Here is a 68,253-nt window from a genome sequence, read left to right as displayed (position 1 = left end):
ATTCATTTATTCTTTCATTCACTCAACAAATATTTGCAAAGCTCTTCCTTTGCCTGGGGATAGTGCAGAAATGAACTGAATACACACGGTGCCACAACGCTATGTGGTTCCACAAGGCAGATAAGGAAACCCGTGGCTGTGGGGGTGGGGCTGGCTGCCAGGGCATTCTGCTAACAGCACCCCGGTTTTTCTGGGGAAAGCATTGGCCCATGTGGCTGGGCGGGGAGGAGGAAGGGGCACCTGGCCAGCCCCAGTCTCTCCAGAGCAGGCGCACTGGACTGAGCCCAGCAGAGACCCAGTGTACTGCCATCAGTGGATCAGGGCTAGGAGAATGGGGCTCGATTCAATCACCAAGACTCCATCTGGGACCTTCGTGGAAATGACTCTTTGTCCAGTAACAGTAGACGTTGCCAAAGCAACTGGACAGAGCAGAGAATCCACCGACTCTTCGTCAAGCCAGGAAGACTTCCTGCAGGTGGACTCGGTCTTACAAGGGTGTGAAAGCAGAGTGCAGCTGTAGACCCGCATGGGCGCGCCCACCCACCCGCCCGCCGCCTGTCCGGCTCACGGTGGGGAAGCCGGGGGCAGGAGCCCCTCCTCCAGCACGTATCTGCTTCCCTCCCACTGCACATCCCCCCCGATCCTGCTCGGGAGCTGGACTCCCACCTAAGCGACTCTACCGTCTCCAGCGTAAGAGACGACACGCATCGTCCGCAGAACCAAACCCAGGAGTTGTGGTCTTCGCAGGGGACTTTGGGGAGACACTGATTCTTCTCCAGAGGTGTTCCGTGCTTACGGCTGCTCTGGGACTCACAGGAGCTGCCTTCCCAGCCGAGCTTGGCCCCTGGGCACCTGTGTGACCTTGGACAAGCAGCCTCCCTTCCCTGGGCCACCTGATCTCCCAACACCTGTACAGGAACGTCGTTATTTCTAAGTCAGTTAGACCTGGACCTGCAGTCCGGGGTCGTGGGGCTGACGGTGCACGCTGGGGAAGCGGTTTTCAGAGGTCCCAGTGCTGGACTCCGACCTCCACCCCGAAACACCAGGCACCGCGCCCATCCCGGCTCCCACGGCCCCTCCCCTTTCGTCCTTCAGTTCTAAGCAGGGCAGGGACTTGTGTCAGACAGACTGAAGTGCTTGATGTTGCTAATGGCGTCCCAAGGAAATGAAGTATAAAACCGCACGACTTGGTCGGCTCCACAGAACGCCTCTATCGGAGGCTAGGAAGAACCCCCCCATGGAGGAAGCCTGATTTCCTTGGGAAGATGGAGAGGTGAGAACAGCCGGGAACTGGGACACTCCTGCTCCTCGGGGGGCCGACAGGTTTGTGAGGCAAGCCAGGGCAAAAGCCAAGGCGTGAAGTCTCTGTCTCTCTCTCACACACACACACACACACGCACACACACACACTGAGACCATCGTTTTATCCCCACTTTCCAAAGGAAAACCTGTGTGTGGGCTTTCCCACTTGGCTACCTCTGAGCACTTCAGGATGCTCTTAGAATAAAACCCAGAGCCGGCACCGCGGCTCACTAGGCTAATCCTCCACCTGCGGTGCTGGCACCCCGGATTCTAGTCCCAGTCGGGGTGCCAGATTCTGTCCCGGTTGCTCCTCTTCCAGTCCAGCTCTCTGCTGTGGCCCGGGAGTGCAGTGGAGGATGGCCCAAGTGCTTGGGCCCTGCACCCCATGGGAGACCAGGAGAAGCACCTGGCTCCTGCCTTCAGATCGGCGCAGCACACCGGCCACAACGCGCTGGCCGTAACGGCCACTTGGGGGGGGTGAACCAATGGAAAAAGGAAGACCTTTTTTTATGTCTGTCTGTCTCTCTCTCTCTCTCACTGTCTAACTCTGCCTGTCAAAAAAATAATAAATAAAAAAAATTAAAAAAGAATAAAACCCAGGCTCCCTACTGCGGCTTCCAGGCCCCACAAGGTCAGGCCTTGGCTTCCAACCTCGCCCTGCACACTCTCCCTGCCTGGCTCCTTCCTGCTCCGCGGTGGAACCTTGGCCTCCAAGGGCGGCTGCCCCGTGCTCTCTGCCAGGCTGTCCCTTCGGGGCTCAGCTCGGGCCTTGCTCTCAGAAATACCCCAGGTTGAGCGGGCCGCTCTGGGAACCTTCTCCTGACGCCTGCCTCTCTCCGGGAGCGTGTTGTGTCTGTCTGTGTGGTTGTTTCTGATTCCTCCTCCAAGAAGGGGGAGGTGGGAAAGCAAGCATTGCGCTGATGTGGTTCACCATCATCTGTGTCCTGGGGCTCGGGAACCGTGACTGGCACAGACTGGGCGGCTCAGCAAAGCAGAGAGCGGGGCTCCCCCGGTAAGCACACTCGGGGAGGCGTTGGGAGAGAATGGACTTGCACACTTGTGGAGCGGGTTGGGCAGTCCTCTAAGGCTGTGTCTCAACTCTGGTGCTGGGCCTGAGGTCCACCGGCCAGGCTGTGGGGGTAAGGAGGGGCAGCAGGGAGAGCAGGAGCAAACAGACTGGCACCCGGGCTCCTGCTGCCTCTGACCGCCGAGCCCGGCCTCGCCTTGCCGATGCAGCAGGTGAGCGGGAGCAGGAACACTGGAAGAGGCCGGGGGAGGCTGCGGTGTGGCTGCAGCCAGCGAGGGGCCTCAGCAGATCCTTGGCAAGGGGCCTCAGCGCCAGACGTGCGGCTGCCTTCCTTGCCTTCCAGGCCTGCAAGTCTCCCTCGTGGCCCAGCTGTGAACAGGAATTCCAGGAACTGCAGCTGAGCTGGCCGGGGAGCGTGTTCCCTGTCAGTCAGAAGTACAGGGGTCTCTGTGGGGGTCGACCTCGGCTGCCTCTCAGCTGCTGCCCCAAGTGCACCCCGCACTCACAGGCTGTCCCCTGTGCCTGGAACACTGCCCCTCTGCATCCACCCCGCTCCAGCGTCCGGAGACAGCCCCCTTAGGGTCATTTCATTGCCAAGGTCGACACCCAGGCTCCTCTGAGCTCTGCTCTCAGATCCGCTCTTGGAAACATCCGCGATCCCACGTTTCTTATTGTCTTGCAGAGATAATCCGGTCATTTACCAGCAAAATATATGTTTCTTATTTCCTCACATGAAAAAAAGGCCTCACTATATTTTATCTATTTTTTCTGGATCTTGCATTTTTTCTCTTAATACTCTATCTCAGAGGGCTTTCCAAATAAAAACATACAGAACTGACTTTTTAAAAATTTATTTATTTGAAAGGCAGAGCTACAGAGAAAGAAGGAGAAAGAGATCTTCCGTTTATCAGTTCACTCCCCAAATGGCTGCAACAGCCAAGACCAGGCCAAGGCGAAGCCAGGAGCCTAGAACTCCATCCGGGTCTCCTACATGGGTGTTAGGGCCCCAGACACCCAGGCCATCTCCCACCGCCCCCCCCCCCCAGGCACATCAACAGGAAGCCGGATGGGAAGTGGAGCAGCCAGGACTTGAAGGCGCCCATGTGGGATGCCGGCACTGCAGGCGGTGGTTTAACCCTCTGTGCCACAGCACCAGCCCCTGAACTGCCTTCCTTTCAATGGCCGCGTCAGGCCACGGTTTCCTTGGTTGCTTTTGTGGGGCGTTTAGATTGTTGCGGGTTTTTCACTAGGATACATAGCGTGGCAGAGAACAACCTCGCGCGTGCTCCATTGCGCGTCTGCCTGCTACGCCTGGCCGACTTGCAGTGCTGTGCAGGATTCAGCATGAACGCCGCCTCCATCCAGAAGCCCACCAGATCCAACCAAGCTAGGGGCTGCCCCTGCCTGGCCTCCGGGCATGCGGTACAGCCGTCCGCTATGACACCCCCCAACAACAGATGGGCTCGGCTTGGATTCGCCGTCTCCGTTTCTGAATCTCCTGCACCACTCACGACGCCTGACACACAGAACGAACTCAACAGATGCTTGTGGATTGAAGAAGGAGCAGCTTTGAACTTGGACTTGGAGGGGCCTAAATCTTGCCCTGCTCGAGGGTCCGCAGCCCTCCTCCCCTCCCACGCCTGCCGGTGTCCAGGCAGCCGTCCCTCACCTGCCCTACCCCAAGTCCTTTACAGCAAGTTCTAACGCTCAGCTCCCGCGTGGGGCCCCTCCAGGCACGAGTCTGCCCCCACTGCCCGGCGAAGGCCGCTTTCTCTGAGCTAGCCTCTCTCCCTCCTCTGCACTGCTGTCATCTTTAGAGTCACTTCTGCAGATTCTGTCAAGCCCCATTGCTCACTAATTGTTCCCCGTCTGTTGGTTTTGTGTCCTCAGCCACGCTGAGTTCTTTGAGAGCAGGGTCTTATATAACTCCGGCGTCTCCCACAACTCTGGCCCACAGGAGCCGCTCAGTGCCTCTGCACCGGTCGGTGGATTGGTTCCTTCATTGCTGGACACGGGTCCCAATCCTGACTGCTGGGCGCTGTCCCTGACGGCGGCCCTGGTGGGACACATCCCGCGCCGAGGGAGTGGGTTCCTCTCTTGCCCTGCTACCACTCCCTCCCCCATTGTGCCCTGTCTCACTACTCTCCAGTCCTCACGGGCCGGAAAGCCGCCTCTCCTTTGACGGCACAGCTCCTGAAACCGCCGGCTCCTCGGTGGGAACGGAGCACCAGAGAAAATCAAATGGGCTTCACCCAGACCCCACGTCCAGCCACTGCTGCAGAGATAATCCCACGCCAGTGCACTCCACCAGCCGTCACGGCCACCCCAAAGGCCAGAAGCAGCTTGTCCACCCCCTCGGGGACACAGAGTGAAGTCACATGTAATAGGGCCAAAGGGAACCTTTATCTGGGCTGAGAGCCGTACTCCAGGCGGACACGCGTGTGTATCGCAGGGAGCAGGAGGCACCTGCGTGTCACAGCCAATCCAACCCTGAGGCGCAGTGACCGCGAGAGTGCCAGCCGGGGACAGCCGGTCCCTGCAAAGAGGCCCGGAGCTGCCGACTGGAGCTGTCCTCAGCTCTCAAGACCGTCTCTCTAAGCCGGATACCCCTCGGGCCATCTGCGCTTGTGGATGGCACCCGACTGAAGGGAGCGCCCTAAAGACACCCACTCCCCCACCCGTCAGGGATGTGCAGACGTCATTCATCCAGAGTGGCGGGCACTGTGCTCTGAGCGTTCCCCATCCGGCGGAGCAGGCAGACGTGCACACACACCAGCCCCAGGCAGGTGGCGCCTCCTGCAAGCCCGGGGTGAACACAGCGTTTATGCACCAAGAACCAAAAGTGGCTTCTAGCCCACCCACCCCAGCCCCAGGCAGGGGGCTCACCAGCCACAGGGGGGACCACGAAGGTGAGCGACTCCTTTTCCAGAAGGGAGTGGAGACAGAGGGAGGTGTTCGAGGTAGAGGATATCGAAGATAAAAAGGGCCAGAAGCGGCAGGCGTGGAGTGTGCAGAGAACGTTCCGTGGGGTGCAGACTCGAAGTGGACGTGGCAAGACAGACCGTGGGAGGGCAGCTGGAGCGACCTCCTCTCGTGTGCAGAAGGCAGACAGAGCAGGGGTCTAACGGGGCAGGGCGGGGGTGCAGCTCGTGGACAGACTGGCCTTTCTAGAAAGGTGAAGGTCTAGGGGTTGTCCTGCACCAGGGCCTGCACTGGACTCCTGAGGACCAGCCAGCAGGGGGCTGTGATTTTCCAGGCGATAGACGATATTGGAGACAAAGGGGCCATTGCGCTGGATGGCGCACTGGCAGGTGGCAGGCAGGGCAAAGGCTCTGCTTGGCGGGGGCCAGCGACAGCAACGGGGATGGAAGCCAGCAGCTCACGTGGGACGCACAGGACGTCCAGGTAGCTCTGCGCGGTGGGACGTTGGAGATCCACGTGCAGGGGAGAGGTGAGAGGTGAGGGTGGAGTTTGCGGAGAAGGTCCCAGGGAAGGGGTACCTGAGACCGTGGGTGGATGGAAGGCAACAGGGTAGCAAGCACAGAATATTGGGAAGAGCAAGGCCTGGGGTCTGGGCCACAGAGCTGGAGGAGGGGCAGCATCGTGACGGGGGTCCTGGCCGCCAGAGGATCGGAGTGGCCTCAGCACCGCCCCGAGGTAGGGCTGCTGCACCTGAGCAGCCGGGAGACATGGCTTTCCTGGGTCCCAGCACACCGACGGCAGAGGAGGCGAGCTTGCAGACTGCTCGCTTTGGGCGGGCTGGACTCGGCCACAGGTATACCTCTTTGGGGTACAAGGCAAGTCACATGACCTGGGCCTGCCCGAGCTCTCGCTCATGGTCACGGCTGGCTTTACACGCCAGCGGTAGCGTGGGGTTCAGGGATGAGAATGCGACCCGAGAGAAGCTGCCGAGAGTCAACTTCTGCTGCAACCGTCGGAAAGAGAAGTGTCCTTGCTGTTGGAGCTGCTGTCCTGTGAGAGCCCAGGGAAGAGCTTGCGGACCTCAGTGTGTCGCCTCCTGGGGAGAGGTGGTCCGAGAGCGAAACCAGCACAGAGCCAGGAAGGGCGTGTTGCTATAGCTTACCCGCCTGCACCAACGCATTTGCTTTTAAGCCGAAGCCAGCTTCATTTGGGTTCTGGTACTTACAGTCAAGAGTCCTGACCCGTACCCGGCCATGTGGCTAATGAGAGACTGCGGCTACGAACGTGGTGCACTTGGACATCACACAAATTACCCTAAGCAGGTCACAGTTTACGGCCCTGGGGGAAAAGCAAAACAAAACTAGAAACGGATGAGCTGGCTGCGTCTCAATCCTTGCTGGCATGAAAACACAATAATTTCCTTTATATTTTCAAGGATTGAGTCATGCAGGTCAGCCCTGGCTTGGCACGAGGACTTACTGTTCCTGCCAAGGGAGACAGTTAAGATGGGAGAGCTGATTCATTAGAGTACACACGTGTCAACATTATCCTGGAAGAGAAATGTGGAACACAGCTACGCTGGCCAGCATGTGCCGGCACCGCGGCGGCCCCCCTTCCGGGCCCCGAACACCAAGAGCCCCCATGTCAGACACGGTGGGAGCCCCGACGCTCGCCGAGCGCGGGCTGTGGTCTGACAGAACCAGGTCCCTGGAGGGGAGACCCCTCCCCACACCCTGGACACAGCAGAGGCTACTTCTCGCTGGGTGGGTTGAGACCCAGGTGTGCAAGAGCCGGAACCGGGAAGATCCCAGGAAGGAGGGAACAGCAGGTGCCGAGGCAGCGTGAGGAACAGCAAGAAGGCGGCCGTGGCTGCGGGCGGGGGTGGCGGGGAGGGGGACACAGCCACGTCTGTCCAGGCCGCCCTGCTGAGTCCTGACCGCCTGTACACGACACGGTCAACCCATCTTCCCGTGTGTCCGCTCAGCTGCGCCGCCGTTCCACAAACACTACAGAGCTCAGAGCCCAGCAGGCAGCGGAAGGCACCTGCGCCAGGCAGAGAAGCCTGCGAGCCAAGCCCTGACAAGGAGCCTGGGGCGCTCCCGGGAGGGCTTTAGAGGTCGGCCTCTGCCCCAGCCAGCACTCCACTGTGGTGGCCGCATGGGACACCCCCTTGCTGGACACCCACACATGGACACCCATACACTGCACAGCTGCACACTGGACACCCACACACTGCACACCCACATGCTGGACACCCACACACGGACACCCACACACAGGACACCCACACACGGACACCCACACACAGGATACCCACACACTGCACACACACACAGGACACCCACACACTGCACACTCACACAGGACACCCACACACTGCACACACACACAGGACACCCACACACTGCACAGCTGCACACTAGACACCCACACACTGGACACACACACAGGACACCCGCACACTGCACACTCACACACAGGACACCCACACACTGCACACACACACAGGACACCCACACACTGCACACCCACACACAGGACACCCACACACGGGACACCCACACACTGCACACCCACACACAGGACACCCACACACTGCACACACACACAGGACACCCACACACTGCACACTCACACACAGGACACCCACACACGGACACCCACATGCTGGACACCCACACACCACACACCCGCACACTAGACACCCACACACCACACACCCGCACACGGGACACCTGCACACTGCACACCCGCACACTAGACACCCGCACACTGGACACCCACACACAGGACACCCGCACACAGCACACCAGCATGGCTGGAAACACAACAACTGGTGCTTCTGGGTTTATCAGATGTAGCCTTACACTAAACTCTAATATAGCCAAGTGGTAGCCGAGAAACACTGAACCTGGAGACTATTCCATCAATTAACTTAATTTTTCTGCCAACCAAGAGAAGATGGTCATTCGTTAGCATTAGCGGCGCCCCCGGTTCTGCATGGAGAGCACCTGCTTCCTGCCGAGGGCCGGAGGGAGCTGTTTCAGGGCCTCAGTCAGCGGGCAGTGACATGATCAGATTCTCACGGTGGAAAGGTCACCACGGCCGCAGGGCAGACGTGCGCGGAGGGGACCAGACGGGGGCTGTTAGGAGGCTGCTGGAGAGCACCCCTCCCCCCGCCGTGGAAAGGGGGACGTGGGCAGCAGTCCTGCAGCTGCAGGTTTACTGGGGGCGTGCGTTCTGTCCTGTTCCAATCCTCTTAGCGGTGTCTGGCAAGAGCGAGGCACAGCCCCGGCTGGTTGTTAGCAGTGCTCCCTGAAATTGAATTATCTGGTCTGCACAGCTAATGCAGTCGGACAAAACAAAAAGACTGTGTTCTCTGCCCGGAGTCTCGAGGTTTCTGGGGTCGGAAATACTGAAGGTTTTGAGGAACGGTTTGGGGAGACGGGGTCCAGAGCTCCTGTCTTCCCGGGTCTACCTGTCCTGGCCGACAGTGCAAACGAGGCATTTATCGGGCTTGGGGGCTTCTGCCACTCATCTCGGTGGGAGGGCGGCAAACACTAGAAAGGCCAACGTGGAAAGTAGTCCATCTACTGCTGCCTGAGCCCCACTTCCTGGGACTGCGGGGACTCCCAGGCCAGGGAACGGAAGCCTCCATTTGGACAGGGCTCAGTGCCACAGCCACGCCTTCCCAGGGGCGGCAGGTCCCGTGCGGGCTGTCCCACGGCGAGACAAGCTGTGCTCCGTCCTGTTACCCACGACTCAGGCCGTGCCCCCTGCCGCATTTACACATCCTCATCACGGGTCCTCGTCACGGGCCACAAGCCTCCTGCTGCCCACCCTTCTCTGCCCCTCCCACAGCGATCAAGACGACACTGCAACACCTGTCCCCCAGAAGTGACTTCTCGGATCCACTGGCTAAAAGCTAGAAAGTGGGTACAAAGCCTGGGAAACAGGACACGGAGGCTCTTTAGGCTTGGGAGCATTGCAGAATCGAATCCCAGGCCAGGAGTGAGTCACCGAGAAAGCTTTTAAAATGTAAAACCATCAACCTAGATTTCAGTTACAAGGAAACACGTACTTGGCCATGAGGGAATGCTTTTTTTAAAAAAGAAAAGAAAGACAGAAAAAAATTCAGGCTTAAGCCATTTGACAGGAAAATAAAACAGCCAAGGAACGTTCAGATTCAATGATTTACGCACTCCCAGTGTGGGCCAGGGCGCACGTGGACGTGACCGGCGCCAGCGTCCACGCGTTCTCTGGCGCCCCTCTTTTCGCTTAACGCTGTGCCCGCACAGCGCTGCCTTGGGGCTGCGCTGCCAATCAGCCCCGCTCCAGGCTGTGGCGCTAGGGCTGCTGGGGATTACGAGAATTTTCCTGACACGATGTACGTGTGCATGCGCTGTTCTGTCTGCTTGCAGAACCTTGATTGATTTTCTAAGAGTAAGAGTGAGGAAGAAGGTGGCCCTGCAGAGAAGATTCAAGGCTAAGCAGGGAAGGTGACCGCCATCCGCGGGACCCCAAGGCCAGGCGGTCCTTGGTGACGGTTCCCAAAGGGAGTGGGGGAGTGAGCGACCACCCCGGGGGTCTGCTCAGCCCCGGACAGGTCTCACTTGTCTTGTTTGATCCTGGAGAGGCAGGCGGGCCACAGATTGCGAGGATTATGAAAACCTAGCTTTCTTTTTCTCCTGTCCTGACAGACAAAGACTAAGGGCTCGCGGTCGTGGGAGGGAGGTCAGAGAGGGGGGCAGCAGACCTCAGGCCCCCCATTCTCTCATGCACATATCCGGACACTCTCCCGAGCCAGAAGAGATGGCTACACACACAGAGAGACGAATAAAGCAGGCCGGTGCGGGAAGGCGACGCGGCCCTGGCCTGGGAGTGAACATGGCCCCCCGGGTGTGGTGAGCCGGCCTCTCGCCAGGGCTCTCCACCAGCCTCAGCTCCTTAAAACCTTTTAAACTATCCTGTCTCATTTTATTTGAAAGGCAGAGAGATGGAGACAGACAGCTCTTGCATCTGTTGGTGCACTCCCCTCCCAAAGCCCAGGCTGGGCCAGGCTGAGGCCAGGAGGCCGGGGCCCCCTGGACGGGGGAGGTGGGCCCCAGCCCCAGCTCACCGGCTGACCGCTGCGCCTCGGCCTGGGGAACCACACATACTTCGCGCAGCGCTTGCGCCACGCCCGGGGCTCCCCGAATTGCCTGCTCTGCCTCCGGGGACGCTGTCCCGTGCCCGGCAACCCCCAGCCCCGCAGCCGCGGCTGCTCGGGTGGCGGCGTCCTGCCAGGGCGCACGTGGCCGGCTCCCGCGCTCGGAGCTCGCCCTGCCCGGCTCGCCGGCGCGCTCAGCTCCCTCGTTCCCGCATTGTGCAGTCAGAAACCCTTTTCGCTCTGCTTCGAGAGCCTGCGGGGCGCTTTCCCCTGCCGAGGAAACGCACGTGGGTGGGGTCCGGGGCGCCCCCTGCGTGAGCCCAGGGAACGGACACGTGTGCGCCAGGCGCGGTCCACGCGGGGCACGAGGGCACCCGGCGCGGCGAGGCTCGGGTGTGGACCCCCCTGGCGACGCCAGCCCGCAGCCCCGGGAGCCCCGCGGGCCCCAGAACGCGGGACCCCGGGCCGAGGGCGCGGGGCGCGGGGCGCGGGGCGCGGGGCCGGGGCCCGCTCAGCGCACACGGCGGTGTTCGGGGCGGTGGGTGACAGAGTTTTCGGGTGACTCTCCCCCTGGGGAGTCCACAGCCCCGCAGTGGCCCCTGCGGAGAGCGGCGGCTGGGGAGCGCGGGCGACCCCCGCGACCCCCGCCTGCCGCTGGCGGCGCCGCCCGGGCGACCTGGACGCCCGGAGCTCCCGCTTCACAATTTTTTCCTTTTTTTTTTCCCCCCTCTCCTGGTTGTTTTTTCAGATACATCTTTTTTTTTTTTTTTTTTTCTTTTTCAGAGTTGAAAAAAAAAAGCCCTCCACAACAGAACAGCGCGAGCGCGAGCCGCCGCCCGCAGCGAGCGTGCTCGGCCTGCAGAGGCCGGCGCCTCCCGCCGCCCCCGCCCCCGCCGCGCCGCGCGGCTGTGCTCTGCTGGTGCCCAAGTTCGCCTGCCCAGGAACTTGGCACTCGCCATTGCGGGGCCACGGCCCTGGGCAGCGGCCTGCAGCTCGGGGGCCACGCGCCCCGGGCTGAGCGCTGCCCCCCGGGCCCGCTCCCAGTGCCTGAGCCCCGCGGGGGCCGGGAAAACGGGGTGCCCCGGCCATGCCCCGGGAGAGGGCGGAGCGCGCCCGCGCCCGCGCCCGGGTGTGGGCAGGGAGCTCCCGCGCCCGGAACGTTGCGAGCAAGGCTTGCGAGCGTCGCAGGGGGGCACTCGCGAGGGACGGACAGGAAGAGGGCCAGGGGGGACGCCAGAGCCCGGGACCACGGCACGGAAGCGGCCCGGGGCTGAGCTCGCAGTCAGATCCGGGGATGGAGGGAGCTGGAGGAGAGGAGTGAGGAGGCCGGGGAGGGTGGCCCTGCTGTCCTCCTGGAGGCCAGCGGCCTGCTGGCGGCGGGGGAGCAGGCCGCGCAGGAAGGAGAGGGGTCAGGAGGTCGCCGAGCCGCAGCAGGCTCAGCGCAGGCCGAGAAGGGAGCTGCAGGCGCTGTGTAGCCGAGGGCTGGGGTTGGCCAAGGAGGGCCGAGGCCGGGCCTCTGGCGGGGACAGCGAGGCAGGGCCCGGCCCCGGGGCGCGGCCTAGACGCCGGAGCGCGCGGCCAGGGGCAGCCCGGGGGTCAAAGGCCGTTGGGGGTCTCGGGGTCTCAGGGAGTCGAGGGAGGCAGGGGGCTTCAGGTGCTGCCAGTCCCGAGCCGGATTGGCGAGTTATGCGCTTGTAGATCCAGGGTTGGATTGGGGTGGGGGTCTCAGGGACGGCGGCTGGCCAGGCGAGGATTGGGGGGATTCAAGTGCTTGGAGATCGAAGCCAGGTCTTGGGTAGGGGGAGTCAGACAATTGGCAAGCCTAGGCGGTTATCTGGGGAGGGGTCTTCGCGCCTCGTCGGCTGGAGGCCTGCGGCCTGGCCCAGGGAGGCCGCTGGCGCGAGGGCGGGCCGGCTGGGCCGGGCCTGGAGGCGGGCGGGGGGCCCTGAGCGGGGTCACACAGGGTGAGCCATGGCCACCAGGCGTTTAACCGACGCTTTCTTGTTGTTGCGGAATAATTCCATCCAAAACCGGCAGCTGTTAGCCGAGCAAGTGAGTAGTCACACCACCTCCAGCCCTCTGCATTCACGTAGCATTGCTGCGGTGAGTCTCCCGGGCACGCGCGCCGCGCGCCCCCGCGCCCCGCCCGCCCGCCTGTCTGTCTCTGTCTGTCTCTCTGTCTGTCAGCCGCGCCGACCAGTCGCGAGCGGCCCCGGCCCGGCCAGGGGGCGTCGCCTTCGCCGGGCCCCGCCCCCGCCGACGGCCGGGCCTGCGGGAGGCCCGCGGGGCGTGGGGAGGGGCGCGGACGGGGCTCCCCCTCGGGAAGGCCGTGGGCGTGGGCGTGCGGCTGCGAGGAGACGGCCCTGCCCTCAAGGCCCGCGGTTCCTCGGCGCTGCCGGGCTTTGTGCGGGTCGCCCCCTCCCCAGGGCTCGCGGTGCGCGGCCGGAGGCCTCGCGTGTCTCCCCGCACGTCGGAAGGAGGCCCGCCGCGGCGCTGCGTCCGCACCTCCCGCGCGAGCCCGGGCCGAGGCGTGGAGGCCGCGTGAGGAACACGCGCCGTGGGCTTCGGCGAGGCCCCGGAGCCCGCGGATTCAGAGCCGAGGCGCGGTGTAGACGGTGCGCCCGGGCCGCGCCGCGAGTCAGATGCTTGTTGGAAGGGATTGCGTGGGCGCATATTTAAACTGCGTGTCTGCACAACCCAGTAGAGCGGGTCGGACTCCGCGCAGCCGCGTGCACGGCCGGGAACGCTGCATCGGGAGCACGGCCCGAGCTCGCGTGGGTTCCTGAAGACTTGGAGGGTGGGCCGCTCCGCCGCTGGGGGCGCGCCCCGTGGCCCTCAGTGTGTTGCGAGCCTTCCTAGATGATCAGAGCCGTCGGATCGCCGAGAATAACCCGGTTTCAAAAGGCGGTCTGCCGCCCGCAGCGTCAGTGTGCCTGGTTTTTAGAAGTTAAGTTAGCGGGCGCATTTACGTGTTTTAATATTTTAATTGTGCGTGCCGAGGCACCGCATCCCCAGACCCCGGAGCGCCCGGGGAGCCTGCGGGCGGCTTCCTGCAGAAGCCCTTCTGCCTGTGCACCCGCAGCAGGAAGATGAAAAATCACCAAATCACCGCGAGAGGCCGGAGCACTGGGGCAGAGGGCAGGGCCTGGCCGCTCCGCTCTCCCGGAGCCGGCAGGTGCACGCGTCGCGGCTGTGGAACGTTGGCTGAGTGGCTCCCAGAAGGCCCCGCCGCACTCCCGAGGTTCATCCTGCGGCAGGTCACACAGAAGTCACACCTCGAGTGTGAATTAGAGCGGCCTTTAGGTGGTAATGCAGCAGTCAGACCAACCGCAGTTGATTACACGTGTGGGTCTTCCTAGCGATGGCACTGAAGGGCTTGGTGGTGTAGTATCAAGAAATCTGTTTCCTATTTAAGTACTTAACCCCCCTCCAGTGAAAGAAGCAAATGAAGCAAGATACTAGTAATTCTTAAGCCTAGTGACAACTATCGCTAGGACATTATATCATTTTACGTACTTTTTCTGTGTGTTTGGAAAATTATAAAAATTTATATTTTGTCAAAGTAAAGTAAAACAGCACAATTTGTAAACATCCATGCTAACTTAGGTAATTAACAAGGCAGTAACTAAACTTGAGAATTTAAATTAATTTTAAAACTCATAACTTGAAATTTTAAATTTCCAATTAGAAGAAAAAGCTGTAGAAAGTTGATTTTCGTGTATTTGCTAGACACAGCTAAAAAGAAATCACACCTAAAATAATTGGAAAATTTCTGAAATTTCACATCCTTATTTGAGGAAAACACTGCAAGAATTGGCTGAAAAGTGGCGTGTGTGTCCATCAAACATCTCGGCACAAAACAGCCCTACAGCCATTGCCATTCAAAAAATGAAGGCCCGTATCTTTTTCTTGTTTGAGGAAAAAACTTGAAATTGGCTTTAGTGATGAGGGTTAGTGTGTCGCTCCGGCCAGTGTGTCAGAAGTAAACACATTCAAGGACAGCCAGCGGAAGTGCAGGCAGCCCCGGCCCGAGGGACCCAGCGGTCACTTGGCCCCACTTTGAGGAGCCCGCACACCTGCCCTCTCCCAGGGTCGGGGCCAAGAAGAGGAAGCGCCAGCAGCAGCAGCCACCGCACTGTCCCTGTGTCTGTCCCAGCGGTGTCCCCCTGGCGCGGCTGTGCTCCTGGTTCTGCCCCAGGACCTCCCACACAGGAAGCCGCTGCTGCCCTGCCCGGCTGCCCTGCCCCCAGCTCCGTGTGACCTCTTTCCTATGAATGAGGTTTAATTCTTTTTAAAGTTTAACAGCTAGAACTGGCCACAATGCTGCTTACTTGTTTGTGTTAATGTTAGCTTTGGTGGTGTTGTTGTTGTTGTTGCTTTCAAAGACATGAGTTTGATGTTGGACTCGGCAAAGTGCAGGTCGTTGGGGGTTGGCCTCAGTTTTGGATGCCCCTTCCCTCTGTTGCTGCAGGAAAGACTTTGGGGTGCAAGCCTGGGACTGGGGGCCACTCCCACGCGGGCTGCCTGTAGGGAGCTGCGGATCTCTTCGGTAATGTCTAGGGGCCCTGTCAGTTCAGCAGTGCTTTCTAAGTTCCTGACCGAAGCACAGGGCCTGGGCTTTGATTTGCAAATAGGAACCCGGAGGGGGGTCCCTCCCGAGGCTGAAGTGACTCCAGCAGCCAGGCCATCCCAGGGGCAGCGGAGGTGGGGTGATGGCGTCTTGAGGAATGAAGTTGAGTTGCTGCTCTGATCCAGATGCCCTGTGACGACTTTGCTTCCCTTGCTCCCGAGTGGAGCTGCGTGGCCGGTGTCTACCGCCCGGTCTACACTCTGCTTTAAAATACAGCGTCATCGCCACCTGGGAGCCACAGCTAACGGCTCTTGGATTAGTTTGAAGCCAGCACATCATTTTTAAATAAAAATGTGAACTTTGGGGGAAAAATAAACCGGGAGTTAGCTCTACTTTCTTTAGTCTGCACTGCAGTACTAGCTGAGATTCATTGAGAGCTTGCCCGTGTCTGGCATGGGGTGTGCCCCCGTGGGGTCCTGACAGGGCCAGGCCAGGAGCTGGTGGCTGTTTTCCTCGTGACACAGATAAGGAAGCCAGCTGGAGAGGAGTCAGGGGCTGCTCCAGGATCCCCCACCTAACGGCCAGGGCCTGCGCCTGGAGCTCCCCTCCGGGCCCGCACCAGTGCTGGGAGATGGACGGCCCTGTCGTTGACAGACATTCTGCCCCTGCAGCGGGCTTCCGTCCTTCCTTATCTCTCCTCGTGACATACATAGTCTGCCTTACCTTGTGCCTTGAAGGGTCTGCGTTTTAGCCTAGGCTGAGTTGGTTGGAAAATTAGTCCTCTCTTTAGAATCCAAGTATGAAATCATTGTATATTTCTCTTTAGATCTATTTGCTTTTCTGCTTTTACAGATTCCGTTTGCGCAGTGAGGCTTGCTTGAGAAGAAGGGTACTTTGTTGGACAAAAATGAAGCAGACTTTTATTTTGGCAGTGAGGGGAATAAAGTAAATACCACTATAGCGAGGGCCTGAGTTTCCAGCTCATCCTGCACGGCCTCTCCAGACTTCCTGAGTAAACACAGATGGGTTTCCACTTACTTCTTCAGTCTTATGCAGAAAGTTCTGTGGACTGTGAGTCCCACGTGCTCCTTGGGGTTTTCAGTGTTTGCTTGGGTGCGTGCCGTGGGCAGGTCAGAAGCCTAGATTTAGACATGATAAAGATTTAGAGGGTGATGATGTGTAGCAACGTGTTTTCATTTGGCTGTGCTTTGGTCTTTCCTGATGATAATTCCAAATATTTTAATTCAAGTCTTGACTAAATTTCCTGGTCATTTGGTAGCAAGGGAATTTTGAAAATTTTATATTTTTAAGTAGCAAAGTTGGGAGGGGGGTTTCTTTGAAAAGATGACCTTTGAATTAATTCCTGATGTGGTGTGGTAGCGGCTGCCTGTCACGAGGAGTCCCTGAGCTGTGCGTGAAGTTAGGGAAGCGGGGTGAGGCAGGGGGCCTGCGCCTGGGTCTTCCCGTCCTCCCCAGGCGCGTCGCTGGGACTGCAGGCAGCATGCATTGACACGTTTTGAAGCCTTAGTTTTCTTTTATTTATTTTCTTTTATTTATTATTTTCTTATTTGTAAGAGCAGTTGTTTCAGGTCCTAGGATCTCTGATTCCGGTTTTTACCTCTTCTCAGCTGATAACCAGCCGTGCAAATCTAAAGAGCAGGGTGTGTGTGCCTGGAAGGCCTGGAAGACAGGACCCGCGCAGGCCGGGCTGCCGACCGCGGCTTGTCGTCACTTTGTTTAGACTCAGTGCCAAGGAGCGTGAGAAGAGGCAGACGAAGTTAGGGGTTTGCCTCGTGTCTTGTTTTACTAATTACAGATTTTAGTGCCCCATTGCTGGAAATGTTAACCTTTTGAAAAAGAAAAGCATGTTTTCTTTTAAAGTAGAAGGTGTTTAGATTTCCACTGGACACCATGGTCTCCATTCATCTCGCAGTGCTACGGTCACGGGCGTGTGTGAATGCAGCCGCTCGCTCCACGCGCGTGCTGGGAGTGAGGAGGGCCTCCCGCTCTCCCTCTCTGCCACGTTACCTGCTGGACTGTCCGGGGAGAGCGCTGTCTGATCGCGTCTGCTGCTGCTCTCCTTGTCTAACAACGCTTTGGCACTGATAGACTAGCTGCATTTTGCTCTATTAATTTTTAAATAAGTTATTTTTCTGTTTTCTAAATTTACTGCTAAACGTTAAAAAATCAACACGGTTGATTACTGAAATTCGCCACTAATTATTTCACTGATCAATACTGTAAAAAAAGGACTTAGTTGTTTAGATTATCTGTCATTAGTAAATGTTCAGAAGATTTGTGTGGATCTGAAAAAGAATCTTTGGTTTTTAAATCGGAACTTAACTCTCTGGTGCCCTTTCCCACTCTCCCATTAAAAAAAACAATCTCCCCTTACCTTTGTTCCGTGTGTGTGCTTGCTTTCACAGTAGCTTTATGAATAGCTGTGTGCTCTCCAGAGTGAGAATACATGCCAAGCACATGGTCGGGATTTTTCCTCTATTTTACCACCTGTGTCTCTCTCCCGGAAAGAGTGGTTTCCCGGCTCTGCTGTTCTCCTGTTACCACAGATAGGATGAAGCCGTGTGTGCCGCGTTTAATGTGTAGCAGCCTTACATACTGTGGTCACTCAAATATTATCTGAATACAGCCATAGGCAGGATTTGTAGCTGGTTCGTTTTTAAATTTTGAGGCACTCGCAGGGCTTGTTTACGTGCTAAAATATGCATTTATTTGACATGGTAAAATTACATTTTAGCTTTGCTCTCTTATTTCATTTTCCTAAGGGACATTTAGAATGTGTTATTGTGTATGCTATTTGATATTTGTGAAACAAGTAATTAAGTATATTTTAGTGAAATATATAAACTGAAATATATAGTGAAATAGATTTAGTATATTTAAGTGTGTTTTGTTTCCAGTGTGTCTTAATTTTACTACTGTTTATGGGTTGTTTCCTATCTCATTTACCAAAACAATAACCACAGTAAATAAAAATAAGAACATATTGATGTAGTTTTTTTAAAAAAAGGAAGAATCAGAAAGGGACATTTTTAAATGCCTTGGTTAGTGCAACTTAATATCTAGTGAACTTAGAGTTATCTAAAATCTGTGTTTTCTCAACTGACCCTGTCTTGTCTGTCTGTCTGTCCCCATGCGTCTCTTTTGCTATCCCTGACTGGATGGGACTGGTGGACGACACACCCCTGCAGGAGCTGGATGAGGTATTGTGTTTTGAAGATTTTTATATGTTAGGTGATTTTAGTTTATAAAATGCTGTTTTTCCTGAAGCTGCTGGTCACATACCCATGAAATGCGAACAGAACTTAGTTTTAGTACTTGTTTTGGTTACGACATAATCGTGTTTAACAGTGGGATGCTGGCCTTGTTTAGTGGGTTTTCACACCGTGTGGACTGATGGTTTGGAAAGCGACGTGGGAGTGTTCTCTGCCTCACTGAGGAGCAGCGCAGGGCGACTGCTTTCTTGACGTAAACCAGGTGGAATAAGGCTGTGTCTGTACAGGGGCTGAAGCCCGGCGCTGTGGACGCAGCCGCTGGCGGCAGTGAGGCCCTCGTGCGCGCCCTGGCAGCCTGCTTCTGGGCTTCTCTGTCTGTGGACGTGGAGCTGCGTCACGGGTGGAGGGGACAGGAGCCTGTGCTGCTGTCAGCGTTTGTGTGCCTGGCTGCTTCAGCGATGCAGACGGAAGACTGGTTTTCCCGAGGGCAGGCCTTCAAAAGAGTGCTTAGGATGAGGTGTCTGTCTTTGCTTTTTTGGTGTAAAATTTCCCCAAATAGGGAGTATGTCCAGAAGATGAAATTAGGACCACCACGTTCAAAATGAGTGGTGTCCTGGCTAGTAGCCTGAGATCGCTCTATAAATCTTGCAAACCTGAACTAGTTGATAATAGATATTGGGAATTGATTAAATCTCAAATATAACAGCTCAGTCCCTGGCTGTAAAGACTGCACAGCGCAAGCTTCCGGACACGTGGGCCGTGGGGAGGCAGTGGGATTTCAAAAGGGCCATGCAAATAAAATTAAAAGTTATTTTAATTTTGGTACAAATTTTTTTTTGGAATCCATGCATATGAAAAGAAACTATGCATGGATTTCAGGTTTTTTTCTGCACCACAGTAAAATCTTTTGATTACATTTTCCCACAAACTTTTTGAAGTTCCCTCATGGATAATATAATTCCATTCTTTTTTTTAAGGCAAATAACTCACATTTGTGCTTTTTTGTGTGTTGAAAAATTCTGAAAAGATACACAAGAAACTTAACAGTGATCCCTGTGGAGAAGAGCGTGGAGTGGAGGGGACTTCTTCCCATCACAGGCCTTTTCTTGTACACACACACACAGGCACATGCACACACAGGCACACACACGCAGGTACACACACAGGCACACACACACACATGCACGCACACAGGCACACACACGCACACAGGCACACGCACACACAGGCGCACACACACAGGCGCACATACACAGGCACATGCACACACAGGCACATACACACAGACACACAGGCACACACACACCCCTTTTGAAGAATGACGTGTGTTTACTTTTGTCAGTTAGAAACAGCGTGTATTGAAGAGCGGACCCTTAGCTGCCAGCTCGTGGAGTTGGGTGTGATGGCCACTCCTGGTTAGGGCTTCCTGACCCGTTCAGGAACCTCCCCGACAGCCCCGGCTGGGCCCTGAAGGGATGAGGTCACGTCTGCTCGCACACTTGGGCGGAGTTGCTGACCACTCTCCACGGCAGCGCTGGGGGCCTGGGGGCAGGAGGTCTTGGGACAGCCTGGAGGTTGGAGCAGATGCCGCTCCATACTTACTTATACCCACCTAAAGGAGACGGGGTCGGGGCAAAGAGCAAGCCGTTGAGGTCACTCGGGTTGAACGAGGCTGGCGAGGTGTGTGAGGGTCTGAGTTACCAGGGGTCTGCCGGCCGGGCCCGCTTCCGGGCCTTCCCCGAGTCTCCAGGCAGCAGGTTCCAGGGCGGGACGCGCTGGCTGAGCTCGCTTATCTGACACCTCGCGCCCTCCCCTCACGTCCTGTGGCCGGAGACCTGGGTGGGGCGCCCCTGTCCTGCACACGAGCCTCACTCGCCCCGGTCTCGCTTGTCTGGCACCATTGTGTTTTTCATGAAGTGCCTTCCAGAATTGTACCTGACGTGGACGCTGTTAACCTCATCCATCCGCCCGTCCACAGTGGGCTCACTCAGCTCATAATCCTGTGTTCATTACTGGGGAGAGCCAGGTGCTGGGCTAGGGGCTGCGGTGCAGGAGGCATGGGCGTCCAGGGCTTCACACTGCTATTGCTGGGAGCAGTGAAGGCCTCCCAGCCCCCGGAGGGGTTGTGTGGGAGCAGGCACCCCGACTGCCCCCGCGCTGGAGCCTCCCCGGCTGGTGGCTGCTTCTGCTCACCTCCAGGCTTCCTGCCCAGTCAGACCTGAGTACCCTGGAGATGCCACTCCCTGTCCGTCTCAGCAGGTGTCCCTGGGGGAAGCTGTCCACCATTCATTCCCTGTCTGGCCAGCGACCCCTCTGGGCCCTGCCCTGTGGTCTCTCTACTTCCCCTCCTGTGGCCAGGCAAGCTCCTAAGTTGTTTCTTTTCCATTCAGATAGGAACTGCTAAAACATTACAAGATGTCAGTGTCAGGTCCCTAGACACTGTCGGGAGAGCCAGGCTGGGCTGGGACACAGCCCACCGAGCACCGCCTGTCCGAGGGTGACACAAGGAGCAGCCTTCCTCTGTGCGCGGCTGTCGGTGCCGCGGGAGGTGGAGCTGCTGAGGTGCTCAGTGCAGGTTACAGGGCAGGGTCTGCGCCTGTGTTTCCTAGGGGTCTGCGTGGAGACAAAGGAAGAGCAGTAAACTAGCAGCACTTCCACCAGAGTAGTGTGCTTCTCATTTTTTTTATTTCTGTGTTTTTGTACAGTTGGAAAGTGCTTTTGAACATATAATCACCAGGAGAGGTAAACATTATTTTAAATTATCACGGGTTAAAACAATGTGGTGTTAACATCGCCAACTGCCTGGTACCCACACACTTAGTCACTCTTCCAAGAACCCCGCGATTCCTTAAGCCTGGTTGTTAGCACAGTCTTTGAGCCTTTTGTACCCGTGTGCTGTGTGTGGTCCGATCCATCCTACAGGTCCCCCTGTAAGTGGGCGTCGCCAGGCTGTAATGTCAGGTCCCTCCTGGAATCGCTGGTGTTCTCACTCCCTGTGCACTGCAGCTGCGTATAGCTGTTTGGGGGCATGTGGGGGTGGGGATGGTATGGGGAGGAGGTATGCCTAACTTTTCCAGTCTGCCCACAGGTTTGCTCTTTCCTTAGTTGTACAGAACACTAAATCAGAGTTTGTTGGTTGTTTTTTTTTTTTTAAGATTTATTTATTTATCTGAAAGTCAGAACTTCAGAGACACACATACACACACACACACAGAGCGAGCAAGCGAGCTTCCATCTACTGATTTACTCCCCAGATGGCCACAATGGCCAGTACTGGGCCAGACAGAAGCCAGGAACCAGGGCTTCATCTGGGTCTCCCACGTGGGTGGTAGGTTCCCAAGCACTTGGGCCGTCTTCCACTGCTTTTCCCAGACCATTAGCAAGGAGCAGAAGTGGAGCAGCCAGGACACAAACCAAGGCCCGTATGCATCACAGGGGTGACTCTACCTGCTACACCATAATGTCCCAAGACAGAGTTTTCTGAGTGGGGAGGCTGTGTGTTTGGCACGGTGAGCTTTATGAGCGTGTGTGTATATGTTGATTCCTTTCATAGATCAAGAACTTGTCCGTACTGTGTGGTGCTCTGTAAAGGACAAATGTCGATGCCTAAAGTGGATCAAGGGCAAAAGCGGACTTCAGTGAGACTGTGGACAAGGCCGTGGGCGTGCCTGCAGTCGCATCCATGGGCTTGTCTGCATCGTGTTAGGGAGGGCATCCAGGTAGTTCCTCTGGGGCAGAACTGGGGATCAGAGATAAGGAGCTTCAGAGCACAAATTTCTTTAACAAAAGTTGAAATTAGGTGAGAATGCGCAGAAAGATTCAGGAGCCTTCAGTTTATCTGCATGGGGCGGGGGGGGGGGGGGGGGGGCAGCTCGGGAGCTGCTGCACACAGGGGCCCTCAGGACGCAGGGCAGCCGGTCACAGGCGCGAAGCTCTGAGGTGGGGCAGGTGGTCGCGTGCACTGGCCTGTATGTGCATGTTCCTATCTGTTCCCATTTCAGATTGTTGGTATTTATCTTCAGTTATGTTTTCCCAAAACTGTCTTCTTTTTCATAGTACATATTGTGATATACGCTGCAAATCCATGCTGTGATAGTACCATGATAACATCACAGATCCATGTGATAAAATCCACAGTACACACCACAACATTACAGTTCCATGCATGCCATGGTGCCATCATAAATCCATGGGAGAAAATTCATGGTACGTGCTGTGATGCATGTTGTAAACCCATATGACAGTCGCATTACAGATTCACGCAGTAAAGGTCACAGTACACACCGTGATACACGCTGCCAGTGCGTGGGCACAGTTCATGGTGTGCACTGGTCACACCGCAGAGCCGTGCCCTGGAAGAGGGGACACGTTCCTTCTCAGAAGGGCAGCGGCTCTTTATCAGAGGAGCCAGCTATGGCTGCTACTCACCCTGTAGTCTCGGTCCCGAAGACAGCTGTCCCTCTTAGGTGAGATCCAGGTCTGGTGTGTGGGAAAGGTAGCAACAGCTGAGCAGGCTGGCCTCTCTCAATTAGCAAGCTTCCTCGGTACCCTTAAAGGGTACGTTTGTTCCAGTTTTGACTTACGTCACATTTTTTGGGACGACATCTATTGTGTGAAATCAAGTACTGTTTAAAAAGAGTAGCTTCCATTTCAACTGACTTTTCAAATGTGGTTTATCAAACAAAAGTATGCTAATGACAACACAGATAAATTTAGATAGGGAGATACCATCTCTGGTGAATCTTTCTTATGTGTATTTGTAAATAGTAAGAACAGTACAAGTTATTTTGCACATGAGTTTAGAAACATAAAATTGCTGTAGAGAAAACAAATCATTATTACTCAATAAAATAGGGTGTAATAATAAAATATGGCAGATTAGACAATAAACTGACAGTGAAATTTTTCCGACACACAAAGAGGTGCCTTAGCAGTGTTAGCGCTCGTTAGCGAAGCAGCTGGGGTTGTGAGTCCAAGCCTCTGCCCAGCACCTGTTGGTTGGACTTCCAGCTGGGTGGTGGGAGCGGGTAGCGGGTGAGGGGCATCCCCCTGCCTTAGCCTCCCCCACAAAGTTGTGTGCCTTCTGGTGACTGGGGTAGGGCTGTCGAGGAGCAGACTGTGTGGGTGGTGGCAGATACCCTCTGCCTGCTCTGTGGGGTGCAGGGTACTGGGGTAGGGCTGTCGAGGAGCAGACTGTGTGGGTGGGGGCAGATACCCTCTGCGTGCTCTGTGGGGTGCAGGGTGCATACACTGGCTCTCCCTGTGGTCCCTAAGGGAGACGGCTTTACTGTTGCTATGTGCTCCTATGAGGTCTCCTATGTTGTCGCTGGTGCCATTGGTGGGGAGTGAATCAAAGCCCTGTTTTGCTGCTGTTATTTTCATCTGATGGCTGCTTGTCCTGATTCATTTTCTTAGCAAATTGCAGTCCTGTCTCACGGGTCTGCCCCGGTGATCGGCAGCTCACCAGGGAAAGGGGCCTCCACAGTCAGCCCACCCAGGTTTTAATCTGATTGGTGATGGCTCCGTGGCTTTGGGCAAGCCACTTTACTCTTCTGAGTTTCAATTTCCGTATTTATAGATTGCAGTAATAGTCCCTAGCTCACCTAGTTTTTGTGAGGATTAAAATAATAAAAAGAATGTACAAGTCCTCTGGAAGCAGACGAAAGGTGGTGGGGTGCAGCATCGCCACTTGAGGGGCTTGGAGCCGCAGACCGTGCGCGGTCGGATGACACACCATTTGTGTGAGACCGGAAATGACACAGGCCTGCAGGGCCAGGAGGGCGCTTGACGCAGGTGGACTTAATCATGGCTCCCAGACGCCCTGGAGGCGGTGTGGGGCCTGTCCTGCCCCACGGCTGTCCTGGGAGTCGTGCTGCCTGAGCCCAGGGAGTGCCCCAAGCCCGGTGCAGGAGAACCACGCTGGGGGGTCGGTGAAGACACCGATTTGCTTTTAGGAATTTTGCTGTGATCTCTGTGGGATTTAGAGCTGTTACTTCAGTTCCTTGAATCTGGATCTTCCCTCCCGTGGTTTTTCCCTCCTTTCCTCTGTGGATTTTTTAATTTGTCTTGTTCCTTTATTATTAGAAAAGCAAGCAAGTGTTTACTGAACGAATGAGGGGAGAAATTTAAATAAATGCAGGGAAGGAGCAAGAAAAGCAAACAAAGTTCTGCACCCAACTCCGCTGCGTGACTCAGCATCTGTAGAGGGCTTGTGCGGGCTGTTTTCCGCTGCGTGACTCAGCATCTGTAGAGGGCTTGTGCGGGCTGTTTTCCGCTGCGTGACTCAGCAGCTGTAGAGGGCTTGTGCGGGCTGTTCTCCGCTGCGTGACTCAGCATCTGTAGAGGGCTTGTGCGGGCTGTTCTCCGCTGCGTGACTCAGCATCTGTAGAGGGCTTGTGCGGGCTGTTCTCCGCTGCGTGACTCAGCAGCTGTAGAGGGCTTGTGCGGGCTGTTCTCCGCTGCGTGACTCAGCAGCTGTAGAGGGCTTGTGCGGGCTGTTCTCCGCTGCGTGACTCAGCAGCTGTAGAGGGCTTGTGCGGGCTGTTCTCCGCTGCGTGACTCAGCAGCTGTAGAGGGCTTGTGCGGGCTGTTCTCCGCTGCGTGACTCAGCAGCTGTAGAGGGCTTGTGCGGGCTGTTCTCCGCTGCGTGACTCAGCAGCTGTAGAGGGCTTGTGCGGGCTGTTCTCCGCTGCGTGACTCAGCATCTGTAGAGGGCTTGTGCGGGCTGTTCTCCGCTGCGTGACTCAGCATCTGTAGAGGGCTTGTGCGGGCTGTTCTCCGCTGCGTGACTCAGCAGCTGTAGAGGGCTTGTGCGGGCTGTTCTCCGCTGCGTGACTCAGCAGCTGTAGAGGGCTTGTGCGGGCTGTTCTCCGCTGCGTGACTCAGCAGCTGTAGAGGGCTTGTGCGGGCTGTTCTCCGCTGCGTGACTCAGCATCTGTAGAGGGCTTGTGCGGGCTGTTCGTGTTCTCTTGATCATTGTTTGGATCTTTTGAAACTGCCATTTAAAAATTCTCAGCTCGGGGGGGCACCTTAAATCTTTTCAACCCGGGTTATTGCCTCCGGGCAGGAAAACAGCTTAACCATGCTGGACCCATGACTGCCTTCCCGTTCTTAAAAGCTGTCTGAGGCAGTGTATTGTACGGGTAGCATAAACACGCGCTGCGGATGCCCTGTCCGAGTCAGGGGATGTTGCCCGTGGGAAGTGCCAGTCAAGCTGCGTGGGGGTCTAAGGGTCGCCTTTACCAAACGGTGCATAATTTCACTGACCACTTTAGGTAGTTTGGAAACACAGGTTTTAACTCCTGGTTAATGATATTGAGACTAAGATAACTGGACCAGCACTATTTCTAAAATACGCTAAGTGTGTGTTAATAAAGCTTACTGCTATTAAACATTTTGTATTGGTTCTGTTGATAGCCTGGTGCCTTTTCTTTTTAACCTGTTTCTGATGACGTTAGCTGTGGAGACTAGTGCTAAGAGGTCTTTATCTGAAGGCTCGTTTGTTGACTTTTTATTACATGTCTATAGCCAGATCAAGTCAAATTCATGCTCACAAGTATGTCCAAGGAAATTAAGAACTGGCGCATGAAAAGCTAGGAAAGAGTCCCAGATGCTAGCAGTGTCTGAGCAGGTTTCTAACCCAGCAGGTGCATTAGCTCCTCCATTTCTGTGTCTTTTAGGGAGCAACGTTTAAAGCAACTAAGAACTTGCTGATCTACACTGGATTCAAGTATCTTCTTAAATGTCCCTTTGTGTCTCTGTAGCTTGCTGATGACCGTATGGCACTGGTGTCAGGCATTAGCTTAGATCCGGAAGCAGCCATTGGCGTGACAAAACGGTCCCCTCCTAAATGGGTGGACAGCGTGGATGAAGTAAGTTGAATGTTAGTTTCATGCTGTCTCATATATAAGTTATTGGAACGATGTACTTAATGATATCTGATATCTGACCACTAGGACAACGTTTTAAGGTGTCTCAATTGTGACAACATGTTTTAAGAACTCTAATGGTCAGGACAACATAGATAATCTCATAATGATGAAAACATTTTAAGATGTCTAGTAATCATGATAGCATTTTAAGATATCCACTGTAAAATTAATTTAGCTGCACTTGCTTGCATGCTTCTCCCTAGAAATGCTTTAGCTTTTGGGCTTTGTGCATTTTACGCACTGCAAGAAAAAGCCATGTGTGTGTGAATGATTTTTACTTCAGTTTTAACCATAGTAACTACCTGAATTATAGGACGACGTGGAGAAACTGCACAGCAAGGAAGAGTGGTTTTTGATTTTCTAGTAACTTGAGTTACAGGTTGCTTGCGCGTCAGTGAGTTAGTACGTTTGCCGAGACCACACTCTAGTCCGAGCGTGGCCGCTGGGCTCAGAGCGACTGTTGTGCTGGCGACTGTTCCTCTAGATCCAGTATGATGTTGGCCGGATTAAGCAGAAGATGAAAGAATTAGCCAGCCTTCACGACAAGCACCTAAACAGGCCCACCCTGGACGACAGCAGCGCAGAGGAGCATGCCATTGAGATCACCGCACAGGAGATCACGCAGGTGAGGGTGCCGGGAGTCCGGGGCGGGGCGGGGCCATACAGTGCTGCCACGCTCACTGTGCCGGCTGCTCCGTCCCGGAGCTCCCGTCCCAACCTCAGGTTCTCAGAGGAGGCCTGAGGCCCGTCTTGGATACTTTTGTGGAACAATTAAGTAAAAATTAAATTCAGACATTACTGAGTTCAGTCATTTCATTTTAAAGTGTATGACTTCTATCATAGACTAGAAAAATTTATGCTAAAATATAGTTCTTGTGATTAAGAAGGAAGTTTAGTATCTTGGAAAATTTTTGTATAAAATGTTACATTTGACTAATGCTTAATAGGACTGGCGTTAACAATTTGTCTTTAAGTGTCCTGGGTGCTTAATGGTTGGAGAAAGGGGTGTGGCACTGCGGGAGGAGCCCTGGAAGGGTGGCCCGGTCACAGTGGGGTGGTTCTCCTTTACCCCTCCACCTCCGAGAGGGGGAGCAGAAATAGCACGGGGTCCTCCTGGCAGAGCGTATGCGCTTGCAGTGGGGGGTGGTGCTGTGTGTGCAGTGCAGGACACACAGATGCCTCACAAAGGGGGGTGGACTCGCTTCCGTCTGCGTCAATCAAACCCAGTTACGACGGAGCAGCTCCCTTCCCACTTCCAGCTCGGGAGTGGGGCAGGGTGGCAGAGGGGCTGCCTCTGCGGGCTTGCCCTGAGCCTGGGGCCTGTTCTCCAGCTTTTCCACAGATGCCAGCGCGCTGTGCAGGCCCTGCCCAGCCGGGCCCGCAGGGCCTGCTCCGAGCAGGAGGGGCGGCTGCTTCGGAATGTGGTGGCCTCCCTGGCGCAGGCCCTGCAGGAGCTGTCCACCAGCTTCCGGCACGCGCAGTCGGGCTACCTCAAACGTGAGTCTCAGTGGAAAGATAACTGCTTTTTTTTTCCTCTGCAACTGTTTCTCCATTTAGCCCTGTGCCTTTCCTCATTAGCTTCTTTAGAGATTCGGTTATTTCACTTGAAAGTCTTGAGTTACCGAGAGAGGGAAAGACAGAGAGACCTTCATCTGCTGGTGCACTCCCCGGATGGCTGCAACAGCTGGGACTGGGCAGGTTGGAGCCAGGAGCCAGGAGCTCCATCTGGGTCTAGCACGCGGCTGATGGGCCCAAGCACTTGGGCCATCCTCTGCTGCTTTCCCAGGCGCGTTAGCAGGGAGCTGGATCTGAAGCGGAGCGGCCAGAACTCCAGTTAGCGCTTACATGGGAAGCTGACTTTGCAGGTGGTGGCTTAACGCACCGCGCCACAAGTGGGGCCCCAAAGGGGCCTGGGGGTGTGGTTTGCAGCAGCCCCTCTTAGCTAGGAGCACGTTCACCCCAGGCCCGGAGTGAAGGCACAGCTCCCACACAGTGTGGCGGTGATTCATGTGTCAGCAAACAGCGTGAAGAAGTTGAACACGTGGTCCATTTAAAAACCTGTTGATTTCTAGATGTTGGGATTTGAGAGAGCTACTCATAAATGGGTAGAAACCAGCTATCACCTAAAGCCACATATTTGCCTAACGACCGAAGTATCTGAAAGTGCCTAAAACGCCTTCCCAGGAGCGGTTTTGAACGCATCTGCCGGCGCCACACCAACTCCCCCCCCCCCCCCCCCCGCCGCTACCTTTGCTTCTCAAACACTGCAGAGGCACGTGCCGGCTGTGTCCTCGTCCCAGTCACCCTCTGAACTGGGTCTGTCATTGCCTTGGAATCAAAGTCCCCGCACATACTTGAAAGACAAACAAAACCGGTCCTGTCTTCCTCTGAGAGTTGGCATGTTTGTATTTTAATTTTACTACTTCTGAAATGTGATTAGGGCCATTTGGAATTCTTATTAGAGATGCGTCCAGAGAAATGCTGATATCTGTTTTGTAAGAAAACTTTTAGATTCAATATCCCCACCACACTTGGAGAGTCTCAGGTGTCGTCTCGTTGTTGTGCTGGCGTCACGTGCCGCGGGCCCCTTCGCGGTGACTGCAAGGCTTGCATGCTCTCGTCTGCTCTGTCCCTCGCTCTCTCCGCGCTGCCATTGGAGAGAGGCTTCTTTAAAGCGCTAAGACTGTCTCCACTTTGTTGAGTTTTACTGTAGATTTCACCTTCTTAATGGTGGAACAGTAACCAGGATGGTTTACATATTCCAGTAAAGTGAATTCCTATCTATGATAGGCATGAAGAATCGAGAGGAAAGATCCCAGCATTTTTTTGATACATCAGTACCACTAATGGATGATGGAGAGGATAATACTCTTTACGACCGGGTACGTGAAGGGGCTGCACAGCTGGCTGCTGGTCCTTTGCACTCCGTCCTCTGCCCTTCCCTTCCCAGACCCCCGACTTGTGTGCAGTGCACACAGATCAACGCGGCTGACGTGTGTGTCCACCAGGCGGTCGCTGCAGCGGGCACAGGGACAGCCATCCCACTTCTCGGTTTCCGAAGGTCACAAGGAAGCCCCGTGATCGCTTTCCAGGACTGTCAGGAAAGCAGTCTGCTCCCCGCCTTGTGGGGAGAGCCCGGTAGGCCCGGGCCCGAGCCTCCGTGGCTGCAGCTCGGGCCTCTCCCTGCAGCGCTGCGGTTTAGGTCCTGCTGCTTGGGGGACTTGGATCTTTCCTGCTTGGGAAGGAAAGATGAGTGCTTTGTCTTGTTTCCATGCTTTCTGGAAATATATTTGGGGTTCCTTTTCTTTAAATTGTGTGTAGACTGGTACACCATTGCTCTCCCGGGGACAGAGGGAGCTGACCTGCGCACTCTGCGTGTGTTTTGCTAGGGTTTCACAGATGACCAGCTGGTGCTGGTGGAACAGAACACCCTGATGGTGGAGGAGAGGGAGCGAGAGATCCGCCAGATCGTGCAGTCCATTTCCGACCTCAATGAAATCTTCAGGGACCTGGGAGCCATGATTGTAGAGCAGGTGCGTGAGTTGACCTCTCACCGTGGGGTTTCTGCTGCCGTGTCTGCTCCTTCTCCAGATTTATTTTCTGATCCTGTGAGGAGAAAAATTAGAACCTATTTTCCTCGTGTGTGTGCATACACACAAATTTTATATATATATACACACACACACACACATACACACACGCTACTGTTGTTCCCTTTAAAAACATTAACGAGTCTCTCTCAGATAAAGAATAGAGCGAGGTTCTCACATTCTCCTCCACGCCCCAGCGTGCTCCTGTGAGCCCCTCACTGTGGAGGTCTGGTTGGTTCTGAGCAAGCTCAGCAATAATTCTGATTTATAAGATTCTCCTCCCGATTTTAGCAGGTTATTGGGTAATGGCGATTGGAACCACTAGCTTTCCAGTAGAATTAAATTGTCATTCACCGTGAAAATCTGATTAGGGCATTTATTATCTTGCCAGCAGGGATTTGGGTGCTGGGCTCTGTGAGGCCCACTGCAGGGGAGTGTGCCGGCTGTGGGAGAGCTAGTTACATTAATTACTCCACGCTCCCGGGGCTGCTGCTCTCTCTGCTGATCCAGCATGTTGCAGTAAGAGCCCTGCTCGTCCATACAGCCCAGTGTTCCTACTGGAGTCAAGAGATTAAACAACTAAAATTCTCCTGTAGGGCATGTTTTTCATTAGAGATGGTAGACTGGAACTCACTGTTCTCTGGTCTGACCCACGTGGACCTGTGTTCACGTTCGGAGACGTGAGCGCCCACTTCAGGCCTCCTGGTGACCGGGAGGGTTAAAGTGGTGTTCTGAACAGCCAGGGGCACAGGGCCCGGCCCTCGCTGCGCCTGCGCCACCACGTTCCCACCGCGCCACGTGCTCTGTGAAGCCACAGTGAGCCTGAACAAGGCAGACCCCACAGTGACCAGGTCCACGGGAGGAGCCACGATGTGTCAGGATTTCCTTCTCGTGAGCTGGACGTCCCTGCTGTCGCGTGTCTCTGCTTGAGGACGGGTCCCAGGGCTCGCCGTGCGCACCTGCTGCCCCGCGGGGGCCGGGGGGGCCATGTCTGCAGTTTGCGTCTCTCATTTCTGAACTCCAGCTTCCCAGTCGCGGCTGTTGATTGCCTGTAACTGGCTTACTTGTTCCTCAGGGTACAGTGCTCGATAGAATTGACTATAATGTTGAGCAGTCCTGTATCAAAACTGAAGACGGCCTGAAGCAGCTGCACAAGGTAACGCCCCTGTGCCCGTGGGGAGACTGTCGGGGGCCGCTAGCGCCCTGGAGGCTGCGTCGGGGCGCTCTCCTCGGGTCGCCGCCGGCTGTGGAGCTGCACGGGCACCATCGCCGCGGCTCAGGGTTCCAGGCACGCCGCGGCCTGGCCTGGAAGTTGTTGAGAATTCCAGAGCGTTTGGGGTTTCCTTCTTGTAGAAAATCCTTCGTCCCAGGAGGCTGACGGGCATTCGCTGGTCTGTGTGCGGAGACAGCTGCCGGGGCTGACGCAGGCTTCTCTTGTGACGACCGCTGGTGGACAGTCATTCTGGAGAGGAGACTCTGATTCTCCCTCTGATTACCACAGCAAACTGAGGTCACCCTGAGAAGAGGGAGGCTTGTTGAAGGGAGAGAGAGGTCTCTTGCGCTAATAAGGCACCTGTTTGGGGGATGTCTTTCAGGATATTTGTTAATATCTTTTTTATTATTTTTTAAATTTTTTTGACAGGCAGAGTTAGACAGTGAGAGAGACAGAGAGAAAGGTCTTTCTTCCGTTGGTTCACCCCCCAAATGGCTGCTACAGCCGGCGCTGCGCCAATCCGAAGCCAGGAGCCAGGTGCTTCTCCTGGTCTCCATGGGGTGCAGGGCCCAAGCACCTGGGCCATCCTCCACTGCACTCCCGGGCCACAGCAGAGAGCTGGACTGGAAGAGGAGCAACTGGGACAGAATCCGGCGCCCCGACCGGGACTAGAACCCGGTGTGCCAGCGCTGCCAGGCGGAGGATTAGCCTATTGGCCGCGGCGCCGGCTGTGAGAGGTTTTAGAGAGTATCATCTGGCACTGACTTCCCAAGTGCTCCAGGCTGCCTGTTAGGAAATCAGGCAAGCTGCGTTTCATCGCGGCCATCGTGCGGCCGTCAGCACCCACCCGCTGGTGCCCTGGTCGTCGCTCGCCTCGGGAGCTGCCCCGGAGGCAGGACTCTGGGTGCTCTGACCAGCCCGCACCCTTCTCCAGGGTGACAGGGGCTCTTCCAGATGGACCAGGAGGCTCACAGAGGAGAGCAGGAGCAGTCGGGAGGCTGGGGACCTTGGACGCGAGACAAGAGGGAGACAGCAGCTCCCCGCCCTCAGGCCTCCGTGTCTGTCGGTGTGGCACTTCTACAGCAGGGGCGTGGTTGGTGGCACTCCCCACTTCAGCAGGGGCGTGGTCGGTGGCACTCCCCACTTCTGCAGCACGGCATGGTTGGTGCACTCCCTTGGAGAGCCCTGTGACCCTGGTCAGGGGAAGAAGTGTGAAGCAGGGTGGAGGTCGCGCTGGCTGATGCGTGTACTCGGAGCTCTGGGAGGACTTAGCTCCGGTGGAGTCTGCACATGACATTCACGGAGGGAGCACCCTCGCCCGTGTTTAGTTCCAGGGATGGTTGCTTTCTTGTTTCTAGATTCGGGAGAGATCAGAAATGGGCCTCTCTGGTTCCGTGAGTTCCGTGCCCCCCGCCCACGGGGTCGTTAGCGAGCTGCTCTCTTTCGTGGTGTCGGGTGTGCACCTGTTGAGGAACGGGGCTGGCAGGAAGCCCTGCATGAAGGAGCGGGTCGTAGCCGCGTGTGGGTGGTGGCAGAAGCAGGTCCCGACCCAGGCAAATCAGCACCAGCACCACGGCCCCCGCATGCTGGTGGCTGGGGCTCACCTCAGCTCCTGGGGTGTGGGGCGGGGGGACGCCGATCACACAGAGCTGAGACCCACAGTGAAGTGAGGAGACTGATTTGGACTTGGGGAGAATGACTGTCTTTCTCCGCCCCTCTTCCCATAGGCAGAGCAGTATCAAAAGAAGAATCGGAAGATGCTTGTGATTTTAATATTATTTGTCATCATCATCGTCCTCATTGTTGTCCTCGTCGGTGTGAAGTCTCGCTAAGTGGCGCTGGGTTCCCGTGGTGCCGCACACTCGGATCTCCCACGCGTGAGGGGACCGGCCATGCTGCTAGCTACCTGCAGGGGAGCAGCCTGCCTGTCCAGGGGACTCTCCCAGCCCTGCTCAGCCCAGGGCGTGAGCTTTGGTGTCTCCTTCACTGTCAGGAGCTTAGGACTTTGGATACTGTTGCAGAATAGAGGTTGAGTTCTGTGATCAGTTATAATATATATTTTTTTGGAAAGAGAAAAGGAATTGGATGTTGGCCGGCCTTGCAGAGCTGTTCAGTATTACGTATATATGCTATTTTTTTTAGCAGTTGTGTCTGAGCAGCATCATGTTAAAATAATTTTTGGAAAAAATTTTTTTAAAGCCATGTGGTTTTTAAGAAATTTGGTACCAAAAATTTATGAGTAGAGGCAAAAATGCCTCTTCATCTTTCTGTATATTTTCCAGTTGACAACAAACTGAGAAGTCCTTTAAGAATTTATAATCCGTTCCCCATTAACTTAATTTAGCTTTTCCATCACTGTTAACGATCAGAGTAACAAAGTGTGAAAAATAGAAAGCCATCATTGATGTTAATTAACACATTTAGATGGGCCAGTTCAAACAGCGTCATAAGTTTAAATTAATTGTAAATAGAGTATGCCTCATTTTACATTTTTGCACTGTGTTTTCTACTATAAACCAAAGGGGTTGCTAGGCAGAACCACCTACGTGCAGACGTTGGTGACGGGAGCCAAGCTCACTCGCGAGGAAGCTTGACGGTGGCGGAAAGTCAACCAGATTGAGCCAGCGCGGCCCCTGCTCGTCCCCAGCTGGCCTTGCTCAGCCCATTACTTACACACTAACCACATAATGACCTGTTCAAACCAAACTCCACTTAATGAACTGTGAATTTACACAGAGGCCATTTTAAATGGGTCACCCCATTTAGGATTAGTGGGTCTCAAATTATTAACCAAACATCACTCCATTTCAAAGTAAAATATTCCACCAGCGATTTGATTTATCGGCTCTTCCATCGCCACTTAGCAATGCCCGGGAAGCAGGCCTGTTCCCAAGGATGGTGAGAATCTTGGGTAGGAAACCCCTCATTGTTAGGGGTGCGGATCAGGTCGCCCAGGTGAGACTGTTGTTTACCTGCCTATGATCAATATGGTGCTTGAAAACATTCCCGGGACTGTGGAATAACGGGGACTGTGACGGAAGTCACCCGTGTTCTTGGCCTTGTCTGAGGGGACACCAGACAGTTTTGATGGTCCTTGTGTCATTTTTGATGGCTCTTCTCGTAAAAAGTTTAGGAAGAGCATGACCTCATGAACCTGTCACATCTGATTTGGACCAGCCGCATACAATGCCTTCCGTGTTGGCGCTGGCGTGGTGTCCAGGAGTTGGGTCCAGAGAGAACATGGGCTGAACCCCAGGCCTTGCCTTGCCACCGCTCCCCAAGGGGCTTCTTCCTCCAGGCAGCCCCTGGTTTTCTTCCTGCTGATGCGGCCGTGGAATGGGAAGGACCTGGCTGGGGGCCCTGGCCGTTCAGGAACCGGGCTGGCATCCCCGAGCAGACACGTGTTAGGGAAACGCACCGGGGTGCCGCCTCGAGTGTGGGGCGGTGACAGACCCCAGAGGACCGAGGTGTTCCCCAGGGTCAGCACGCCGGTCAGGCCGGCAGGCACGGCCACGGCCACGGCCAAGCTGGATGACCTTTGGAGCTCTGGGAGACGCCGAGTCTTGGGGCCTTCCAGGAAAGTGGCCCTTTAGGAGAAGCTCGCCATGGGTTCTGTTTATTTTCAGCAGATGGGGGTCTCCCCTCCCCAACCCACTTGTGCTGAGAAACTCACAGGGGTCCCGTGGGGTGGCAGAGGGGTCCCAGTCTGCCGGAAGCAGCGCGGGACCAGCTATGGGCCAGCAGGGCTGGCGAGCCAAGGTGGGAACTGCAGGCCCCCGAGCTGCCCAGTGCCCTGTTGGGGCCCTCAGGCCCCCGTTTGTGGCTGTTGAGCCTGTACTTGGGGGAAGGTCACGAGCAGCCGGGCAAGAGAACGCGCACCTGGTAGCTCAGGTCGTGGCTTCCCTCCAAGTGAGCCCGCGGCGGCCACCGCGTCTGTGGCCACCGGGTCCCTGTTGGGCTGGGAGGTGACCGTCGCTCAGGCGGGTCTCCCCGGGCACGGCGCCCCCTGGACAGGCTCCTCAGGTGGCGCCAGTGGAGTGGCGCTGGGAGGAGAAACAGGAAGGTGCCCGCAGGTCCCCGGAGCGCCTGACCTCTCCCCGGATTGCGAGTGAAACTGCTGTCTCTTGTTTTGTGCGGTTGGGGTGGGGGTGCTGGCTGGGCCGTGCCTGGGAAGCAGTGTGCGTCTCTAATTTAACGGATTTACCGCTTTCTCTGCTAATTGAGAGAGCATTATTTATTTGTTTTGACACAAGTGCTTTCAGTGTTTTATTCCAGCTAATGGCTTCTTAAAGGTAATAAAACCCTTCCAACCTAATTGGTCAGATAAGATTTTTTTCCTTGTATGCTTAAATAAAGCAATTAGTGAAGCGCCTCTATCCAAAATGACTTTTTTTGTCCTTTTTAAAAAACTAATTTACTGTTACTGGAAACTTTTTGTACAATAAAGCAATCATGCAGATGAAAGAATGTCCCGCGATCCTAGTGTTAATTTAACCCTGGGTTCCTGTTTCGCGTGAGGGGCGGGCTCTGGGTGTCGAGGGCCGACCCGGCCTCTGCCAGGGTGCAGGGGGTATCCTCCTTGAGGCAGGCGTTTACTTCCTGGTGACAACAGAGGCTACACGGCCCCTCTCACTGCACACACAGGCTCGTGAGACTGAATGTTTCCTGTTACACCCAAAGCCTCAGACACGGTGTTGGCCAGTTACACAGCTGCGCTCCAGTACGCGGCCCGGGTCCCCCGTGGATGCCGGGTGGCCTGGACGCGGGAGAGGTGGCCCTAGGCTGGGATGCAGTTGCTCTGTTGGCAGGCCGGGTGCCCAGTCCTGGCTGGCTGGCCCTTCCTGGGGCCGTCACCTGCAGGCACTGATGACCACTGACCACGCTCACCACTGGAAATGACACTGGCCCAACTCGGCCCCCGGCCACTCTCAGAGACGGTGGACGCTTGCCATGGGGTTCAAGAACATCCCGACCGTGCTGGTCACAGGAAGCAGACACGCCATCCTGGTGCAGACTGCGTGGAGGTGGCCACGTGTGAGAATTCAGCACGCGTGTGAATGTGGAGGCCCTGCAGTAAGTCTGGTTGTTGGTGGCAACCTCTTGGGCCGTGTTCCCAACTGAGTCCGGTCTTGAGTTGGCCCTGTAAGGGTGTGCAGGGAGAATCTGGCACATCACCACTGGGCAGGGAAGCCACAGGGACTGCCGAGGCCCAGAGGTCTTGGCACAGCAGAGCCCTTGAGGTGCCCTGGCGTGCTCACCTTGCCGGTGGGAAAACAGGCCAGATGTGGGTTTACCCTTTCAAAGTCAACAGACATCTGTGGGAGTCTGATCATAGCCCTGAGCTTGAGATAGGCGTGTAGAGAGTTTGCCTTGTGGTGACACGGCGACACCGGGCCAGCCCCGCCTGGTGTGTGTGAATGTAAGAGGAGAGCACCCTTCCCCCAGCAGCCTCGGCGCTGGCCATCTGGATCCCTCCTGGTCAGACCATGTGGGGAGACGGGGCTGTGCTGATCTGGGGTTGAGGTTGTGTTTGCCCCAGGCGTTGGCTGGGCAGCCCCGGTGGGCACCGCAGGCGCTCAGTGCTGGGGTGCCCGTCTGCAGAGCAGCCCCTGGTCCTCCCCCGAGTTCCCTCTACCCTTGTTGCCCGGCGTTGTTCGGGTGCTTTGTGGAGCCCAGGGAGAAGTGCCCCCTGCGGAGTGACAGGTGTCGGGGTGACCTCGGCTCCCGTGGGAGTGGCTCTGATGTAGGACTCGGGGTTGGAGAGTGGGCGCGTGTGCATCCTGTGCCACCTCAGACACGTCAGTGTGCCCGTGGCCACCCAAGGGGACGGTCCATAGTGCCAGATGGCAGACTTGTGTACAATTATCTGATCAATTGAGGCAAAAGAAAATAATGGTTTGTCCAATGGTCCAAATTAGCTCCCTGGACTGTCCTGGGTGCTGGGGACCATTGTGCGGCCGTCACTCGGGCTCTGTAATCTGGCCACAAAGGCCCATTTCAGCGAGGCGCCATTCAACACGGCACACGTTGAAACGGCGCTCCGTGAAAGCAGACCACTGGGCTTGGCATTTTCTGTTTTTCAACTCTAATTCTATAATTGCTCCAGCTAATCATCCAGATTCCACCATTAGCACTCCCCGCCCCCCGCTGCTCTGTGATGGAGGCCCAGGGCCCCGGTTTGCACGCATCTCCGCCTGTCTCCCAGCGGCTGCCCGGGGGCGGGCGCAGGGGCCTGTTTGCTGGCGCTCCGACCTGGGGTGCGGGAACAGAGGGAGGGCGAGCCTCCCCCTCCACAGAGGGCCAGGCTGAGAGACCTGCCCGGGGTTTGCCAAGGTCCCAGGGCAGTCGCCAGGCGGGCCCAGGACGGGCTCGCCAGCATCTTCATGGCCAGACCAGCGTGGTGTCTGCTTATGCCATTTTAATTGTTCATTTCTTTCCATAAAATTAAATGACCTTCTTCGAGAAAGATTTAATGGTCAAGATGTGATTTGGTAAAAAGCTTCCTCAAGGATTTTTTTCTTATTATTATTACAAAGATGAGCGCGGGGCTGAGGCTGAGAGATTTGCAGCCGGTGCCGTGTCATTATCCCTCGCTGGGTTTTTTGTGTGATTGTGTGAAGAGATTGCCGCCGCCGATTCAGTACAGAAGATGATGATGCGTTTGTGGCACGACGTGGTGTGCGTCCGTGTGTCCAGAAAACGCTGGCTGAGATGGATAATGTCATTTTAAACTTGTAAATAATAAAAAAAAAATAGTCTTGAGCAAAACTGGTTTTACAATTGCCTGAGAATGCAGCACTTCACTTCGACACTGTGCAATGGCTCGAAATTGATTTTTTTTAAATCCAATTAAAGCCTCAAGGTTGGTTATCCATTTAAAAGGTCGGGTGAGTTAAACAATGACAGTGCCTTCGGTTCATGCTAATGATTAGATTTACACAGAACTCCAGCCTGGAGGAGGCTTGAGTGTGGGTCTTTGCCCCACGGGGGGCTGCCACGTCCCCAGCCGTGGCACAGGCCCACGCGGGGCGGCCCCGGCCGGCTGCCCCCTGCCCCCTCTTCCCTCGGGTCTTCCTGCTCCTCCCTGGGCAGCACTGCTTGCAACGAAGCGCCTGCTGCCCCAAGGGTCCCCAGCGTACTGGGAGACGGCGAGCAGCCGCACTCTGGTCCCAGGCACGGGAGTGCGAGGTCAGCCGCCCGCTCGCACCGCACGTGGCCTGTGTATTCCTGGTCAGGAAGAAGGCTGCAGATGTCTTTTTATGGTTCTCATACGAAATGTTTAAGTATTCGTGGATTTGTGGAGACGTTAGGAAAACCACGAGCTTGACTGCAAGGCCTCTTGCTCTGTTTAGGTTGCAATGTCACTCGGGTTTTATGAATCGCAGAGCGGGGAGGCGATCTGATTTCAAATCCAGCATTTTAACCTGCGCTGAAATGCAAGGAAGACGGGGGCTCTTCATGTTTTCCAACCCTAACTATGAACCAGCCCGAAACGTGGAAGCTTCCAGATTCAGTGAAAATAAAAAATACTGAATTTCCTTCTCGTTTTCTTTTAAAACAAATCCAGTGGTTTCTGCCTCGTTTTTCCCTGCCCTGCTCAGCAACAGCATCCCCGGTCCTGTTTACTTTCTAAAAGATCTGCATTCGAGTATCAGGGCCGCATAGCGAGCACAGGGACGCTTCTGGGAAAAAAATTAAAAGTGTGACTCAGGCTTTTGAAGACTGACTCATCGACCAGGCACTGGAGAGAAACATGCTGTTTAAAGGGTCCCACAGGGAAGACGCCTCAAGAGGAGATTTCTCGGCCCAGAGCACCACGTGCCCGCGACGCGTGCGTTTGGGCTGTTTGCGGGGAGCAGGTGCGGGCTGCTCTGGCCTCCACGCCGCCGACTCCCACTCCCCAGGCCCCCGGTGTGCCCTTGAGAACGTCCACAGCTGCAGGTGTTGCTGGTACTGAGAGGGAACTAAAACGCAGTCCCGAGACGAGGAGTCGTTGGGGGGCAGTTACTGCCACAGAAGCCGTGCCACCGGACACCTGCCGGAGCCCCTCGTGGGCTGGAGTGCGGAGCCCGACGTCGCTGCTGTTAATAAATGCGCCGGCGACTCCACCTTGATTAGCGCCTTCTCCCCACCCCCACCCCCAAAGCAGGGAGGGAGAACTCGGCGTCTGCACAGGTGACACGCGTGCTTTCCAAACAAGGCCGCCAAAAAAGGATCACACGCACTCTGTAGCCTTTGCGTAAGACCCATGAATATATGGAACCTGATTTGTGTCCCCAAAAGTGACAGGAGGGATAAACCAAAAGCTCATGAGAAGTGGTTCCCGAGGGGAGGGACCGGGGGAGACCAGGGGCCTGGCTGAGGCTGGCTTTGTATAGCTGTGACTTTGGGCCGATAGAAATGTCTCACGTGTGTGAAGACGCGGACCCCTACCCTGAGCTAAATGTGGTTCCCATCGATATCCCCGCCCCACTTTGGATACGTGGGGGAGGGGGTACGCACTTGAACAGTCGGGTGATCTCAGAGGCAGAGGCTGTGGCTGAGAGCGGCAGGGCCAGCACAGGAGGGTCCACAGGACGGTGATGGGAGCCACGTCCCCGGTGGGGAGGGGCTGACCTGGAGACGGAAGGCAGGCAGCTGAGCGTGAACCCTGCACGGTGGGGTTTCCCTGGCAGGACTCGGGAAGCAGCTCCTACTCCTGTCCTGCGGGGGGCCAGCATGCCCGGCGCGGGGGGCTGGGGTTCTCACCAGCCACCCCCACGGTGGCCGGCGTTTCTCGGAGAAATGGCTGCTTCCAGATTTAAGGCCGAGAAGGAGCGGAGTGAGCCTGTGGACCCTCTTATTCCAGAGAGGACAAGCGTCCTCGGAAGACCCCCGAACCAGTCTGAGGAGGCTCCCCCTGGCCTGATGGGGGCCCGTGGGGTGGTGGCCTGAGCCAGGCACACGGGGCAGCCGTGGGAGTCTCGTGCGCCCATGTCTGGTCCACCCTCACGGTGCTCTCTGGATAAGTCGCATCTTGCACTGGGCCCCACGAGTTCTGTGGCCAGTTCTGGGGACCGGGGTGGCCAGTTCTGGGGACCGGGGGTGGGGAGGGTCGGCGCCTGAAGTCCCCCTCCCCCCAGGTAGCGAGGCGGCACAAAGTGACCACCTGGCACCCGCGCTGGGTTCGGGCAGAGTCATCATTGCACACTGAAGACATTGGGGAAGGGGTTATCGGGAGCCTCAGAAGCTTTGTGGAAAGTGGAATTAAAAGACAAGTTAATTTTATGCAAATTTGAAACCATGCATACCAGGGGCCTTCAAAAAGCTCATGAAAAATGTATGCGATGAAGGAAAACACAGGCAGAGGTTTCCACTGCTTTTACACCGACATAATCAACTCGTACTTTGGATTCCACTTTCCCACAAGCGTTTTGAAGTCTCCTTGCACGTGGTCTCAAGTGTCCCTCCTCGGATCATAAAGTGGAATCCGTTTCTAATTCTACTCATCATCAAAGGAAGACGCACGCGTTTCCCACGAGGGGTCTGGCCGGCCCCACTTAACCCCTGGAGCCCACTGTGGCCGGTGGAGTGGGGCACGGAGCCGCAGTGGGGAACACGCCACACGTGTGCACCGCCAGGCCTCCCTGGGACGGGTCGGTGTCACCGGAGACACGGCCGGGACTGTTCTCGATTGCGGGGGAGCAGAGAGGCTGACAGCCCCGGGGAACGCCTGATCCTTGTTTGGACTGTGGCTGTAGTGCCACGAGGGACATATGGGGACAAATAAGGAAATTTCGGTGCCTTCTGTATTTTAGGCAGTGGCCTGGTCAGGATATTGAAACTGGACTAGCGAAGAGCTACAACTCAGATATTTGGGGATAAGTGTGTGCGACTTCATTTAAATGATGCAAAAAAAATGTGCACACATGTAGGTGTGTAAATCAGTATCTTAAGGTGCTTCAAAATGTGGAAAAACAGAATTAAAAGATAAGTTTATTTTGGTGCAAAAAAAATCTTGAATTCCATGCATAGGAAGGGGTCTTCAAAAACAATACCCATGGGTTTCAAAATATTTTGCACCAAAGTGAACTCACTTTTTTTTTAAAGATGTATTTATTTATTTATTTGAAAGTCAGAGTTACACAGAGAGAGAAGGAGAGGCAGAGAGAGAGAGAGAGAGAGAGAGGAGCCAGGAGCTTCTTCCGGGTCTCCCACGTGGGTGCAGGGACCCAAGGACTTGGGCCACCTTCTACTGCTTTCCCAGGCCACAGCAGAGAGCTGGATCGGAAGTAGAGCAGCTGGGACTTGAACCAGAGCCCTTATGGGATGCCGGCACTGCAGGCAGCGGCTTCCCCTGCTACACCGCAGCGCCGGCCCCTGAATTCACCTTTTAATCCCATTTCTCCACAGAGGTTTTGAAGTGCCGTCTCAGGAGTCTGGGTGCCGGGTGTACACCTGTCCATTATGCCAGCACCTCAACTTCCGCTCGAGTTAATGCGTTTCTCAAGGTTTCCGGAGACGTGTGCTTTTTGTGGCAATGAGTTCTCTGTTTCCTTGGGGGAACCTTCGGTACCCGTGGGTGGCGTGTCGGGGGCCACGGAGTCAGCGTGTCCCCGAGGCACTCCCTGGTGTCCAGGAACCCAGGACATGGTGAGGGAAGGCTGGAGGTCCAGCGCTCAGGGCGGCCCAGCCAGTGTCCCAGCCTTGGTCTCAGCTGCCGGCCAGCTGTTTCTGGATGGAACTGGGCTGGCCTCTTCGTCCTCTGGGCTCGGGAGCAGGGATCATTGCCAGCAGGCACGCCCCCACCTCCACCACGGGTTGGTCCCGACGGCTGCCGTGCAGGTGCCCAAACGCACCCCAAGCTCTGCCCCCCCGTGTCCAGTCATCTGAGCTCAGGGCATCGACCCAGCAGGCCACGTCCTGCAAATGCCAGGCCTCTGCGGACAGTTCCCTGGCGGGGTGGGGTCAGGAGTCAGACTGCCCCTGTGACCCCATCCCTCAAGGCCCGTCCTCATCTGGGGGAGCCTTGCCGACTCCGTCTGCTCCCAGGGACGTTATTTTATGGGAGCGGCTGGTTCGCACCCTGTCCCCCCTCCCACACAGACATGCACACAGGTGCTTATTAATAAATGCGCAATGCTAATAAGCCTGTGGGCTCTTGCCTCAGAGAATTCTGGATACTGGCATAAGTGACCGAGGCAGCATGGTCAGTTTTAAGCTTTTTATTCAGTGAGAGAAATGCACAGGGGGCGAGGGCCCTGTCTGAAAGAGACACGGACATCTGGGTTCACACCGAGCACCGGGAGCCACGGGGGGAGCGTGGGGCCGGTGGCCCGAAGGGCAGGGCAGCAAGCGGGTCCAGGGCAGAATGAAAATGGGCCGGGCCCACTGTGTCCCAGGCCTTTAATCCACTTCCAAAGGGGCGTGGCTAATTAGCCTGATTGGCAGGTGGACACAGGTGTGGTCAGGTAGGCATGCGGTCACACGGGGCGTGGTGAAGGCGTGGTCTTCCAGCTCACAAACCTGATCGATTTTATCCTACAACACTTGGACAGGGAATGAAAAGATGCATTTATTTCTGGTGTGAAAAAAATGCAAAATCCATGCATAATTTTGACATAATATACATTTTCTATGACTTCTTGAAGAATCCACGTGGATGAGTGGCTTCCAAAGTTTCTCACACCCAAATAAATTCAGAATTTTGTTTCCCCACAAACCGAAGTGCCCTCATCCTCTCTCCCCCTCCCCTCCCCTCCCTCCCCCTCCCCCTCCCTCTCCCTCTCTCTCTCTCACACACACACAGCACGTGCCCTGACAACACCTGGAGTCCCTTACTCAGAACTTAGCCTGGATAAGCGTCGAATGACGGAGAGGAGGGGTGGATGTCCAATGGAAGCACCAGGGAGCACGGGGCCTTGTGTTTGCATCAGGTAGAATGGGGTCGGGGACCCTGTGGGTGTCCCAGCGGAGTCCAAGCTGGAGTGGATGCACATTTAACTGCAAATGCACCAGTAGACACCTGGGGCTGTCTGACCTGACAAGGCTCCAGACACGTGTCCTAGACGGTCAGCTGCACCCCGAAACTTCCTCGCTCGTCCCGTGTCCTCCAGAAATTCCTCACCCCTTCCTCAAGTCGTCTTGGGTTTCATCGAAGAACCGGCCATTTATTTTAAACGTTCATTTGTAAAGAAAATGAAATAGAGGTGAACCTCTCGTGCACAGTGAAATACATGCTAAGCCCTGGATGGAGACCGTCACAAACACGGTCTGGCGCGGGTTACCATCTGTCCTGTCACCGTGCGCGCCGCCAGGAAGCCGGCAGGCCCGGCAGTGGAACAGTTCCCCTGGGCGTTGTTGACTTTGGATTTCTTCGGTGCAGGGGTGGATGAAGCCCAGACTCACGGAGGTTGGCTTCCGACTGGCACGTGCTCCTGCTCTGCTGGGTGCACTGAACCCCTGGCCACCCTTCCCGGGCCTTTGGGGTTCATTACTCAGCCTGTTCTTCAAGTCTCCAAGCGACCTCGCGGCCGACAGCTTCCAACTCCCCACACACAACACTGCAGGATCCGGCTCCCCCACGCCTAGTGTGCCGCTGCCCATCTGTCTCTGTCCTCCCAGCCCTCTGCGCTAACCACACTGGTTTCGGGGGCCCCGGCCACTGCTGTGCGGGGCACTCTCCCCCGGGAGCCGGGCCGTGCCTGGTCCTCATCGGGAGGGTGCCCGCCGCCTCCACCCTCTGCCTCGTGTTTGCACACAGGGAGAAGTGAGGGATCTGCATAGGCGCTCTCAGTACCCTTCACGGATGTGTGAAAACATTCAGCGGCAAAAATCTTTCCAAGAAAATAAGAGCCAATTAGCACGGACTTTTATGTCGGAAATTCCCTCCGCTCATTCAACAGCTGTTTTGCGGCTCCCGGAGGGTGCGGGCGCTGGGGAGGGAGAACAGGCGGCCGCATGCCCTGCCTTCGGGGTGCTGGGGCAGCCGGCAGAGCTGGCCAGGGGCAGCGAGCAGGTGGGCTGAGAGTGCCCAGGGCCACGGCAGAGTCCTGGCTGGGCCGCCCGGTGCCCTGAGGTTGTTGGTGCAGATCCTGCTCAAAGCCACACAAGTGGCATACAGAACCGGCCGGGGCTGGCCGGGCCTTGGACAATCAGGTGCGGGCAGCATGGGGTAAGATTCGTGTTTTGAAGCAGAAGCCCTCTATGGGAGCCCCATCAGGAGTGAGGACCGGGCGGGGGTGGGGGGTCACCTCCTTCCTCCACCCCTCCCCCAGACCCCTTCCTTCCCATGGGGGCTCGGGGGCTGCCAGGGGTGCCATCCCCCTCCCTCACTCCCTCTCCCTAAATGGGATTTGGGGGCCGTGGGGCGGCTCGCCGAGGCTGTGGACCGGTGACCCTCCGTGGACAGGAGCCCTCCCCAACCCCAAGGCAGTGCCTCTGTCCCCCCCCCCCCCAGGCCCAGGACCCTCGACCCCGAGGCCTCTGCGGACCGGGCCGCCGGCCCCAGCCCAGGCAGGGAAGCGCCCCACCGCCCCGAGCCTGCCTCCCCGGCCTGGGGCCCCCGGGCCCGCGCGGCGCGGCCCAGGCTCCCGGCCAGCGCTCGGGCCGTCCCGGAAGGGCCTCCGGCCTCGGGGCCGGCCCGGCCGGCGCCCCCTCGCGCCCCGGGCGGGCCGCGCACTCTCGCGAGCGGCCCGCGGCGGCGGGGGAGGCGGGGCCCGCGGGCGCCGGGCGGGCCGGGGCGGCGCCGAGCCCGGGCCCGGCGGGCGGCGGGGCGAGCGGCGGGCCGGGCGGGCCGGCCGGGCGGCGGGAAGATGGCGAACGTGGGGCTGCAGTTCCAGGCGAGCGCCGGGGACGCGGACCCGCAGAGCCGGCCCCTGCTGCTGCTCGGGCAGCTGCACCACCTGCACCGCGTGCCCTGGAGCCACATCCGCGGGAAGCTGCAGCCCCGGGTCACCGAGGAGGTGAGCGGGCCGCGCCGCCATGCGCCGGCCGCGGAGGCCCAGGCCGGGGGCGCGCAGGCCCCGCCGCGCCGCCCGCTCGCCCGGGCCCGGCCTGCCCCGGCCTCCGCGCCCGCCGTGGGAGCTGCGCCCGGCGGGCCCTGGCTCCCAGAAACGCCTGGGCCGCTGCCCACCTGCCTCGCGGTGGAGGCCCCGGCCCGTCCCCGCCCCGGGGGAAGGCGGCCCAGTCCCGTGCAGTCGGGGCTGAGTGTGTGAACCACAGGCGGCCGCACCGGCCAGTGAGCCCCGACGGCCTCCACCCCGCACGCGGGCGGAAGGGGCCTGCAGGGACGCCCTCGGGCAGGGCCCTTCCGTCCGTGCCCGCCAAACTTGACGCCCGTGCCTCTCTCCCTCCCGCCCCTCCAGCTGTGGCAGGCCGCCCTGGGCACCCTCAACCCCAACCCCACGGACAGCTGTCCCCTGTACCTGAACTATGCCACGGTGGCCGCCCTGCCCTCCAGGGTGAGCAGACACAACAGCCCCTCGGCCGCCCACTTCATCACCCGGCTGGTGCGCACCTGCCTGCCGCCCGGCGCCCATCGGTGCATCCTGGTGAGTGCCGCTGGCAGCAGCCGCGCCCAGCCCAGCACACTGGGCCCCGCACCCCGGGGGGACCCAGAGACGGGCGCACACCTCCCACACCACCACCTCTGCCCTGCACACACGGAAGCAGAGCCAGGGGCCCGGTGGCTGCCCCCACCTCACCCTGGTGGCAAACGGTGCCCCGAGCCAGCCCAGTTGACATCTGTCCTGGCGCTCCCTGCCTCTCTGTGGCTCCAGGGAGACCCAAGGGGCTGGCCCGGACTCCCACGCCCCCACACCCCTGCGGCCCCTCAGCCCCTGTCTCTCCCTGTGCAGATGGTCTGTGAACAGCCCGACGTGTTCGCCTCGGCCTGCGCCCTGGCCCGCGTCTTCCCGCTGTTCACTCGCCGCTCGGGGGCGTCTCGGCGCACGGAGAAGAAGACGGTCGTGGTGGAGTTTCTCCTGGTGGGACAGGACAACGGGCCGGTGGAGGTGTCCACGCTGCAAGTGGGTGTCTGGCCGCGCAGACCCCGGCCCTGGGCTGCACCTGCGCAGGGAGCCCCAGGGCGGCCTGGGCAGCTCCGTGTGGAGGTTCCGCGGGAGCCTGGCTTTGTCTGAGACTCTGGGCTGTGGGGCCTGTGCTGGGTGAGCACCTGGCCAGTGACAAGCCCGGTCAGTCGTGTTTCCATGGTGACGACCGCCCTGCCCTGTGGTGCACTTTGACATGAGCAGCCCCCACCCTGAGGTTCCCCCGTGGGCCTGACCCAGGGCTCCTCTGCCCACAGGGGCAGCCTGCACCACGGCCACACCCACCCTGCCCTCCACCCACGGAGCCCCTGCCCCTTGTTCTTCCCTTCTGTCGCCCCCCAGGGTGCCTGGTCCTCACTTTGTGTCTTACTGCTTTGCCTTCTTAAGGCCATGCCCCCTCTCCCCCCAGCACCCAGCCAGCAAACCCTAGCTTGGGCCCCCTTCCTGAAGCCGTGTGTATGGCCTCTGCTGGCCGTAGGCCCTCGGCCATCACAAGCTCTCGGATCTGGCCCAGTGCCTGGCACGCAGTTCGCACCATGAACATGGACGGTACAGATGGACGGGAGTTAGGAGGAGGAAACAGCCTCGTCCTTTGCCCTCTCACCCTGCTTCTGCCTGGGGTCTTGGAGGTGATGCCCACTGCCCTTGGGACCAGTCCCAGACAGGATGAGCACCCGCTGACGGGGGGCCGGGACCCTCAAGTCCCAGCCGTGGGGGTTGAAGAACCTGGGCAGGTGCGGGCAGACTCTCATTGGCTGGGGGGCAGTGTCAACCCTGCACGACATGCCTCGGGTGAGCGGGGGAGGGCGGATGTCGTGCCGAAGCCCACACGGGCTTTGCTGTCAGTATTGTGCTGTGGCAGGCAGAACTCGCCACTTCCGAGCCTGGCCACGGACGTTGGGGCCCAGGGGCAGGGGTGTCCCAGGTTCAGCTGGGGCAAGGCCCTTCCCGGGCACCCGGGGAGCAGCCCGATTCGGCACATGTGCAGCCTGTCTGCACGTCTGTGCCCTCTAGGCTTGCCGGGTCTGAAGCCCCGCGAGGCCCAGGGTCCTTCCTGTTCTCGGCCCCTCCCCCTTCCGGTGCTGGGGTGGGTCTGCAAAAGCAAGCGGAACCTGGGGGGACGGCTGGCTCCCCGGACAGAGGGCACGGGGGCTGCCTCGCCTGTGCCCAGAGCTCCGTGCCCTGGAGTTTCACGGAGATGGGGCGAGGAGCAGGACAGGAGGCTCGGAACGGAAACTGGGCCTCAGTCTGTGAGGTCAGGGCCCTGGCCGAGGGTGCCTGTACATCTAGAGGTGCATTGGCCGAGGCTGTGCAAGGCCAGCGTGCTGGGTCACGGCCATGGGGAGGGGCAGGCGGCGTGGGCCTTGCCTTCCTTCCCACTGCCCCTGCCGCCCCGTCAGCAGCCCCACGGGCTCCCAGAGCCAGCCAGTGCCCTGATGCCTCCGGGCTCCTAGGAGGTGGACAAGAAGGGGACGCGCTCCACCCAGCCCCAGGGCCCTCGTGACAGCCTTTCGCTTTCTCCCAGTGCTTAGCCAGCGCCACGGAGGGTGTGCGGCTGGCGGCCCGCATCGTGGACACGCCCTGCAGTGAGATGAACACGGACACCTTCCTCGAGGTGGGTGAGCCCCGGCGCGGGGGCAGGGACCAGACTGGGGTGAGTGAGCTGGGCCCCCAGGCGAAGCAGAGGAGCCCGGGGAGCGCCGCTGTCCACCCAGGCCTCCAGGCCTCCGCAGGGCTGCAGCCTGAGCTGCTGGACGCGGGGGCCTTGCAGGGGGAGCCCTCCCTCCTGGGTTCCCAGGAGAGTCCAGGGGTGGCCGCCTTCCAGGGTGGACTCCTCCCGCCGTGCAGGTAGCCGGGCCTCACTTGACCAAAGCCACCCTCACCTGCGCTCGTCTTGTTTTTTTCCACGAACTTGTCCAGGAGATCAACAAGGTTGGGAAGGAACTGGGGATCGCCCCCACCATCATCCGGGACGAGGAGCTCAAGACGAGGGGCTTTGGAGGTAGGAGGGGGCTGTGCGTCGTTGCGGGTCTTGGCTCGGGGCGTGGGCACTTGTCTGGCACCGGTTGACTCTCCCGGACTCCATCTTGCCGTGTCCTGAGAGGCTGCAGCCCGTGTCCAGCCCCAGGCCAGAGCCTGGGAAGCAGAGCTGTCGGGGGGTGGGGGGGGCGCAGCCGTCCAGGTTCGGATTTGGATTCTGGAAGCCGTGGGATCCAAGTGCTTCCCCTGCCTGCGCCTCTGCAGCCCCCACACAGCCCTGCTCCCGGCCAGCCCACAGGGCCTCTCTGGTCCTCGAATACACACGTCCCTGTCCACGCCAGGGCTTCGGCACGGACGGCCTCACCAACCGAATGTTCTTACAGCCCCCACCCCCACCCCAGTGCCCCAGATGCACATCCCCTGGCCTGGGAACCCGAGGGCTCAGCAGATCCATGGTTGCAAGACAGATTTCCCCAGGAGAGAGGGGCGGAGGGGCAGCACATCCGCATCAGCTCCGTGGGCGGGGCTGGCTGGCAGTGTGCTGTGTGATGGACGCGGCAGTAACTCCCCAGGGCCGCTGGATGCCCCGGGGCACGAGAGTGAGAGAGCGGGCACACGGGAGAGAAGCAGATGCCTTTTTCTTGGAATGCAGTCTCAGGACTGGACACTAGGCGCTGTGTCCTTTGGTTGGAGCTGAGATGCCCGACCCTGCCCGCCCTGAGAAGTGCCCCCTGGCTGTGCCCACTGCGGGCCTGGGTGGGGGAAAGCCCCACGGAAGAGGTGCCGTTGGCAGTGGGTGTTGTGGGCTGAGGAGGAGTTGGGGCAGCCGCGGGCTCCCACCCGTGGCTGGGGGACCCACAGGCAGGCCAGGGCTTCCTTGAGAAGATGCCACCCTTGAGCTGGAGAGGCGGGGGCGCGGGGAAGGCGGGAGGGAGCTCGGCCCGTGCTCAGCCGCTATGCAGGGAGGGCTCCGGGAAGAGGGTCCGCATGGGCGGAGCGGTCTTGGAGCATCTCCCAAGAATCCTCTCATCCTGTAGTCTGCTCTTCCGGAGGTGATACGGTGGGGGCGTCTCTCTCTCTCACGCTCTCTCGCTCTCACTCTCTCGCTCTCTCGGCCGGCTGGGCAGTTCTCCTAGAGAAATACCAGCCCGTGTGAGGACCCAGCGTTTCCAGGACCGTCCCGGAGTCCACGCAGCCCCGCCCGCCCCTCACCAAGCTGCCCTGTGCTTCTTGCAGGCATCTATGGCGTCGGCAAAGCTGCCGTCCATCCCCCGGCCTTGGCTGTCCTCAGCCACACCCCCGACGGAGCCACACAGACCATCGCGTGGGTGGGCAAGGGCATCGTGTATGACACCGGAGGCCTCAGCATCAAAGGAAAGGTGAGCGTGGGTCGGGGGTGGGCCGGCCCCAGTCCCATCGCGGGCGACAGCAGGGTCCGGGGGAAGCCGGTGCAGCCAGCTCCCCATCCGAGGAGGAGACGCCCTGTGCAGGGCAGCTGGGTTTTGTGCCCCCTTGCAATCAGGAGCGCAGGAACCCAGCACCCCGTTGGTCCTGTGGAGCCCAGAGGGCAAGACTCGGGACTCGGGATGCTGTACCCGGGAGTCCCCCGGGCGTCCAAGGAGAGAGTGCTGACGGGGTCTTCCCCAGACACCCCCACCCTGGAAACCAGCAACTTCTTGGAAGCACGGAATGTCCCAGAAGGAAGCTGGTCACAGGGCTTTTGTGTCCAGCCTGCGCCCCACACGGCGTCCACGGGCTCGCTCCTTGCACTCTAGGGCAGGGCCGCCACGCACAGCCCGGGGCCGGATGCTCAGGGCCCCTGGGAAGTCTGGGAAGAAGCAGCAGAAGCACATGCCCCAGGAGACCCGGAAGACGAGAGTCTAGAAGGAGAGGACGCTTCGACGAAAGGGCAAAGCCAAGCTCATCCAGAACAGGCCGGAAGGCTGGCGGCCCATGCGGCACGCAGCCTGGCACGCGTGAGAGCGCGAGCGAGCTCTCGGCGTTGGGGCCGGGAAGAGCTCTCGTACAGCACCGGGTTTCTACCCTTGTGTAGACGCACAAGATTGGCACCGCTGGTCCCCCTGGGCCCGTGGCACCGCCCCGCGCAGCTCCCCCTGGGCATCCTGGAGCCTGTGTCGGGCGGAGGGTGTGCGGCGGGCTGGGCGCCCCGGTGCTCACGTGCGCATCACCTCGGGCTTAATTCCCGGGAGACGACCCTTCCTCGGTCCCTCCTCCTCCAAACAGCACAGCGATTCTCAGGACTGAGCAGGAAGTGAACCCGGTAAAAGTTAAGGTTTAAGGAAGAAGAAAATCAACACTGTCTTTAAACTCCGTGTGTATCACGCCAGTGAAAAGATTAAAAACAAAAAATAACGATTGCAGTAGCAATAAAGCAGAGAGCCATGGATTAACCCTTGAAATAGTACGAATGCATTCTTAATAGAAGAAGGTTTGGCCGAGGCTGGTTCCCCGTGGAAGCGGGAGTGGCCCTCGTGTTCCTGTACTGGGTCTGAGCTGCTCGCATGTTCCATGTTTACGCGCAAGAGAGAAGCCGCGTTTGTCACCCCGTCTACACTCGCAGTCAATCCGAGACGCCACGCTTTAACAAACCTGAGCCACACTCTGAGCCTGAAGCAACAGACACGCAGGTACTCAGGACCAGTGAGTGCCATGGGAGCGTGCGACGGAGACTCCCGAGAACCCACATGAGACCAGAAGTGCAGTCTGACCACGTGCTCAACTCCCCGGATTTGTCCTGATGCCTCTCGCACGCCCAGCGCCGCAGACTGACGGGCGGCAGGGGCTGCAGCCCCGCGCTCGCCCCTGCTCACTGCATTCGAGGTTTCGAGTGGAGTCCACTGTTTGACCTCAGGGACGCGTGACCTCCTGGCCACCGGGGACCCCGACTGCCCCTGCCTGCCACAGGGCTCTCGTATCCGTGTGGCTGTGCAGCTGGGATTGAGGTCCGCGTGGGAGAGCCGCGCTGCGAGGGGGAGCAGTGGCGATGGGTGCCCGCGAGGCCCCCGCTTAGTGTGATGGAGACACGGCTGGACCACAGCGGTGGTTTCTACCCCGACCCACAGCAGGTTTTGCGGGAAGGGTGATTTGTCACTGATACTGCTCAGAGACCTCAGCGCGTGTGATAATAACAAGCAAACGAGTTTCAGTCTGTTCACCATTGCTTTCAGCGACCCCACCTTCCCGCTGGACCCCCGCTCTGCCTGGAGGCAGCCAGGGTCTGGCTGGTAGGGCGGTGGGGTCTGCTCTCCTCGGGTCGGACCTTGTTCTGCACGGCGGCTTGATGGAGGCCGGGGCGGGCCTGAGGCCTTCCCGGATCGCCTTTGGCTCGTGGCATTGGTGCTGGTGACCTAGGAGCCGTGCTGTGTCGCCTGTGCCTCGGAGAACACAGCCCCAGAGCGGCCATGGTCTGGGGTGGTGGGGAGAGCTGGCAGCATGGGGAGTGTCTCCCTGGTTCCAGGCCCCCTCTGAAGACGGGGTCCTGCTGGCCGCATCCCCGGGAGGCACAGAGTGGCCGGCGTCTCGGCACCAGCAAGATGACAGTTTTCCATTTTCAACCAGCGCACCTGCCTGTGTGCCGGGAAGGATTCCGAATCGGCTTGGCATGAGCCGGCAGGCCTTTTTGCCAGCTCTCACTGTGTATCAGGCATCGGACTGGGCACCGAGGCTCCCGCGGTTGGCAGGAGGAGCCCCGTGCTCACCTGAGCGCCCTCGGTCTCACCCACGGGTCCCGCCGTGAAGCTGTTACTCAGCAAGCCTTCTCCCAGTGGCCACAAACTGCCGCTTCTCAGAAAGCCAGCCGGAAGGCCCGGCGCGCCGCCGCCCCGGAGGAGCCATCCCGGCTCCGTCTCCAGAGCTTGCAAAGGGAAACTGGGGGCGGCGGGACCGCCAGGTCTCAGACCCGGGACCTGGGGCCCCTGCACTCCGGGGAGTGGTACTGACCCCAAAGGCCTTCCCTGCCCGGGGATGGCACCCATTTGCTCTTACCATACTGGAGAAATGCAAAACTTGCTTTATTCACTTGAAAATAAAACATAAGCCCGTGACACGTCAACATGGATAGTTTTACGAAAGTGGCTACTCTGGAGAGAAAGGACCAGCAGCACTCAGAGTAGGGGCGTCGTTGCACACGTCGGCGTCTGGGTGCCGAACACGGCTGGGACGTGTCTGCCTTTGCGTTGGACCTGTTTCCAGTTGTCTCAGCCTCGCGCGGTGTCTGCAGTGGGGCCAGGAAGACGTCTCGGCGGGGAGAAGTGTTTCAGTGCCTTTTCCGGAGCCGCGGGCGTTCTTTACTGTCACCCCAAAACGCAGCGCACAGCGGTTTCTGAAGTGTTGGTTGAAGCCCTCTCCGTGAACTGTCGTGCCCCGGGACGGTGGGATCCGCAGGCCCACCCTGGGCTTCGAGCGTGTGGTCTCCTGTCATTGCGTGCCAAGGGTGGCTCGTGGAACCTCCACGTGGGACACGTTTCCTCGTACAAAGAATCGCCGCATCGGCGTCACCGTGCCCCTCATCAGCCGCGTGGTTGGTTGTGAGAAAGCCGTGCAGCCGCTGGATCCGAGTTTTCCGGAACTCTGCCATAGCCCTGAAAGCTCGCGTGCCACCGTTGGTGATGCCGTAACCACAGGTGTTTTCTGGACGTGCAGGATCACTTTGTTCCCTTTCTGGGAAAATGCCTGCACGCCAAGTCGCAGGCCCCGCCGTGGCTCTGTCCATGGTTCTCCAGGCGCAAGTGGTGCCTTGAGCATGGTGCGCTCAAGGCTGGGATGGTTAGAACCGAACCGAACCGAAGCTGACCTAACCTTACCATATCTAACCATACCGCCTCCCAAGGACATTCTCCAGTGAACTTGGCCTTGCCTTACTTTCCTGGCGGGCGTGGAGAAGAACCTGGAGCACCTGGTGCCGAGGCGCCTGTGCGGCTACACACCACGGCCTGTGCACTGTTGGCACCGAGCGTCCGCTCCACAGAAAAGACAAACACCGGAAGTCCCGCGAGAATCGTTTCTGTTATGAGAATTAGGATGGCGGCTGGGGTTGCTGAAACCCCAGGCCTCGGCGAGTTGCATCTGCCCGGGTTTGTTCCAGCCACGGCGGGGATGAGGCACTGGGGCCAGGCGGCCCGGTGTCCCCCGCGCGGCTGTCTCATCTTGCGGGTGGTGATGTTTCCCGGCAGTGTGGGTAGAGAGGAGTCTCTCCTCGCTGGCACGAGGGGGACGCTTCCACTTGGCTCTATTATAAAAACAGCTCGGTTTAGATCTGAACACTTCCGCTGAGCCTCAAGGCCCCGTGTAAGATGGTAAGGGTCCCAAATCCCTCGGCATACTGCAGGCCCGGACGGACACTGAGGTCCGAGGGCCTGCTGTTCATTGCAGCTAAGAGCTGGCCAGAGAGTAGCACTGACCCGCATGGCCGGACCACGGCCTCGGTGTGCCCACGTCTGGCAGCCCCAGTCTTTGGTGGTGGAGCTGGCAGTGGCGTGGCCCATGAGTATCCCCTGGGTGGAGGCGGGGAGAGGCCGCATCGACCTTGGCAGTGGTGCAGGGTGGCCACGAGCAGAGAGCCGGGGCCAGGTGGAGAAGAGGCAGAGACCAACAGCTGGCGGGGCTGCAGCCTGGCCACGTCACAGTGAAGGCAGATTCCACGTCGGTGTCGCCGGCGAAGGCAGAAGGACCCCGAGGGAGGGGGCCAGTGCCTGTGGGGGCGACAGAGACGGAAGCAGAGCGGAGCTCTTGGGAGGCGGAGCAGGACGGGGACCTGGAGGAGGTGGCCGTGTGCGGTGGGGGCCAGAGGCCTGTTTCGGATGTGTCGGGGGTGCAGCTGCCCCAGCACTTGGAGAGAGTGACGAGGAAGCCCGTGCCGCAGGCGGGACCAGGCCTGGAATGGAGCCTGGGGGAGGTGCTCCTCACCACGTGGCCTGCACCCTGGATGCCTGCGGGCTGGAGGGCAGAGAGTTCCGGAGCCAGGAGCTGCTGCTCCAAGGGCAGGGTTAGAGGAGACAGGAGCGCTGGGCGGGGGGAGGGGGCAGGGTTAGAGGAGACAGGAGCGCTCGGCAGGGGGAGGGGCAGGGGGCTGCTGAAGGTGGTGGCAGGGGCCGGACTGAGTGGTGGTCTGCAGTGGGTGGGAACCAGGGAGACAGTGAGAGAGGCAGGGAGCTGGGGCCGCAGAGAAGGGGCAGGGGGGCAAGCGGGGCAGGTGGCCTGCGGTAGGCTCTGGGCGGGCCCGGGGAGCCCCGTGGTGGGTGGGCTCCGTGTCTGCGTGGCTCACGGCCCTCTTGTTCCCTCCATGCTGCTTGCAGACCACCATGCCGGGGATGAAGCGAGACTGCGGGGGCGCTGCCGCCATCCTGGGGGCCTTCAGAGCCGCCATCAAGCAGGTGCGTGAGGCTCCAGCACTGCCGGTGCCACTGCCTGCTCGCTGGGCCCCTCCCCGGCTCTCCCCGCCCCCTCCCTGCAGGCCCCAGCTGAGCCCTCCTGAGCCTGCTCGGCGGGTGTCCCTCTCTGCTTGGCCTTTCAAAGAATGAAGAGGGCACACTGACCGTCCCAAGCTGGGGTCTCCCGCCTCGGGGGAGCTCTCTCGGGCCAGCTTTTGAGAGGCAGAGTTCTTTGTGTCACTGAACAGAGGCCACCGTCCCCCACGGCCACTGCCTGTGAGGCCTGGCTCCCTCGTGGCACGCTTGACCTTAGAAAACAAAAAGGTCGTGGCAGATCCTTTGTGGTTCAGATGGGCGTGGTCCCTGCCACGGATCAGGAGCTCTGTCTGCCGTGGCTTCCTGGTTTACCCCGTGTACCCGACTGCTGGGGGCGGGGGCGGGTGCTCACTGGAGGTGGAGGGGAGGAGGCGACCTGGGCGGGATTTGGGGTATGGCACCACATTTGGAGTGCACCTGCCTGGCATTGCCTGAGACTCTGTGGGGCTCATGAGCCATGGCTTCCCCGAGCCCTGGGGGTGACTGTCGTGTGCATGTGCGTGTGCATGTGGGGGTGTGTGTGTACACGCGTTCTTGCCCCCTCGCCGGCTGGGGACTCTCACGAGGGGACACGCCCAGCGTTCAACATGGCACTCGCGTGGCTTGGCACCCCAGGCTGGGCCGTGGGTAGGCAGCTCCCGGTCCCAGCCCCTCCCTCCAGGGCCCCACTGGCTCAGCCAAGCCCCACTTCCCTGGCAGGTGAGCAGGTAAAGGGTGCCAGGGGACCTGGCTACGGGCCCCCAGGGCGGGTGGTCCTGCAGGGAAGCAGTGCATCAGGGTGGGCGAGCAGGTTTGGAAGAGCCACGCGGCCTGCTGTCCGTGACTTGTCCATCCCGCCCTGGTCGGCACTCCCGCCGGGGGTCTGTGCTGGCGCGGAGGACGGGCTGGCCAGGAGACGCCCCAGCAGGTGGGCTGCGGTGAGACTGGCGGCAGTGGGTGGTCTCGGGCCCTCTCTCCACTCGGGCTGCAACAGTTATTCCGAGGGTCCCGAGGAGCAAGATCCCCGCTACAGAGCCCGAGGTACTCCCGTTAGCCCTTGTCCGCCTTAGCCCTGACACCTCTGGTCGCCGCCGAGAGGGACTGTGTCTCGCTGGGGGAGGGAAACAAGGAAGGCCGGAGTGGGCCGTGTCCACGGCGGGAGGAGAGCGGGTGCCCAGGTCAGCGACGAGGGAGACCAGGCACGCACCATGCGGCGGATCCGCAGGAGGGCTTGTCTCAGGCAGCAGTGGCCTGTGGGCAGCGGGCGGGGCGGGTGGCTACTTGTGACCTCCGAGCTGAGCTGCCCTTGGCGCTGCCTGCCTCCTGCCGGCTTTGGGGACCTCCAGCCGCTAACTGCAGCCTGTGTCCTCGTCTCCCCCAGGGTTTCAGAGACAACCTCCACGCCGTCTTCTGCTTGGCCGAGAACTCAGTGGGGCCCGCAGCCACGAGGCCGGATGACATCCACCTGCTGTACTCTGGAAAGTAAGGCTGCCCCCGTGCTGGCCTGTGCCGCCCCCGCCCCCGCCCCCGGGGAAGCGGAGGTGCAGAGAGCAGCAGGCCAGCCCTGAACCCGCACGCCCTGTGCTCCTGCCCCCAGCGCCCGCCTTGCCGTGGGGTGCAGGGCCGTCCCTGCCTCGCGGGGTAAGGGAGCTACTGGAACGGGGACCCCAAGTGTGGCTGCTCTGGCCTGAGAGGCCTTGCTCCCAGTGTGCCTGGGAGTCGCAGCCCTGAGCTGGGGGTCTCTCTCGCCCCTCAGGACTGTGGAAATCAACAACACGGACGCCGAGGGCCGGCTGGTGCTGGCCGACGGCGTGTCCTACGCCTGCAAGGACCTGGGCGCTGACATCATCCTGGACATGGCCACGCTGACTGGGGCGCAGGTGGGTGCCGCCGCCAGGGAGCCTGCGCTCCTCCTGACCCCAGGCGGGGCGGGGCCGCTGTGGACGCGGGTGGACACGGAGGCTGGCGGAGCTCAGCGTGGGCGCGGGACAGAGCCAGAAGCCCAGCTCACGGCTCTGCTTTCCTTCTGCTCCCGGCTCACGCTCCCCTTCCCAGGGCATCGCCACAGGCAAGTACCACGCGGCAGTGCTCACCAACAGCGCCGAGTGGGAGGCCGCCTGCGTGAAAGCCGGCAGGAAGTGTGGGGACCTGGTGCACCCGCTGGTCTACTGCCCCGAGCTGCACTTCAGCGAGTTCACCTCGGCCGTGGCCGACATGAAGAACTCGGTGGCGGTAGGTGTGGCACCTCGGGCCAGTGTCCCTTCCCCACCCCTGGGTGTGACCCGGGGACCCCTTGGGGCCTGTTGGTATCCCCTCCCCCTGCACCAGGGCCTCCCGCGGTGGGGGGCCGTGGCCAGGCTGTGGGGTCCCCATGGGGTGAGCCCCTGCCTCCTGCGGGGAATGGGGGTCCCAGTGCCTCCTCCTGGCTTCCCCAGGACCGAGACAACAGCCCCAGTTCCTGCGCTGGTCTCTTCATCGCTTCGCACATCGGCTTCGACTGGCCTGGGGTCTGGGTCCACCTGGACATTGCTGCACCCGTGCACGCTGTGAGTGTCCCCTCCCCCCGCTGGCCGGGGCTGCTCGCGCCCCGCCCCCCCCCCCCCCACACACACACCGTGCAGAGACCCTCTCCGCTCTGCAGAAACACCCGGCCAGCTGAGGCCCCCAGAACAGCCCATCAGCAGCAGGAGGCCCAGGAGTCCTGGTCTCGTGCTCCCCTCTCCCACCAGGACACTGCGGGCTGTGCCCAGTGCCTGGCCCCCAGGTGTGGCCCAGAGGTGACAGGCAGCAATGGGGAAGGCCCGGGGCTCTGGCTCAGCCTCCAGGGACTGCGCAGGGGTGGGACGGGGCTGCCGGGAGGCCCCTTCCATGCAGGGGGGCGCCTGGCAGCCCGGGTTTGTGCCCGCAGGGTGAGCGCGCTACGGGCTTCGGCGTGGCGCTCCTACTGGCTCTGTTCGGCCGAGCCTCCGAGGACCCCCTGCTGAACCTGGTGTCCCCACTGGGCTGCGAGGAGGACGCGCAGGAGGACGACATGGGCAGGGACTCCAAGAGGCGCAGGCTCGTGTGAGGCCGGCCTCACTCCGCACTCACCAGCCTGAAGCCGTGGGAAGACAAGCCGCCCTTCAGCTGGGCTTTGGTTGGTTTGGTTTGTAACCGTGGTGGTGGTGGAACCGGCGCGCCCGGGCATCTCCGACGACAGCTCGGGGTTTGGTGGGGCCCGGGGCTTGTTTCCGTGTGAGTCCCGCGCACGCCTGCCTGTCAGCTTTGCGCACCGGGCCGCCCCAGCACTGCCCTGGCAGGTGCCCCGTCCTGCCCGTGGCTCCGCTCCGGCTCCTTGGAGAGGTGGAGCTGTCTGGCTGCAGGGGCCTCGCCCTGGCCCTTGGGAGCTCACTCGCAGGTGAATTAAATCCAGCCACACCACACCCCTGCCTCCTCTCGTTCTTTCTGCGGGGCCTCTCCTGGAAACGGGCCCTGATCTCCACCCTGGGGTCTGTGGCCCAAACTGCGTCCGCCTTTGAGATCCGGCTGGCCGACCCGGGAGGCCTTGGGGTGAGGATAGAGGGGCCTCAAGGCCCGGCCCATTTCTAGGGACACCGAGCCAAGACTCCAGGCGGGGGCTCTCCCACAGCCCTGCGGCCGGCAGGGAAGAGCTCACCCCAGGGTGTGTGGACGGCCGAAGCTGCCCCGGGCACCGTCCCAGACAGTGTCGGGAGGGTTGGGAACCATTCTGGTTTCCCGGGAGCTTCGCCCTTCCCCGAGTCCTGGGCCCCAGGTAGAGCAGGCGAGACCCCTCCTCCTCACCCCCAGAGCTGGGGGCCAGGTTCCCCCTGCTCGGGTGACAGAGTCCTTGCCACTCACCCACTTCTGTGCTCCACCCGAGTGGCTATCGGGGCCCAGAGAGAGAGATCAGGGTGGTGGCCTGGCCAGGAAGGAGGCGGGGGTCTGCAGGACTCATATCCCTGGCTGAGCCCCGAGCCCACGGACCAACTGCCTCACCCCAGTGCCCTGGACTGCCAGTCCCTCCATAGCCCGGAATTCAAGGAGACTTTCTGGGGCTGATGCCCAGCAAGTATTAACTGCCTGCTGTGTGCATGGTCCCAGGCGGGCCTGGAAAGGCAGCACGGGCTCCCAGGCCCCAGCCCCGTCCCAGAAGGCTGTGGCTCCGCACAATGACGAGGTGGTGAGCAGGGCGCAGCAGGGCTCCCGAGCACGGGGGAGGCGGGGCCACAGCTGGATGGGCAACAGCCCACACGGGTCATTAGCCCACTTAATGGCCTCGCGAAAGGGGCTGTTCCTACCAGCTGCCCTCTGAGACCCCCAGAGGAGGCCGAGGAGGGCTGGCGCTGTCCACGCCCCTGCCAGGGGCTGCACCCTCGCGGACGCAGAGCCCAGGAGCAGGGGTGGACTGAGTCTCCCTTGGAGGGCACAGAAGGAGCTCAGGGCAGGGTCCCCGCTGGGGAGCAGCCGCAGGCTCAGGGCTGGCTCTGTGTGCCCAGTGTCGGGTCCGCGGGGCTGAGCCAGAGGACGTTAGGACGCGATGGCTGCTATCCCCAGTCCCAGTGACAGGGCGACAGGGTCACGGGGCAGTCACAGTGGGGGCAGGTGGGCACTCTCTGGTCCCCTTGGGGGTGGGGGCATGGGAAGATGAGTTTGGCAGAGAGCCAAGAGGGCTCCGGCCCCAGCCCACCCCGCTCATGGGCCAGGAAGACGGGCTGCAGAGCCCGACACCTGCTGGGTCATGGAGCGGAAGGCGCTAAGGAAATGCTTCCGGACGCACCTAGACACCCGCGGCACCAGCGGCCGCCCACAGCCGCCCTGTCCGGAATGCCAGGGCCCACCCAGGCTGGAGGCAGATCAAGGCCAGACCTGGAGCAGAGCTGCACCGCCGCCTGCCAGGGCCACCAGCTACGAGGCTGGAAGGGTCCCTGGGGAAGGGGCAGGGCCGTGGGGACAGAGTCCTGCTTCCACACTAGGGCTGCCGCGTCTCCGGGGCTTGGGGAGCAGGTGGGAGGGGAGGGGGGGTCTGGCACTGGCCTCCTTGTTAGCAGCCCCCGAGCTGGACTGTCGCTAGGGCTGCCGCATCTCTGGGCTGAGGGAGCAGGGACCAGGGTCCGCCAGGGCTGCTCTGAGGAGCAGGGGTGAGTCTGGCCTGAACGCTTGGAGGAGTCCAGTACAGGAGGCGGTGGTTCTCAGGGCTGGGCCAGCCTCTCTCACCCGCCCCTGGCTGGCCTTGTCACAGCACCCGCCTCGTGGCTGCAGGTTGAACACTGCCTTCCACCCCCTGGTGGCCCCAGTAGGACCTGAGACCCCCCGAGCACCCACCCTGCCTTGCTCAGGGCCCCTCCCCCCAGCCTCTGCCTCCTGAGGGCTCCCTGAAAGCCGCGGTGTGTGGGCCGCCCCCACGCCCCGCCAAGCACCCACTGGGTTTGCTGCCGCCTGCTCTGCCAGAGCCTCGCTCAGACTGTGTCCCGGGGAATAGTCCCCAGTGTTTTTGTTTACTTGTTTGTTCCTTAACAAAAGGTCGTTTTGGTTTGAGATTCAGCAAGACACACGCGGCCTTCGGCTTTCTCTCCGTCCTACATTAGCTGTTCCCGTCTGCTCTGAGCCCGTGCCTCAAGTGAGCCTCCAACAAGAGGGTGCATTTAAAAGGCCCTGGGAGAGCACCAGCCCTGCGCACGTGCGCCCTGCGGCCCACCCTCCCCCACCCCAGCCCAGGCTGGCCTCCACTCCTGGGGGACGCTGCCCCAGCCACGGGCCCTCCACATGGCCGGTGGGCAGGACTTGAGACAGGAAGGGAGCTGCCTTCCTGCCCTCCCTGAGCCCCAACTCCTGCCTCGCGGCACAAGGCCAAGTTGAGCTGGTACCACAGGGTGGGGGTGGAGGCAGGAGGGTGCGGGATGTGGCCGGAAGCCAGCACTGGCTGGGGCCGGTCTCACTCGGGTCCCTCTGCCCATCCCCCCAGCGCTGCTTGCTCCATGCAAACTCACTGGGCCCTGAGCACTCCAAGCGGGACAGACACAGCTCCCGCCTGCTCCCGTGCGAACTGTCCGCCCAGGCGGGCACGGCCCGGTGCCATTTCCTCCCCAAGCTACAGAGAAACAGCCCGAGACAGGGGTGTGGACAGAGGGCCACGCAAGCGCCCGGGACAGGGGTGTGGACGGAGACGGCCGTGCGAGGGCCCGAGACAGGGGTGTGGACGGAGACGGCCGTGCGAGGGCCCGAGACAGGGGTGTGGACAGAGAGGGCCGCGCGAGGGCCCGAGACAGGGGTGTGGACAGAGAGGGCCACGCGAGCACCCGGGACAGGGGTGTGGACAGAGAGGGCCGCGTGAGGGCCCGCCGCGGGCCCCACCTCACCCCTGGGGCCGTTTTCCCTCTCCCACTCACCCGTTCATTCGCACAGACGCTTGGGGATGAGGCTGAGACCAGACAGCCCCTCCCGCGCAGCATTCCCAGGCCGGCTGGGGAGACCCTGAAAGCTGTCATCCACTGTGAACCACAGGCCCCAGAGCAAGGGGAGGCCCTGCCCTGCCCAGCTTGGGGAGGGGACGCGGCCCATGAACAGAAGAGATCTACGCTGAAGATGCGAGGAGGTGCGGGTTACCCGGTGTGGGAAATGGGAGAGACCAACTCAGGCAGAGAGGACCACACGTGCAAAGGCCCTGGGGTGGGTGGGCTAGGCCTCCGTGCAGGAAAGGGGAGTTGTAGATGTGGGGTGAGACAAGCTGGGAGCTGGGCAGGGGTCCTCAGGCCTCAGAGGGGCTTGAGAGCCCATCTCAGAGCAGCAAGAGCTGCTGGCAGGCGAACTGAGACAGCGAGCAGGGGACAGAGTCCACACCGTTAGAGCAGCCCCGTGGTCGAGGCCGCAGTTTGCGGGATGTCTGTCTGCCCTCTCCTAGGAGCGAGCTTGCTTCCTCCCTCCCTCCCTCCTTCCTCCTTCCTTCCTTCCCCCTTCCCTTCCCTTCCCTCCTTTCCCCTCCCCTCCCCTCCCCACCCCTTCCCTCCCCTCCCCTTCCCTTCCCTTCCCTCCTTTCCCCTCCCCTCCCCTTCCCACCCCTTCCCTCCCCTCCCCTACTTTCCCTCCCCTTCCCTCCCCTCCTCTCCCCTCCCCTCCCCTCCCCTCCCCTTCCTTTATTTACTTGAGAGGCAGAGTTACAGACGGGGTGGGGAAGGGGGAGGTGTTCTAGCTGTTGGTTCACTCCCCAGATGACCACAACGGCCAGAGCTGGGCCAATCCGGAGCCAGGAGCCAAGAGCTTCTTCTGGGTCTCGCACGTGGGTGCAGGGGCCCAAGCATTTGGGGCATCATCCACTGCTTTTCCAGGCCACAGCAGAGTGCTGGATCGGAAGTGGAGCAGCCGGGACTAGAACCAGCGCCCATGGGATGCCGGCCCTGCAGGCGGGGGCTCAGCCCACAAGGCCACGGCGCCGGCCCCCTTGGGGGCTCCTTTCAACAGCAGTTGGATAAATTCAAGATCCGCGAACGCCCGAGTCCTGGGAGGCAGCCCCTGAGAAAAGCGCGCAGGCCTCAGATGTCCAGGCGTCCGACCCCAGACCTGGCGAGTGCAGCAAATCAGCAGACAGAAAAACCTGAGCGGCATCTCCAGTCACCCCGGCAACCGTGCAGACGGAACATTCCAGAAACAGATCACAGCCCGTGACCTCAAAGAAATGAGCAGCCCTCACCTAACTGAACATTATACAGCGAATATTCGTGGACCACCAGTGGCATACTGGAAATCAACTGCAACTTACCTGGAAAATCCACAAAGATTTGGAAATTAAACAACAAAGAGGAAGTGCCAAATAACCTGACATTCTATCTTTTTTTTTATAAAGGTTTATTTATTTACTTGAAAGGCGGAGTTACAAAGGCGGGAGAGAGAGAGAGAGAAAGAGAAGAGAGAGAGAAAGAGAGAGAGAGAGAGAGGGAGAGAGAGAGATCCTCCACTCCCCAAATGGCCAAAACGACCAGGGCTGAGCCAGGCCGAAGCCGGGAGCCAGGAGCTTCCTCTGCGCCTCCCATGTGCAGAGTGGACAGTGAGAGAGAGAGACAGAGAGAAAGGTCTTCCTTTGCCGTTGGTTCACCCTCCAGTGGCCGCCGCGGCCGGGGCACCGCGCTGATCCGAAGCCAGGAGCCAGGTGCTTCTCCTGGTCTCCCATGGGGTGCAGGGCCCAAGCACTTGGGCCATCCTCCACTGCACTCCCGGGCCACAGCAGAGAGCTGGCCTGGAAGAGGAGCAACCGGGACAGGATCCGGCGCCCCGACCGGGACTAGAACCTGGTGTGCCGGCGCCTCAAGGTGGAGGATTAGCCTAGTGAGCCGCGGCGCCGGCCAAAGATTCTGTCTTAAGAACCTAAGAAACAAGAGCAAGCTAATACCAAAGGAAGTGGTAGGAAGGAAATAATATAGGGCAGAAATTAGCATAGCTGGACCAGAAAAGTGAAAAATAAGGTTCACTCAAAAGTTGATTTTTGGAAACAAAAATCAATACCCAGGCTAAACTGAAAGAGAAAAGGAGGGCAGTATGGATGCTACAGATTCTAACAGGCTAATAAGGGGCCAGTGCCGTAGTGCAGTGGGCAAAGCCTCCACCTGCAGCGCCGGCATCCCACATGGGCGCCGGTTCCAGTCCTGGCTGCTCCACTTCTGATCCAGCTCTCTGCTGTGGCCTGGGACAGCAGTAGAAGATGCCCAAGTCCTTGGGCTCCTGCACCTGCATGGGAGACCCAGAAGAAGCTCCTGGCTTCCGATTGGCACAGCTCCAGCCGTTGTGGCCATCTGGGGAGTGAACCGGCGGATGGGAGACCTCTCTCTGCCTCTGCCTTTCTGTAACTCTGCCTTTCAAATAAATAAATAAATCTTTATTTAAAAAAAAAGGATAATAAGGTGATACCACGAACAACTCCGGGACCATAAACTAATGACTTATATGAAATGGATCAATTCACTGAAAGACACAAAGTACCAGAATTCCCTAAAATGAAAGTGATAATCTGAATATGCCTAGCTGTACTGAATACATTGAATTCTTAGTTTAAAATCTTCCAACAGACCAAACCCCAGACCCAGCTGATTTCACAAGCGGATTTTACCAAGCATTTAACGACATCACATCACGTCTACGCTTCCCCAGGAAATAGAAGACTGAATGGTTTCTCACTTGCTTTACGGAGCCAGTATTATTACCCTGGTATCAAAACCAAAGACAAAAGGAAACTAAAGATCGATATACTCCATGAATATGTATGAAAAATCTCCCACAAAATAGTAATAAAACAAACCCAGCAAAACATAAAAAGGCAATACATTATGGCCAGATGGAGTTTATCCTAGGAACGCAAGGCTGGCTCAACATTTAAAAACAGAGTAATGTCATTCACTGTATTAGCATAATAATAAGAAAACTCATATGATCTATTCAATAAATGAGGGGAAAGCACTTGGCAACGTTCCATGTCCATTTATGATAGGAACTCTCACAAACTCTGAACAGATGCGTGCGCCCCGCCCCGAGAAACAGCCGGCGCTGACATCATGCTGAACGGGGAAGGGCTCCGAGCTTCCGGGATGGGAGCCGGGCAAGGCTGCCCCTCTCCACTTCCATCCAGCGTCCTGCTGGGAGCCGGAGCCAGTGCACTAAAGCCTGCAACAGACAGAAAGGGAGTGCCAAGGTGGAAATCCAACTGTGTTTGCTGGCAGAGGGCGTGATTATCTCCCTAGAAGAATCTAAAGCTCGTTGTAGTCTACAAAGACGTGCCTAGAATATTGATGACTTAATAAGGTTAGGGATACAGGGAAATATGCAAGAGTCAGGTGTGGTTCTCTATATTAACAATAAACATTTGAAATCTAAATTTTAGAAACTAGTGTCGGGGCCAGCACTGTGGCATAAAGGGTAAAGCTGCCAGTTCGAGTCCTGGCAGCTCCACTTCCGATCCAGCTCCCTGCTATGGCCTGGGAAAGCAGTAGAGGATGGCCCAAGTCCTTGGGCCCCTGCACTCACGTGGGAGACCCAGAAGAAGCTCCTGGCTCCGGCCATTACGGCCACCTGAGGAGTGAATCATCGGATGGAAGACCTCTCTCTCTCTCTCTCTCTCTCTCTCTCTCTCTCTCTGCCTCAGTCTCTGTGTAACTCTGCCTTTCGAATAAATAAATAAATAAATAAAAAATAAGAAGAGGAAAGAAATCAGTGTGACACCTGTGCTCATAGCAGAATTATTTGCAGTAACCAAAAGGCAAAAAGTAACCCGAGTGCCCTGGGTGGCTGCATGGGTCAATAAGACGTGGTGCCCCGTGGGCACTCGGAGACGCAGGTTCAGCTCTCGAAGAGGCGGGAGTCCTGGCACCTGCTGCTCACATGGCCCTGGCAGAATAACCAGGTGAGACAGGTCGGTCGTGACGGAACAGACATCGCCGTGACTCCGCGGATGACGTCTGCACGGCGTTCACAGGAAAGCGCACTGTGGACGCACTGCGTGGACCTCAGAGGCTCTGCCGCAAACCACACTCATCTTTCAGCCCCATTTGCACCAGGTTTTTGAAGTCCTGCGGTCCAGTAGTTCCCTCAGGAGACACATTCACAGAGACGAGAATAGAGCGGAGCATGGTCCCTCTGTTCGTGGGGCACGGGTGGTGGGGGTTGGCAGTGACAGCCGCTGAGCCGTGAGGGTGTGAATGTGACTCCACAGGACCCTTGAAATGGCAAAGATGGTAAATTTTCCATGTGTATTTGCCATGATGTTTTTTGAAAAAAAAAATTAAAAGTCAGGTCCAGATGGAAACTCTAGAGCCGAAATGTACAATATTTCAAACAAGACAGCCATGATGTTAGGTAGGAAGTCAGCTATGAGCTTACGTGTGTGTGACATAAAGGCCTAAAGAGAAGACGTCTGTGTCCAGCATCTGCATCTGCATCTCAAAGTCACCCTGACAGTGTTTCAGGGGCAGCCCGGCCTTCGCATCCTGCCCTGCCCCCTCCTACCTGATAACCTGCCAGGTGGGGGCCCCGCCCCTTCTGCCTGACAGTCTCCCGGTGCAGCCCAGTGTCTGCATTTCAAACACCCTGCTCTGATCCCCATTCTCCAGGGGGGCCTGCTCACCCTTCCTCTGAACCCAGGATGGCGCCAGCTAGGCTTCCTCCTGTCTGATACCTTCAGGGGAAAACTCAGATAGGAGCTTCTTAATATTTACAGCCATAAAGTCCTTTGTTTCGGGAGGAGGTGTGTGAAGACAAACACCCATCTCCTTAAAACCCCCGGCCTCAACCGGACTGCGCGCTCAGCCCTCTGCCTCTCTGCTGAGCCGCCCGCCTGCCCTGGTCAGGTGTACTCTCTCTACTCAACCATGTAACCTCGCTCCTCACCCCACCCACCCCCCCCAGTCCAAGCAACTGGGCACCCTCTCAGGCTCTGTCTGGAGAGGTGCCCATCCATCCTTACGGATGTCCCTTCCCTAATAAACCTTGCTATTTTACCTCCCACTACTCTCTGTCTCACGCCTGAATTCTTTTTTTTTTTTTTCTTTTTTTTGACAGGCAGAGTGGACAGTGAGAGAGAGAGACAGAGAGAAAGGTCTTCCTTTGCCGCTGGTTCACCCTCCAATGGCCGCCGCTGCAGCCGGCGCACCGCGCTGATCCTGGCAGGAGCCAGGAGCCAGGTGCTTTTCCTGGTCTCCCATGGGGTGCAGGGCCCAAGCACCTGGGCCATCCTCCACTGCACTCCCTGGCCACAGCAGAGAGCTGGCCTGGAAGAGGGGCAACCGGGACAGAATCCGGCGCCCCAACCGGGACTAGAACCCGGTGTGCCGGCGCCGCAAGGTGGAGGATTAGCCTATTGAGCCACGGCGCCGGCACGCCTGAATTCTTTCTTGCGCGAAGACAAGAACCCTGCAGTTTCTCCGGTAACGATTGCATGGGCTTGACAGGGTGGGGGAGGGAACAAAAGAAGTCCCTGTGGCTCTGCTTCCGGTCCAGCTACACCCGAGGCACCTGGGAGGCAGCAGGTGAGGACTGAGCACTTGGGTCCCTGCTACCCTTCTGAGAGACCCAGATGGAACTCCTGACTCCAGGCTTGGTCTGGCCCCGTCCTGGCTGTTGTAGACATTTGGGGAGTGAACCAGCAGACGGAAGACCTCTCTCTCTCTCTCTCTCTCTCTCTCTTTCTCTTTCTCGCTAATAGATTTTATTTGAGAGGTAGAGTTACAAAAATGATCTTCCAACCATAGTTCACTCTCCAAATGGCCACAACAGCCGGAGCTGTGCTGATCTGAAGCCAGGAGCCAGGTGCTTCTTCTGGGTCTCCCATGTGGGTGCAGGGGCACAAACACCCGGGCCGTCCTCCACTGCCTTCCTGGGCCATAAACAGAGTTGGATCAGAAGAGGAGCAGCCGAGACTCGAACCAGCACTCACATGGGATGCCGGCGCCACAGGCAGAGGCTTTGCCTTCTACGCCTCAGTGCCAGCCCCTCCCTACCTGCAAATAAATACATACTTAGGAGACCCTGAAGGCTGGTGGCGAGAGAGGAACGAAACACACCACCATTCCTCCCTCAGACCCCTGACGGAGGACACCATCCGGCCAGGAAGAGGAGCAGAGAGTGGGGTGACCCTGTCCCTGCTGCAGGGGGCGGCCCTACCTCTGGGAGAATCCCTCGGTCGTCCCGACTTAGAATCGGGTATAGAGGGCTGACGGGGTCTGAGCGGCCATTTTGCTGCAAAGATGGAGCCGGTAAGTAAGTGCCAGACCCAAGCTGCGTAACACCACTGCGCCACTGTCTTCACCGCCAGCCCAGAGCCAGCCGAGAACGAGCCCTCATGGATCTGCAGCGCCGGGCTGCTGGGAGCAAGCCCGGGAGCCGCAGGCCTGGGAACCACACGCCGGGAGCCGCGCGTGCTTGCTCTGTGCCGTCCGTCTGGGGAAGCTCCCGTGGCTCTGGGGGCGCGTGGCCAGCGGCAACAGCTCATTCACAGCCCCAGGGCCAGTTCTGAGGAAGCCTTTCCCGTAGCGCTTTTCTTTCTTTCCTTTTTTTTTTTTTTTTTTTTTTTTTGGACAGGCAGAGTGGACAGTGAGAGAGAGAGACAGAGAGAAAGGTCTTCCTTTTTTGCCGTTGGTTCACCCCCCAAATGGCCGCCGTGGCCGGCGCACTGCGCCGATCCGAAGCCAGGAGCCAGGTGCTTCTCCTGGTCTCCCATGGGGTGCAGGGCCCAAGCACCTGGGCCATCCTCCACTGCACTCCCGGGCCACAGCAGAGAGCTGTCCTGGAAGAGGAGCAAGCGGGACAGAATCCGGCGCCCCGACTGGGACTAGAACCCGGTGTGCCAGCATCGCAGGCGGAGGATTAGCCAAGTGAGCTGCGGCGCCGGCCCCCTTAGCTCTAACAACAGGGGCTGGGAGCAGAGCACAGGGCCATGGTTGCCCTCCACGCCCTGCAGGAGCTGTGGGCAGTTCCCTCTGCTCCCTGCAACCCTGGCCCGGCCACTGCTGGTGCTATAGCCTCGGGGGTAGCTCGCGCTCACCGGGGAGTCTAGAGGGGCTGCCCACGCCCCTGCCAGTCCCAATCCCTGGAATAACTGAGATTCACCTGTGAGACGGGGGTAAAGGCGCCCCTGTAGCCGGCAGCTCCGGGAGTGTGACCATAGCACCGTGTTCCTCAGCGCACACCTTGCAGTCCCCAGGGGAGAACCCACCTGCATTTTCTTCTACAGACCCACAACTGCCGACACACAACCTTCAGCGGCACCTGTATGCAGCCTGCGGGCCTGGGGCAAGGCCCCCTAGCGTCTCCCAGGGCTGGGACTTGGGCTTTTGGTGCCACAAGCCCCAGGATCACTCACACCTGCCTA

General features: G+C 58.7%; 2 protein-coding genes and 1 long non-coding RNA gene across 7 annotated transcripts; 2 read left to right on the top strand and 1 right to left on the bottom strand.

Moving 5' to 3' along the window:
- The first annotated feature begins 11,656 nt into the window (after window positions 1-11,656).
- Window positions 11,657-35,404, top strand: STX16 (syntaxin 16). Of its 5 annotated transcripts, none has more exons than XM_017337818.4 (8): window positions 11,657-12,503; window positions 25,967-26,074; window positions 26,619-26,759; window positions 27,466-27,631; window positions 28,925-29,016; window positions 29,524-29,667; window positions 30,800-30,880; window positions 32,665-35,404. In XM_017337818.4, the coding sequence occupies exons 1-8, from the start codon at window positions 12,372-12,374 to the stop codon at window positions 32,767-32,769; spliced, it is 969 nt and encodes a 322-aa protein (XP_017193307.1). In that variant the 5' UTR covers window positions 11,657-12,371; the 3' UTR covers window positions 32,770-35,404. The 5 variants fall into 5 exon arrangements, with proteins under 5 accessions (XP_017193307.1, XP_089163083.1, XP_017193309.1 ...); XM_089306957.1 differs by lacking the exon at window positions 32,665-35,404 and adding an exon at window positions 31,872-32,368; XM_017337820.4 differs by having other exon boundaries at window positions 12,238-12,452.
- Window positions 35,405-42,126: 6,722 nt separating this feature from the next.
- Window positions 42,127-43,600, bottom strand: LOC138844181 (uncharacterized). Its single transcript, XR_011379724.1, has 2 exons — window positions 42,758-43,600; window positions 42,127-42,465 (listed from the first exon to the last, which is right to left on the bottom strand). It is a non-coding gene; the product is annotated as an uncharacterized LOC138844181 (long non-coding RNA).
- Window positions 43,601-44,587: 987 nt separating this feature from the next.
- Window positions 44,588-57,832, top strand: NPEPL1 (aminopeptidase like 1). The gene is made up of 12 exons (XM_051835076.3): window positions 44,588-44,880; window positions 45,283-45,468; window positions 45,775-45,945; window positions 47,492-47,581; window positions 47,887-47,968; window positions 49,183-49,325; window positions 54,261-54,338; window positions 55,792-55,892; window positions 56,167-56,290; window positions 56,466-56,642; window positions 56,846-56,956; window positions 57,319-57,832. Exons 1-12 carry the CDS (start codon window positions 44,731-44,733, stop codon window positions 57,475-57,477), a joined length of 1,572 nt encoding a protein of 523 aa, XP_051691036.1. The 5' UTR covers window positions 44,588-44,730; the 3' UTR covers window positions 57,478-57,832.
- Window positions 57,833-68,253: the final 10,421 nt, after the last annotated feature.

This window comes from Oryctolagus cuniculus, chromosome 11 (genome assembly GCF_051225735.1).
Source record: "Oryctolagus cuniculus isolate XC-2025 breed Fujian yellow rabbit chromosome 11, ASM5122573v1, whole genome shotgun sequence".
In the NCBI taxonomy this organism is placed as follows: Eukaryota; Metazoa; Chordata; class Mammalia; order Lagomorpha; family Leporidae; genus Oryctolagus; species Oryctolagus cuniculus.
Note: the sequence above shows the minus strand (reverse complement) of the source record. Positions and strands in the feature narration are given on the sequence as shown.

What these genes read in the sequence shown, in the direction of transcription:
- NPEPL1 (XM_051835076.3), top strand. Translation starts at nt 44,731, where the DNA reads ATGGCGAACGTGGGGCTGCAGTTCCAGGCGAGCGCCGGGGACGCGGAC. An exon ending in TCAGAGCCGCCATCAAGCAG is followed by an intron (nt 54,339 to 55,791) that starts GTGCGTGAGGCT and finishes CGTCTCCCCCAG; the next exon opens with GGTTTCAGAGACAACCTCCA. An exon ending in CCACGCTGACTGGGGCGCAG is followed by an intron (nt 56,291 to 56,465) that starts GTGGGTGCCGCC and finishes TCCCCTTCCCAG; the next exon opens with GGCATCGCCACAGGCAAGTA.
- STX16 (XM_089306957.1), top strand. Translation starts at nt 12,372, where the DNA reads ATGGCCACCAGGCGTTTAACCGACGCTTTCTTGTTGTTGCGGAATAAT. An exon ending in ATTCACGTAGCATTGCTGCG is followed by an intron (nt 12,504 to 25,966) that starts GTGAGTCTCCCG and finishes GTGTCTCTGTAG; the next exon opens with CTTGCTGATGACCGTATGGC. An exon ending in ATAATACTCTTTACGACCGG is followed by an intron (nt 29,017 to 29,523) that starts GTACGTGAAGGG and finishes GTGTTTTGCTAG; the next exon opens with GGTTTCACAGATGACCAGCT.